Consider the following 69,925-nt stretch of genomic DNA (forward strand, 5'->3'; position numbering starts at 1 on the left):
GAATCTCAGTGTAAGATGAAGGACACTGTGAAAAAGAGGATCTTGATGAGAAGAATTAATTCTTAGTCCCCTTCAAGCATTATAATATGTCTCTGAGTGAGCTGAAGCCTGGCACAAGCTGCTGTGCTTGATTTGGGTTTTTTTTTTGGTGTGTACCAAGGTTCAGCTGGTTCAGGGCTGGAGGAGCTGTGAGCAGTGGGAGGATCTGAATTCACATCCATCCTTTTAAATATATCAGTGGTTCCAGGAGGGCAAGTGGGACTGCTGCTGATTCAGTTCTTTGCTGGATTGATGCCTCTGGAAGTGTTTGGAGAGATTTAACAAATCTTTCTCTCTGTTGAAGGTTCCCATGGTGTTAGCTGTTTGTCACCACTGGGAGAAAACATCTTTCACACCATCTCAGAACAAAGAGCACTTTGGGGTTCAAAGACAGAAGGTACCAACTGGCACTTAGTTTTGTTACTAATTATATGTCAAAACCTAATATAAGTTAGGCCCACATTAGTGCATTTCTCCAGATGTTTTCACAGTTGCCTTGCCTGCAGCCCTGTGGGTTATGTTCTGAGTTTTTAAGCACTCATTTGGGTCCTTCTCCCTCCACTGATGAGGTTGGTCCTGGCATGGCCAGGTGCAAACTCCCACTTACTCAGTGCTATAAGGCATCACTGACACAAAGTGCAATATTCTCCTTGGGGTGCAGAGCTCTTTCAGGAGGCAGCCAGTGGGGTGACTGCTTACAGACCTGACCCTGTGCTTGGAGATGTGGATTCATGTACAATATCTTCTGTCAAAGCAGCTATTCTTGCTCCTGCCAGGCTGCTCTGAAGACCCATACAATGATGTCAATTGTAAGCCACAAGCTGGCTCTTATCTTCAAATTGTTTTTCTCTGACAATTTTAAGAAGAGCTCAGCATGTTCTCAGTAGGAGCTGATAGATGCTAAGCACTTCTGAAATCCTGCCAACTTCATTTAGGTTCCTAAACAGGAACTGAGTGCTTTTGAACATATGATCCTACGGGTGCATTTCATAATTCTACAGCTCTGTCCAGATAATTTCTTTCCTCTCTCCCTGTCCCCAGAATTCTCCTGGCAGCAGCAACAACACCAGGAGCACCAGGCTAGTCAAGGCTTGAGTGATGTCTCAGTTAAGATGTCAGCTCAAGCCACACTGAGCAGAATGAAGTGACAGCAGTTAAAAGGTGCCTGTCTGCATCCTGTGTGCAGTGAGGTCCCCATCACCACTACCAGCAGGACAGATATATTTGAGATAGCTGTAATGGATTTTATGTATGTACATGGAAACAATAATCTAGTGCAAATTCTGTCTTGTTTCTCTGAGTATTTCATTCCATGTTTCAGGCCACGTACACTGTACTTGACAATGCTCTGCCTCTCGATTTCAGGATTCAGATTTTCTCCTAAGGAGATTCTTGGGGCAGATGTAATGAATATTTTGCAGCGTTCGTGGGGCAGAGGAGGAGGGCAGACAGGCCTTTATCTGAAGCTTTTCCAGCAGAGTTAGTGCACGGACAGCATCTGTTTTGGCACTGCGAGGCTGTCATCCTCTCCAGCAGACTTGGCAGCGAGCGGAAGGACCGCAAGTCAAAAAAATCTGGGGGGGCCCGAGCGCTGTGGACAAAAGCATGGCAGAGAATTCAAACATGAGCAAGCAGAGCGATGCTGGAGGGCTGCCGGGGGGCGATCAGCGCTGCAGAAGGCTCAGCATCCCCACTGACCCTGCAGCATCAGGGGCAGCCCCGGCCGGGGCCGGGAACGCGCGGAGCTCCCGCGGAGATCCCGCAGAGATCCCGCACCGCCCCGCACCGCCCGGGACCTTCCTTGGCTCCGCAGGTGCCCGCAGCAGTCTCAGCCTTTTGTTCGCTCGCTTGTCCCGGCCAGATGTAACGTCAACAGGAGCGGAGCCAGAAAAAGTTCCTGCATTCATTCTGCTGAGGATTGAGGTCTCACTGAGAAAATGTGGACGCTGTACCTCAAAAGCAATGAGAGGGTCAAAGCGCTCCTGGGGACTGAGAAAATAAATGAGCACATCCTTCGTGGCAGGGAAGAATCATACATCTGCATTCACAGTCTGGATGACAGACAGTGATTTTGCTTATCTGCATCCTAAATTTATCAGGTCTGCTACTTTGAATTCCAGTTATTTCCGAAGTGGGGCGGTGGGCATGAGCCCTCTTGAGGCTGCACGGGCCGCCTGCCAGCGCTGCTGAGCCACCGGGGGCAGCGGGAGGGACACTGACCAAAACACATCCAGGCAAGCTTCATCGCCACTGGCTTATGCTCCTCAGTATCGGCTAAAGAAGAAAATGTACTAATGTACTAAAAGCCAGCTGTGGCCGTGATCCAGCTGTTGCCAGCTGTGCGCTGGGGTGGGGTTTGTGTGTTTTTCTCACGTTTGTCGTTGTGGGGTTTGGGTGGTTTTATTCCGCTGGTTTTGGTTTCTTTGGGAATGGACCCAGTGGGACTAAGCATGTGTCTGTGGTCGCATTCACTTGTTTTGTTTTGTTTTCTTTAAAGTTTCCTTCCCCCGCCGCTTCAGATTTCTAGGTAAATAAATCCAAGTGCGGAATGAATTAAAAATAAAGCTGGATGGAAGGCCTGGCTGATGGGAACACATGCTTTTTTAGTTGAGGTGGGAGAAGAGCACACTCATTCAAGCCCTCATCCTAGGGCAGGGAATTCCCTGGCTTTTGTCTAAATATGGCATGCGAGAGCAGAGCACAGGCAGTGCAATGCTTCACTGAGTATTGTTTAAAAGGGAGCTTGGCACCGGCCAGCAAGTAGGATTCTTGTGAAAACATGGCACAAGGAGTTGTTTGACAGATTCTGACATAGCAAAGTCTTTACAAGAGGCAAAAAAAAAAAAAAAAAAAAAAAAAAAAAAAAGAAAAGAAAAAGAAGAACGAAAAGGAAAAGAGAGAAACTGCAGAATGCATGAAGCCAAAAGCATATTGTCTGCCTAGGAAGATTGCAGAATAAAAGGTGCTTAGCACTAAGTCATACCCTGCATGCTCTGTGGGCCTGATCCTATCAGTGATCCACAGCACTGAGTAAAAAATCCACTCCCAAATGATTGCCTCTCTCATCCAGGACAGGATATGAAGGACAGTGAGAGCTGGGGAAGAGGCTGCCATGGCTTGAACCCACTGGCCAGAGTCTCTATCCAGACTTGCCAGGCTGGATGGATCCACCCGGTGTTCCACCCTGCAGGCAGTGGCCTTTCACCAGCAGATCTTTGGATGCAGCACTCAGGCCCAAGCAATCCTGTGGCCTGTGTAGGTGTCTGTCTCCTTTTTGCAAAGCTTATGCTGACTTGTGGCTTTGAATCCCTGTTGCAGCTGTGGTCCCTGCCTGGAGGAAATCCTTCTCCCCCTGCCTCTGCTGCATCTGGAGACATTGTGAGGAGCACAAAGGTCTTTGGACATCTCAGCAATGGAGAATTTTGTCTCCAAAATTCCTGATCTATTTTTGAAATATGGCCATGATGTGAGTGTGATTTGAGGGAGGGAGAACTTATCCAGAACTCAGCACTTCTGGAGGTCTCAGATGAGGACATGTCCTCGATGATTTTACTACAGACAACAGCTCTGGATGGTCTGTGCAGCTCATACAGAGGAGGACTTGGCTCAGCCTTCCCTAAATTTGCCTTGAATGCAACATCCATGCTTGATCATAGCTGGAGCTTCCTCTCATCAAAGGTAAGTCGCTCTGGCTGGTTGTTTGGATGGTGTCTTGCAATGTAAACTGGAATGATAGGAGTAGTCTGTAATTAGCACATACCCTCAGGCAGCTTTGTTGTTCCTGAAATGCAAGGCCTAAATTGTTCTGCTGCCATGGGATTGGTTTGGTGTGTGCTTCAACTGCTCTGCATTTGTACTTGTGTTAGTGAAAGCTGTTCCCTAAGAGTGGTCTGGTGTGGATCAGAAACCAGGAGTCCAGATCCACTCCTGTGGGCACCTTCCTGTGAAACCAAAGGTTAATCCATCACATGTGTTGCCTGTGGGATGCACTCCACAGCAGAGCAACAAAGCCCAGGAGTTTCTGTGTCATCTTAGCAAAGCTCAGGGCAAAGCAAAAGCATGGGAGCACTCCCCCACCCCTTTTTGAGCATTTCAGCTGATGTTATTAATTGTAGTGGAGCTGCTGCAAAATATTTCAGAAAGCAAATATTTGGTGTCCCCATCCAGCAGAAAATAAGCAGAAGAACCAACCTCCTGCCACTCACTTGGTCACCTCAACAAAGCCAGGCTGGGGCTGAGAATCAATAGCAACAACCCCGAGCCTTTGTGGTGCTCTCTCTCTGAACAAGAGCTGTGCTGGGAGAGCAAACAGCACCTGGAGGAGCTGGGCATGGGCTGCAAGGGGGCAGGGGTGGTGGCAGAGGCTGTTGGTGCTCTGGGTGGGGCTCTGGCACGGGCAGGACGGGGAAGATGCCCCTGGTGAGTGGGTGCCCAGGATGGGCAGCAGCTCCTCTGTGCCTGCCAGGAGCAAAGCCCTGGAGTGGAACTGCCCCAGCCCCTCCTGCTCTGGGCTGGGGTCACACCACAGCACAAATGGCACTGGGAAATTCTGTCTGGCAGAGGCAGCACATCCACCACCACTCACACCTCTGCCCAAGCTGGATTCCCAAAGGAAACCAGGGAATTCCTTAAGGAAACCAGGGAATTTTGCCCTCACTGGGAAGCAGGATGATGACACGTTAACCACTCTGGCTGGGTCCAAATACCCAGTGCCCAAGTGATCTGTCTTTGGGCCCTGTTTTTTTTTTTTTCTTTAACTTATTTTTTGTTGTTGTTTTTTTTAGCCTTCTAAAAACAAACTTCAGATTTGTCAGCTGGAAGTGATCTCATCGCATTGCAGATTTGCTTTCCTGGGAAACTAAACTCTTCTGTTGTAATGATGGGAAAGTCGCACCTTCCCTTCCTTAATATTCCTTTAACCAAGGTTCTATTGAAATTAGCTTGGCAGGGCAACAGCTCAGAAACACAGACACAAAAGAAAACCCTTTGTTACTATTAGGTTTCTTATTCTATTTATTTTCTTACCCATCTCATGATTTTGGGGAGATGGGAAGTGATTTTTGAATCTGCATTGGCACATACCCAAATCTATAGAGAAGGATACATTTTACTAATACAGGAGTCTGTTTGTCCCACTGCCAGCAAAAAAAATAGAGGCAAACCCCAATAATTAATCATTGTCTTTAGTAGCTTTCTTTGAGCTGCAACACTGTCTGCTCACTTCTACTCTTTTTTCTGCCTCTTACAAATTCTTTGCACAAGTGGAAGCCCAGCTCAGCAAACCCAGTGCAGTATCACTGTACTCAAGAGAGGATGGGCTTGGCTCCTCTTCAAAGGGATCTTTTATCGAGTGCTCAGTGTGATGTGACAAAGCAGGGAAGTGTGCCATGGATGTGGTGCTTCCAAATCCCCTCCTTCTACCTTGATTAAACTCGAGGGCAATTACCCTTGCCAGGGTTATGAGGGCTGCCAATGTGCATCTTGTTTACAGCTGTGCTCATTTTTTTACCTTGTTTTCCCATTTTCCACTAGGACAAAACTCTTCTGCTTTATGCTTTGGATAAAATCCATTTTAAATAACAAGTTTCTCATGTTTTGCCACAGGAGCTGTGGGATTCAGAACTTTGTGTTTCAGGCTGGCACAGTTGCTGTCACGTGCAAAGTGATGCCCAAGCCCCTGAAGACCTGCAAGGTCTCACTGTCAGTGCAGGGAAGCTTTGGATGGGGCCAGTAGAAAATAAAAAGATTTATTATGGGACTATTTTATTGTTCTAGGAACAAGAATTTACTGTCTGGTGTGAGTGGGCTTTAGACTCTGCTGTAAATTCCAGATGAAAATTTCACAGCATTTGCCATTCCATTTTGCCCTGTTTTATTTTTTTGTGTTTTGTTTTCATTTCTAGATTCTGCTTCATTCTGAATTCTGAGAAATTTAGAGAGTCTTATTTTCAAAAACAAACAACCACACCTCATTTTGGCAAAAAAATACTTGGGTAAACATTTTTATTTTACCAATTTCCCAATTACCTATAGCAGTCACTTTAAAAAAATGTCTGCAGCTAACTAATTTTACTTGAAAATACTCTGTTTCTTTTTTTTCTCTCTGTTTTTTTTTTTTTTTCTTCACAAGAAGCAGACCAGATTTCAGAGCAACTTTAACAGGAAAAATGCACATCAGCACCCTGAGATATTTCCATGTTTGGCTTTGAATCTGTCAGTTTTACATGGAGAAAAAAAAAATATATTGTGAATTTTCTAGTTCAGAGACTTCGTAGCTTGGTGGTTTGGGCGGAATGCACTGAGGACAGGAGCTTTTCTCCCTGGTCATTCCTGCCTCCACCCTGTTTCACCCCTCACTCTGTGCCCTGGCAGCCTGCTGGCTTCCTCCTCCTCTCTCTGAATAATCTTCTTCCCTCTTTTTTTGTGACTGAAATGACATTAAAGCCTGGTTCAGCTGGTTGTGAAGTTCTGGACTTCCTTTGCCAGGACTCCCTGGCTGCCTCTGAAGCCATCAGGCAGTGGTGGGACAGCAGACCCAGCTCTGCTGCACTTGGCTGTTCTTCCTCCTTCTTCTTCCTCGCCTCCATGTTCTTGGTGATGTTGGCACTCACAGATTGGTTTAGAGTAGAAAAGCACTTTGTAACATAGGTAGTAGGTATTGGGGGAAACTATAAACATGTAATACGTAATATATCATATAAAAGATAGCAGCAGCAGACAGAGAGGATGTCAGGGTGTGTGTGTGCCTCTGCCCAGGCCGCTGACCAAGCAGCCACAGCCCAAGAAGACAATCTTTTAGATAACTCACAATAAACTGCCTTGAGGCTGAACAGCAAGAGCTTGCACAGTTTTTCTTTGGAATCACGGGTTGGAAGAAAAATTTCACCACCACATGGGACCCCAGAGCAAGGCTGGGGTTCCCACAAATGGCGTCCCTGGGTGGGCATCAACAAAAAGAACAAAAAAGAAACATCAAACAACCTCCGACCTCTGTGCTGCGACCCCGGGAGCAGCGTGGGATCCCCCTTGGCACCTTCCTGGCAGGGCTGGCCCTGCAGGCAGAGCCAGGCCGAGGTCCCACAGGCTGCTCCCATTCCTGCAGCAGCCCACTGCTCTCTGCTGTGCTGGAATATCAACCGGAGCCTTGGCTCACTCGGCTCAGGCTGTGAGGGGTGGCTGGTAATCCCTCTATTCAGAGTGTTTCCAGGAGCAGGAGGAGAAGCACACGGCATCTGCTCACCTCGGCTCCCAGGAGGGGTGGGGGAGTGTCCCAGCAGCTGCTGGGGTGATCCTTGTCCTTCTGTCCTTCCACAGCCACGTCCGAAGGTGTGCTCACCCCTGGGCATCACCCCACGAGCAGGTGGTGTCCCTTCCTCCTCTCTGCAGCCAACAGCATGGACAAGGGCAGGGCAGAGGGATGGGAGGAGGGACTGCATCCTCTGCTGGTTCTCCTTCAACTGGATCAGCTCCACAGCAAGGCTGGGAGCACCTCAAAGGCTCAGTCTCTCCCTTCATGGTCACAGTGGGGCTTTTGGGGCCTTGGGTGTTTGGGAGTTTGTTGGATTAAGGACTCACGTTTGAGCAAAGCAGGTGAGATCTGGATGCAGCTTTGGGCTCAAAGCACACGGGATATCTGCAGCAGTAGAGCAGGGAGAGCAGGCTGAGCGCTGAGCTCCTGGATCCTGCACCTCCCCCTGTCTGCCCTTGTCACCAAATCTCCAGCACATCCATCCTCGATGTCCTGCCATCGCTCGTTGCCTGGCCCTCACGCTGACCCGGCTGCAGCCCACAGGAACCCTGGCATAACTGGCACCTCGTCTTCTCCCTTCCCCTGTTCCCTCCCGTGTCCCCTCCTGCCCACCCTGCTCTCGCTGCCTCGCCTGCTCTGGGCACCATCTGCTGAGTTTGGGGCTGTCTCGTCTCACCAACTGTCGCTTGTCCTGGCTCTGGGGGAAATGTGCTCACGGTTTGCATCAAAGGACCCCCCAACCCCTCTCTTTGTGGACCAGCCGGGCTGTCGGAGAGGAGCCAAGCAGTTGGCACTCAGTAAGCAGCGAGCATTAATAAAAGCATTACAGTGAGGTTAGAGCCTCATTAAAGTACTGCTAACGAACCGTCTGCCTTCCAGAAGTATGAAATTTTATCTAACACTTCCTCCTTCTAATTTTATGTATATTTAAATCTTTCTGGGCAGGCAATATTCATTTCTCCAGGCTCCTACAGCACAAACAAAGCCCATTTCAGAGGAGCTGCTCCGGAGGTGCCTTTGGGTGCTGTCTCCATCCCTGCAGCCTCGGCAGACACGGTGCAGAACCTCGGCGTGGGCGCAGCAGCATCCCGGAGCTCACAGGACATGAACCCCATCACCCCCGGGTGCCCAGCAGCACTGCGGGCTGTGGGATGAAGCTCCGGACACACTCCCAGCCCCGCCGCTGCTGCTGGCAGCCTTTGCCAGGTGTGTTTTTTGGGATGGAGATCCCACAGCCCCGAGGTGCCGGAGCAGCACCCGAGCTCTGCTGGGACCAGCAGGGTTTGTAGAGGTGGGGTTCGCTCTGGGCTCCCCAGCAGCCTCGGGGCTGGCTGCAGGTGGTGCGGCAGACAGCCGGCAGCCCATTGTAAAGCAAATGAATTCTCCCCGTGCTCTCGGGGAGGCTTGGCAGCGGCAGGGAGGGAAGCAGCTGCTCCGGGACTCACAACCCCTTTTGATTCCATTTGTCTGATTTTAGCAGCATGGCAGGGACGCTGAGGCTGCCGTGGCTGAGCTCACAGCTTCTCCTCCTGGACATCCTCCTCTCACCTCAGACGGGTTTTTATCCTCCTGCTCCCTTTGGAGCAAACCCAGTGGTTTCACTTCAAAGGACAGTGCTCGATGGGTGAATCCACCTTTTTTACCTAACAGGTTAAACACGGTGTTTTTGACAAGAAATTCCATTTTCTTGGATGGAAACAACCAGTCCAAATAGCTTCTGCTGGGTTTAGCAGCCTGTTTGGAGGGTCTGCCCTGGGGAGAGGGGTGTCGTGAGAGTAAACTCGGTGTTCAGCTGGTGGTTTGTGGTGCAGAGACTCAGAGCTCGATGCAGCTGCAGCTCTGTGCTGAGGATGCTCCCCCACTGCTTCCCGAATTTTGTGGGGCTGCACTGGCAGCCTGGGGTGTCCTGCCTGGGGCTGGCAGTGTCTCAGTGGGGACAGCACACTGGGGGAGTTCATGACTCACTGCAAAATCTCCTCTCTGTTTCGGGCACTACAACACTGATTTTCCTCTTGCAAAGGCCCCAGCTCTGCAGACAGGCACGACCCTCACTGCAGGGAAATCAGCAGGATGTCTTGGGGCAAAGGTAAAACTAAAGTACATCAGTAAATGTTAGCAGGATCAGGACCTTATTCAGGCATAAAGCAGGTAGCTCCAGCCAACAATAGAATTACCTAAGTATAAAATCCCATGTAAGCCAGTAAGATCAGCTCCAAACCTGCTATGAATTTGCTTTTTGTTTCCATGCCAAGAATATATCACTTCTAACTGCTGCAATCAGGGCTGGCCCTTTCAGGTTTTTTTAAGTGCTTCTGAGCACGTTTATTTCCCATCCCCAGCAGATCCACACGGAGCCTGGCCCTCCTTCCCTGGGGCATGTCCCAGCCTGCTTCACCCACAATAAATTCTCCCTATCAGGAAATATTTTTTTTATTTCCTGGCTGTTTTGTTACTGCATTCGGTAAACAAAGGGACAGCAGTGACGATCCAAACCCATTCTTTTTTATTTGCCTGGGAACAGAGTCAACTATTTGTTGGTGTTTTGTTGGTGGTTTTGCTCTCTTTTTAGCCAGTGGCTGTTGAAGCAGCCGCTGGTACCTGTGGGGAGCACGGGCTGGAGCTGCAGGAGTTGTCACCTGCTCGGGGAGGGGACAGTGAGGAGGACAAGGAGCTGCTGGGGGAAGGTCAAACCAAAGGTCCAGAGCACAGCAGTCCTTTCTGCCTCTCCCAAACCCTATGAGAACAGCCTGCAGCAGTTTCCTGGTGGCTGTACGTGCCTCGGTTTCCCCAGTTCTCAGTGCACTGTTCCAAGGTGGTGCCCCAAGATGAGAGGTCTGGTGGTGCCTACACCTGGATGAGAGCAGCTCTTGGGGATGATCTTCACAAAACACGTGGGAGAAGGAAGGCAGGGAGGGATGGGGGTGGGAGAAGGAAGCTGGAGGCTCTTTTAGCCTGAGGGCAAACTTCTCCTGGCCTCTCCATCTCTGGGGCCTGTGCAGCAGCTCAGGCAGCTCCAGGCTGATCTCTTCTTAGCAGACACCAAGAGAAGCATCCTGGCTCCCACTGCCACCCCACCTGTCCCTCCAGCCCACAACAAGGCTCTCCAAAAACCCATTCCACTGGGACACAGCAGCCCCTGGGACAGCACAGCCAGGACCAGGGATGTATTTTCCATGCTTTGGGCACTGGTGTGGGCTGGGGACACCCTGGTGCCACCAGAGCCGTTTGTCACCCCAGGCCACTCTGGAACAGGGTGCGGGGAGCTGCTCTGCTGCCTCTGCCAGGCATCACTCCTGTGCTGCACACCAAACCCTGCAGAGGAGCATCCCCGGGAGCCATATGGTGTCTCTGAGGCTTTGGTGGAGTGGAACAAAACCCAGAGCAGCCCAGCAGGTTGGCCTGTGAGCCATGGGGAGCCCAAGGGACCTGTCCTGCCCTGCTCGGGGCTGCCAGGAGTGTGCTGGTGTCTCCTGCCTGGTGGAGCTGCTGAGACTGGGGGGTTTGCAAGTAAAGGAGGATGGTTTTGTGGTCAAGTGATGCACGTGGAGGGAGCAGCATCCCAGAGCAGCATCCCAAACAGCAATCAGACAGCAGGCGGGCCCGGGGAGCTTGGGGACATGTGGTGGTTGAGCCTGTGCCAGGAAAGCCACAACTCAAACCTGTTCCCAGGGCTGAGGGCAGCACAGCCACACCACCATGGATTGCTGGAGATGCCTGCCCTGAGCTCTGCTCCTTCTGGGGGGATCAGCAGTGCTGCAGCACACAGGAGGAGGGCTACACGTGGCTCTAGCCTGATAGAGTCCACCCAAACAAGTCCCAAACCCACACAGGCCAGGAAAATTACTCAGGGGAATTTCTCTGGGATTTTACCATGCACTTCACTTTGTGATGCCCTGAGTTTGCTGTGGAAAGACACAGCCCAGGTTGGTTGAATCTCCAAACTTATATTAAGCATTTGCTGCCTGGTTTCCAGGAGCTGTGAGCAGCATTTCCCATGCTGGGAAACAGGCTGGAGAAGGGATGTGTGCCCTCCACCTGGAGCTGTGGGGGCTGCAGTGACTCACTGATATCAGGGGGATGCCCAGAAAGGACCTGTGGATGTTTATGTTGCAAAGGCTTCTGGAAGTTTGCTCTATAATTGCAGTTATGTAAAAAAAAAAAAAAAAAAAGAAAAAATAAAAAAAAAGAGGCAGATTTCAGAGTTTACTCTAAATTAAAACAGGAGGAATGATTGTTTCTGACTGGTCATGGATTCATTTTTTAATTATGTACCCACAATGTGTTGTCATGCAAGAAAAATCTAACCCTTACAAAAACTCATTTCAAAATGAGTAAGTGCAACATTTTTTTAATCATTGTCTAAGAAGGCTGTTGCAGGACTGCTGGGACTTCCCTCTAACCCAGAATGATATTTTGGTATAATTAATGGGGCATTTGGACTCTGATAGCATTTTCTTCCATCCAGTTTCTCAGATCTCCATGAAGGTATGTAAGCTTTCCTCCCCCACTTTCTGCCTCCCAGAAGGAGAATGGGAACTGGAAAATTCACCCAGTTTCTTGGCAGAGAGGCTGAGGTGATGTGGCTCTGCACAAAGCAGGTCTGGCCGTGGACTCTGGCAGCAGTTTTATCTTCTTGCTGGGCTGGAAATCATGACCTCAGCCAATGCAGCAGGTGTTCTCTGGAACATTCTGCAGGGAAATTGGTTTAAATAGCAACAGCATAATTTATCCATCTGAACTAGCAAAGTGTTAATCTGTCTCAGGGGTGAAACAAAAATTCTGTGAAACTTTCAGGGCTTTGCTTGGTTTTTCTGCACCCAAACAAGCTCTCAGAGCTGTGCTTTGTGCTTGTCCATCACTGCCTGGAGAATGCCCAGCACAGAGAGGCCATTTCTGCTGATAACAGGAAAGTCAGAGTTTGGTCCTGCTATCAACAGGTTTTAGCTTGGAGAGAAACCTCCACTAACCAGCTGCTTTGTGGCATTTTTACAGCAAGATAAAAGACACCTGGAATTATTAGTCAGTCACCAAGCAAATGTTTTTATTGGTGAAATGTTCCAGAGGCTGTTTAGGGTCTGGATTGACAAAACTGCCAAAAAATTTACAGCCCTCCCCAGATTCAGGGCTGAGATGGGAGATGGAGATGATGGAGGTGATGGAGATGATGAAGCCACCTCATGCAAGAGCTGCAGGGGTAACCCAGGGCTGAAGTGTGGGGAGAAGCTCATTTGTAATGCAAATTCTGCTTGAGCCTGGCATAGACAGTGAAAAGCTCAAATTATTTTAAGCAGAGGACCAAAGTTCTCTCCATCCCTCTATCATCTTGGATCCTTGAAAAAACAAAACAAACCAGAAACCTCAGTGTGAACCATCTGACAATGATCAGCACTTGGCTTTTCTGGCAAGTGGTGCGCACAGGCGCCTGGAAATAGAACAATTAAGGGGAAAAAAGGGTATTGGAAGCAGCCAGGCTTTATGTTGTCTTGATGACAGCACGAAGTGATCATCCTCCAGCCTTATCTCTGTGAGCCTGCCAGGGAGAGCAGAGCTGCAGGGCTGGGGGGGCACACACAGGAGCTGCCTTGCTGCCTGCTTGCTGAGGGCTGCGGCTCAGCCTGGGCTCCCTGGGCAAGGAGAGCAGCAAGGGGGGCTGCTCTGGATGCAGGAAGCCCTTTCAGGCCCAAAGTTTGAGCTGGGAGGCTGGCCCATGCAGGCAGGCACTCGTGCATGGCAGCGACCTTCCTGCAGCTCCCCGGCCGCCCGCCCGCAGCTTTGCATGAGCAGATGTGCATTTCGTGCTGCTAAGAAAATCCTGTCAGTATTTGGGGCAACAAGGGGACAGAGCTCAGCCTTTCCCACGTGGGCAGTGATGCCATGCTGCCATTTCCATGGGGAGAGCCAAGGCTGTGCCATGTGCTGTGTCAGGCAGTGGTGCTGCCTGTACTCTGCCCACAGGCAGCTGTGGTAAAACCCTGTTTTCCAGACAGGCTGCATCTCTCCAGAGTGGTTTTCCCCTGAGCTGAGCTCTCCCCTGGCCTCAGCATCCTGATGCCTCTGAGAAGGCCCAGAGTTCTGCTGCACTCTGGTACAGAGGGCTGGTTAAAGCTTTTTAAAAGGGGCTTCAGGCAAGCTCTTGATCTGCACCAGAAAGATTCCCACTGGTTCTGCAGCCCTGTGGCAGACTTGGGGGGGGCAGCCTTTGTGCCTCACTGGTTGGGCTTTGCAGGGGGAACGTGTCACACAGGGTCACTTCCAATGATTCCTGCTGGATTCCTCACAGCCCTGTCCCAAACACGTCAGGCTATGAGCTGTGCTGCATCGCTGCTCCCCGAGGCACGTGGGTCCCTGGGGCTTTGCTGGCGTCTCTGAGGGAGGGCAGCGAGGCCGTGGAGGCTGGGGAAAACCCTTAACAAACCCAAACAAGCCCCCCAAAAGCCCATCCAGCCTGCAGAGTGGAGTTCAAGCCGTGGTGGGCTCTGTGGCTCCTCAGCATGCCAGGATCCTGTTGGCACAGGTGACATCCCTGTGAGCTCAGGATCACCTGGTGTGCCACAGCAGCCTGTGCTGTGCCTGGCTGGGACTGGGGGTGGCACTGAGCTGGGGAGCTTCGTGAGCCCCTCCCAGGCACAGGGCAGAGGAAATGGAATGATTTTCCTTGGCATGGGCAGGAGATGCTGGCATGGCTTTCCCAGTAACCCCAACATGTCTCTGCAGGGCCACCTGCCCCCAGCCAGGTGTGAGCCAGGTGCAGTGGAAGGAGCTGTGGCTTGTGGTGCAGTAACACCTGGGCTATGTTTTCCCCTCTGTATTAAATGCTTTGTTTCCTTAGAGCCATGTCTGCACTGAAGTCATTCTTCAACACTTAAAAGCAGTTGCTCTCATGGGCATTTTTGAAAGTGTTTGAAAAATCTGTGTGGGCATTACAGTGCTTGTTTTCTCTGATGACTATTTTTAATCTTGTTTTTCATTAAAAAAAAAAAGAATCAAGATAGATATGAATTGAAACTACGCCTTTAAATATGACGTGATATTGGCTGCTCAAAGCTAACACAAAATGAGGGAGAGCTGGAGCATGTGCCTAAAGGCTGAGAAAGGCTAAAGCTTTGAATGCCACTCTCTTGGCAGCACTGTGAGAGCAGAGCCCAGGAAGCATGGCCAGGGCACGGTGCTGGCCAGCTGGCACCTGAGGGGTTAAAGAAGTGGGTTCACCCTGCAAGGAAAGAGCTGGAAGTGGCCTTTCCAGGAGGAGATGCTGGCACCCCACTCTTCCCCTTGGCAGCCAGGCTTAGGAGCCAGCAGAGCACCCCTGAAGGACACAGGGCAGCACCAGGGGTGACGAAGGCAGCGAGGGGATGCTTCACTTCCATGCCCCGCTGGTTTCCAGTGCTGGAGAGGAGCTGTGCAGGGAGCTGCTCCCTCCCCCAGCTCCCTGGCCCCTCCTGGGGCTCTCTGCTTTTGTTCCCATGCTGGGGACTTGGCCAAGTGGTGTTTGGCCAGAGCCAAAGGCTGCGAGAGGCCAAGAGGGCGCGGCGCTCCCTGCAGCGAGCCAAGGATGGGATGGGGGCCCTGCAGCAGGGCACCCCAAAAAGGCAGAGCCTTGCCCCACAGTGCCACGTCACACTCAGTGCCATGCCATGCTCAGTGCCATGCTGCCTGGAGAGCAGCAGGAGCAGCTCTGCACGTCCTGCTTTGCATTTCAGGAACTCAGCCTTCCTGCAGGGATGGTCCCGGCTGAAGCCGGGCAGGGAGGACGGCAGCATGTGGGAAATGCAGTGGCACAGACCCTGATGGATGTCATGGTGAGCTATTTTAAGGCTTTATCTCACTAGCCTCTGACAAAAATGTGCTTTGGAGCAGAGCTTATCATGTGCAATTTGGCACATGGGGCCGGTGAGGGGACAGTGGAGCTGATCCCTGGAGCGGGGGCAGGTGACATGGAGCCAGCAGAGCAGCAGTGCTGTGTGCCACAGGCCATGGGCATGGACAGGGTCTGACCCAGCCAGCAGAAACCAGGGATCTGAGCCTAAATCCCAGCCCAGGTCTGAATCAGGGGAGTGCCAGCTTTGCTGCGCTCCTGGTTCCCAGGTGTCACCCAGAGCATGAGGATGGAGCATGAAGCTGGGTCCTTCCCAACTTTGGATCTTCCTAAACAGGTTTGATTGGTCAGGTGAATGATGCTGCCTCCTGTAGCCCCATTTCCCCACGGCTGTGCCCCAGGAGCTCAAGGCATGAAGAGCAGAGGAGGTGAGAGGTCCAGGCTGAGAGCCCTGGGGGCTGCCACCACCACCAGCTCCTGCTGCCTACCCTGAGGGGTGCTGGGCTGGGCTGGGCCACTGCAGACAAACCCTGCGAGGAGAGGAGGTGCAGCCCTGCAAACACCCAAACCCACAGCAGCACCCTGCACCGCTGGGACCCAGGGGCTCTGGGAGTTATCACCCTCAGCCTTTCGCTGCTGTGGCTGGAGATTAGGGAGCTGCTCCTTATCAGCCCCCGGTCCTGCCCCTGTGGAGCTCCCCTTTCAGTCTTACTCACTGGAGCAATGAGTAAGCCTGTTGTAAGCACCGTGCTGGGAGCTGTGGGGCAGCGGGCTGTGCTCGATGGGTTGGGGTGGGGGTTTTTAAAGCATCTCTGCAGTGACCTGCAGCCTGCAGGACATGCTGCAGACAGCCACCAGAGCTGGGGCTGTGCTGGAGCTCAGCTGCACATCCAGAGATCACTGTGTCTGATGAGGATGGGAAGAATTAATTCTGTGTGTGTGCAAAGGGGGGAGGGGAAATCCATGGTTCTCACATGCCCACAATCTCCAGTGTCTCACTTGCACCCAAAACCATTGCCTGTGCACAAAGCTCTTGGCCCAGCCTCTGAACTTGGGCCCAAATCTTGTGTTTGTCCATCCATCCATCCATCCATCATCCATCCATCATCCATCCATCCATCATCCATCCATCATCCATCCATCCATCCATCCATCCATCCATCCATCCATCCATCCATCCATCCATCCACCCATCCATCCATCCATCTATCCATCCATCCATCCATCCATCCATCATCCATCCAAGCAGGTCTCAGCCTCTTCCTCCTCCAGGATCCCTACACAGCGAGCATTTCCAGCAGTTTATTCAACAGCTACAAGAAAATATTCCTGCACTCTCCAGCTCCACGAGGCACATGACCCGGACAGTGCCAATGGAATAAACATTTGCATTTAATTTATGATCTTTCCTGCAGGCTCTGTCTTGGCTGGTGGCTGCAGAGGGGCTGGGGCTGCTCCCTGCCTGCAGGACAGGGCCCGGGGCAGTCTGGCAGCCTTTACCCAACTCCATGGGATATTTTTATTTTTTTTTCCATTCAAGCCTGTGCAGAATTCCTGGCAGGACTGGAGCTTCGTCCAGATTGCAGATGCCCAAAATATCTATCTTCTGGGCTGAGCAGACTGAGGCTGAAGTGCTCGTGGTTGGCTGATTGAGGAGGACATAGGGGAATGGAGAAAAACAGACAGAGTAAAACTGCCTGAACAGGTATGGCAGCAGTGGGCAAAAGGATGGGGATGCCCCTGGGGTCTGCCCCATCTCCAGGCATGGCTCTCACACCAACATGGGACATTTTTGCTGGTTTTCCCAGTCTGCTGAAGCCTGAGCTCAGTCCAGGACTGGGTTTTGCCCCAGATTAGCTTGTGCTACCAGCCATTAAATGTGCATTGCTGTTATGTTATGCTTCTCATTTTAAATTATCTTCTAAACTGCAGTTCACCTGGCATCTTCAGGAGCCAGGATTTGTGAAATAAAAGTTAAAATGACAGTTTAAATAAGGCATTTATGTGTATTCTTTGATATACACACACAAATGCACACAGCTACAGATAAAAACCACGTGTTTGTTCATACATACATGTTTCTAATCAGATTTATAATGTATGTAATAGAAATGTTTTTCTACATATAAAATTCATTGGAAACAGGAAACCAAATTAGTTTACCTTACTAAAGTGGCATGAAATAAAGAGCAGCGTGCACTGTTGAAAAGAAGGTAGGATGTGGTTTTTGGAGAACTTTTCTTCCCCTCAGGGCTCGTTCTACCATGTTTATGTCTAAAACCTGCTAATTTTAAAGCCAGCTCACAGGAGACTAATGGCATGACTCATTTATTTAATTTCACTTTCATTTTGCAGCGTTCAGGCTTGTTTAAGGTGCTCACATGTCAGCAGCTCATGCAAGCACACCAGTGGATGCTACAGGAGACCACAAATATCTGTGGGTGTCTGCACACACTGACCAGGACACAAACTGAACAGGAGCCACTTCAATGAGCTGATTTTAACAGATCTTTTGAGTGTTAAGCATGTAATAAGATGCTCAGTGCTATTTTCAAACCAAGGCATGTTCCTGGCTGATTTATAAAAGGCCACAGTCTCCACTTTTATTGGGCAAATGCTTTTAAAAATTGACTCCTGGGATTTTGGGTGCTCATTGATTCATTCTCTCAGAAGCCTCCATCTCTGACCTTTCCAGTACCAACTTTTCCATCTCCAACTGCTTCATCACCCTCCTGAGCATGGGCACACAGCTAATAAATCTGAGTCTTTAATTGCCCTCCCACATTGTGTGGCTTTATCTGAGCCATCATTCCTGGCGCTGTGCTTTGTTCCATCTCTCTGCTTTCAGGTTTGTGCTGCTGGAGTCAGCAAGAGGATAAAACTGTTATTTAGGTTTGGTTTTAGGTACAAATCCCCACAGTAACACACTCCATGGGTGTGGGGACACGATGTGTCTGACATGGCTGAGTTGGCTCTGCCTGGGGGAGGTACAAACCCTCTGCTTTTACTTCATGCAAGGTCCCATTTTTGGATTCTTTATACAGCTGAAACTATGTGAAAAAACTGTGTAGGGAAAAAAAAAAAAAAAAACAAACATAAAGCCACCAAAAAGTCCCTTGCTAAATACATCAGTAAGGGCAGAGGGTCCTTCTGGCCCAGTGCTGCCAGGACCATTAGGGTGGAAAAGCCTCAAGAACACCCAACACCTTTGGTACCCAAGGGAGATTTATTTATTGTCCCCCACAGTTTATCCCCGTGTCAGGAAGATTCCCACAGCCCTGCAGGAGTGGGGGCAGCAGTATCAGCAGGCACAGGTCTATCAGGCTGGGCAGAAGCTTTTCCAGGAACTATCTCGTGCCACACGTGACCGTGCCCTGCCAAGGGCGATACGTGACAGGCATTCACCGGCTCCCCGGCCAGTCAGTTGACTTTGTTATTCAGACTATTTTAGTGATGGTTTTTAATCCCAGGCTTAAGTTTTTCTTTTTCAATTATTTTTTTTTTTTTGCTCCCTCTTCTTTTTTTTTTACTCTCTGAACAAGGGAATCTCTATGCTGGCAGGATTCAGAGAGGCACAAAGGAGGGAAAAACAAGTTCCAGCCAGAAGAGAGGAAAAAAAAAAAAAAGGATGCTGTTAGCATTCCCTGTATTTGAGGGGGTAAAACATTTTGCTGTCAGCTCTGTTTTAAAGGGTAAGTGCCAGCAGCAGCCCAGTTACTATGCAAATAAATAGTGTGCTCAGCCTTTCCCTCTCAGTGCAAAGTTTTGGGCTTGTCAGCCAGGGGAGCTGGGCTGTGGGGGCTGGCAGTGTCCCCATGTCCCCAGTGCTCCCATCTCATCCTGGGGATAGCCACTGAGACCTTGAGAGGAGCCCGTGGGGGTGTCCAGTGTCCCCCAGACAAGGTGGGACAGCGTGGGGAGCACTGCAGAGGTGTGGGCTGGGTACCCCCTGCTCCTTGTCAAAAGCAGATTCAGGCAGCAAAGCCCTTGGCTGTGCTTCTGTGCCAGGGGACACCCCAGCGAGAGGGAGTGCCTGGGAAGGGCAGAAATCTCACCCAAGGCATCCCTTTCATGGCAGGCAAGTGGGGAAGGTCTGGCAGCAGCCACACTGGGCTACAGGGCTGTCTCTCACTCACTGCTGCCAGGTAGAAAAGGAGGTGATGCCAGGACATGATGCCAGACTGTGGCTGGGTTCATCCCGATGATGACCAGCACCCCAGCACTGGTATTTATGGTGACACTTCCCCGTGACAGCAGAGGGGTTGCACACGCCCCAGCCCACACAAGCCAAACCTCCTCCTGACAGCCCCAGTGTGATGGTTTCCTATAAAAAAGATTTGAATTTGTCATGCAAATGACTGGGCATGTGGGCACAGCTGCTGAGAGGTGGCCTGGGCTGGGTCAGCTGCCAGCACGGCCACAGGGATGTGCCCAGGACAAGGTCTGGCCCCCAGAGCTGGTCCCACCCCTGGCACCTGCCAAGCAGATGGTGCTGCCAGGGCTGTGCTGCCAAAACCACCCAGCCCTTGCCACTCCTCCTGGTCCTCACCCCCTGCTCATCCCCTCCCTTGGCTTCTGTCTGGCTGCAGCAGAGCTGAGCTGCCCAGAATTAGCTTTTTTTTGTGCTGGGACAACATAAGGAGGTGGAAGAGGATGCTCCATCAAGCAATGCATTAAAGAAAAAAACAAAAAGGTACTTTTAAGCAATTTCAAAATCATTTAAGCCCTTGCCCTGTGCCACCCTGATCAGTCAGGAGCCAGGCAGCCTCTGCCTCTCACCCACAGCCCACTGCTCGTACTCTGCAGTTCTTGTCCTTCTACCACAGCAACCCTTTGAGCTCTTCCCACTTTCCCAGCACGGGACAGGGAAGTGCTCGGGCTCCTTTCCAGGGCAGCACCTGGCAGCACAGCCCTGCTCCCATTGCAAGGGCAATGGCAGAGCTCAGGATTCCGCAGTTTCACAAGGGGGTTTTTGCAAACAGGAAGGAGGCAGAGCCTGGGCTGCTGTTCTGATGTGGCTGCTTCTCGAAATGAGCCCGGAGCGAAGCCGAGCGGGATCCAGGAATGGCATGGGCAGCGCCGGGCCTGCGCCCTCGCTTCCTGGCAGGTCGGCCACCTTTCAGGAAATCAGACAGCTAGATGGAAAATCATCACTCTTTTCACTTCAGAGCACTCTGCACATGTGTTTTTCCAACAACAAACCCGTGTTCAGCAGCCTTGCTGTCCCCACTGCGCGGGGGAGATGCGTGTGCCTGGCTGAGGACAAGAGCCAGCTCAGCAGTGCCAGGCACCCCAGGGCTGCTGGGGCCAAGGGCTCCCCAGCCTCCCCCAGCACCCCCACCCAAAAATCCTCCCCTCCCTTCCCCTCCTGACAGGGAGAAAGAAGAATTGCTGAATAATCTCCAGCCCCGATAGCACTTCAAAGGCAGGGCCCGGGCCAGGCTGGATGCGGCGCTCGGCTCTCACTCCTCTGGCAGCCCCACAGCCTCTCCAGAAAGTAATGACTTAAAAAGGAAATAAATGTCACCCACAAGGCTGTAAGCAAAACCCCGGGCAGGATGAGCAGAGCCCCACCAGGATCTGCATTCTCACGCAGCACAAGCAAGGCAGGAGAGTTGTTTCCATTCATCAGGATGGGCTCTTCACTCCGAGGACTCCTGATGACATTAGACATGCCCACCGTGGGCATTTAAGGGCAGCCACAGTGCTGAACTGCCTCTGCTTTCATCCTCCTCCCCCAGGATGGCTTCAGGCATCACCACCTGAACCAGCAGCAGATGCTGGTGCCAAAAACACGGCCCTTCCTGGCACCCGGCCTGCTGTGGCCTTCACGGAGATGAACCAGATAACTGGCATGATCAAACAGAGTAATTTTATTTACTTGTACAGATTAATTCTTGAAGGTTGTAATTGTCAAAATCTGAACACCAAACTTCTAAAGCAAGTGGGTTGGGGGAAGTCAAATGCAGCACCGGAGCAGCGAATGAGGCTCAGGGGTGGAAGTCTGCTGCTGGCACCTGCCTGGTACCACCAAATCCCCTTAACCAGGACAGACCACTGGCAGACCACTCACTTTCAGAAAAATTCTATTTCAGAAAAATAACCCCCAACGTATTTTAAGCAAACAACAGAAGTGATGGCCCGAAAACTCTGGGATGAGATCCCATCTGCCCCTACTGCCTCTGGAGCTGCACCAGCATGGCAGCACCTCCCACCCTCTGCTCCAAGCAGTGTGAGGAAGCACTTGGCACCAGCCCACGAGGTTCTGTGAGCTCAGAAACCCTGAGGTAACCCTGAGGTGCCCCTGAGGACAGGGTGGGACACGCTGCAGGATGGCAGGAGGGGCTCCTGCCACAGGACATCCCCCAGCCCACGCTGGCACACTCGAGGGTGAAACCCAGCATGGCCAGACCAGGTGGGCTCGGAAATACTCCCTAAGGCACTGCAGCCGAGCAAACATGGTACCAATACAGCACTGAATAATCTTAAAAGTTAAAATAGTTTATTGCTGTCTTTGTAGAAATGCACTTACATCGCCTGTTCTCTTCCTTTATTTGGCTGTTGGATTACAGGCATAAAAAGGTTACATTTACCCATTTGTTCAGTGACATAACTCCTTTTTCTCTATTGCTCCACTCGTGATATTCTCCTAAACCTTGCTGGCCAACAGCCCCAAATCTCTTTTACATAAATACTGTAAATGTCTCCATAGGTTGCAGCATTATAACAAAAGATCTACCAAAGTAGACAAAATGTTCAGTATCCTTGGTTGTTTTTTTGCATTTAAAAATATACCTAAATTTGAGATAATCTTAACAGAGTAACAATTACAATAAGAAAATAGTACAGTGCGTTGACTAAAGGAATATTCTGCTCTCCTTCAAGCCAATATTCCCTTTTGCATGTTGAAGTGATTCAGCAATTACTTAAGAACTTTTACCTACATACAATAATTTAGTAAAATGAGAATTAAACAAGGCAGATACTTACTACTATTCTTCTGTCTGCAATTCACAGCTCATGCGAATAAAATCGCAATAAATATTAAAAAATAGTTTTTCTTTTGCTTTTTTTTTTTTTTTTTTTCTGTAAGGCATCTCTGAGTATTACAAAGTTTTTGTACAACCAAAAAATAAGATTGCTTTTTTTCCGTGTTCTCCGAGTACCTCTGTACCTCACCAGTAAATAAGAGGATTGTAGGCTGGATGAGGAAGGAAGGGGGCAGAAAAACCACAGGTGATGGAAGCAGACCGCGATATGTGCAAGAACCTGTCGCTTTCCTGTGAAACATTTCAGCCGCTTTTAGAACATCTTCAAGACAGTATCTGTCCAGATTGAAAAAACAAAAACAAAAACAAAAAAAAGGGATAAAAAACTTACCAGAAGTCCACTTTCATAAGCACAATCAGCCCTCAACACTATAAACAGCTTAGGCATCGATATGCACCTACATACGGGAGACAAAGGCATGGAGGCGGGTAGAGGAGGGGGGGACGATGATTTTTTTTTTTTGGTTGGTTTTCTTTTATTTTAATTTTTTTTCTTTTTTTTTGCCGTTTCGCTGTCCCAGTCGCATCCCTGCAGGGTGAGAGATTGTCCGGGCCCTCACTGCATGCGGTCGGGCTGCAGCTGCTGGGGCTGGTACTGCACGAAGGCGGCGGCGGGCGCCGCGGGCGTGCCGGCGGCCAGCGGCGGCTGCACCGCGCCCGTGTAGCCGTAGCCCACGAAGCCGGCGGCGGGCGAGGCGGCGTAGGGGTACTGGTCGTAGGCAGCTGTGGTGTACTGGGAATAGGCTTGGCTGGCGGCCGTGTAGTCGATGTAGGGAGACGTGATGGACTGCACCGGGGTGGGGATCACCACGCTGGGCTGGATGATGGCTTGGGGGTAAACGTAGTGAGGCGTGAGTCTGCCGAGGGAAAGGGAGAGGGTTAGTGAGGGGATGGGAGCCTCCCTGGCTTGCACAGCCCCATCTTCACTCCCAAATTCGTGCGCGTCAGCCACGGAAACGGTGCTGCCCCCGAGCTGGGGGATGAAAAGCAAACGCTCCTAGACCTCAGTCTAGCAGCAGTCCATGCAAGGTGAAGCATGGGCTGCTAACAAATACACATCCCCTGGTCCCCATGGCTTCTATCTCCAACTATCCAGGCTGCTGAAATCCAAAATAAGCTCCCTGGAAGGCCGTGACACAGCCTCTGGCTCACCTCATTTCCTCACACCCTGCCAGCCTTTCTGCCTCCTGTATTCTCCATCCAAACTTGCATGGAGGAGGGTCCTGAGGACCCACAGCCCCTGTGGGACATCCCCTGGCAGCAGGGACAACGTGCCACCCTCCACGTGTCCCACCAGGAATGACCACTGACCCCGGGTGCAGCCCCACACCCTCCATCCTGCCAGGTGTTATCAGTTACTACACACTTACACCATGTTTCCACAACACTGCATGTTTAGGGAATGCTACAGGGTGCTTGTTGTAAAACATGAGATATTCATGCTGCTTTCTTCCCCTAGTAGCACTCCCCAGTAGCTGGCAGGGCAGTGACACTCCTGTCACATCTGCCCCTGGCACCTCCGCTGCCCTTTCCACGAGGACCCAAAAGTGCAGCTTCTCCCAGGCTTGTCCCTGCCCTGAGGAGCTGTGCTGCTGAGAGGAACTTAACAATGTCACACCCAATTAAAGTCCACAGATGGAAAGATCCTGGAGGTGATTAATGCAGGAGTGCCTACTAATTTGTTAGAAACTGCTAATGAGGAGGAAAGGGGAGGGGGGAAAAAAGCATCAAAATGAAAGGGCTGTATTTTCCAAAGTGCCCACATCAAGGTCTCAAGAAGTTGGGCAAAAACTGTGCAAACCTGAAGGTTTAAGTACATCCACACAAACTGCCAAGGCCCAGGCTAAAATGGGGAATTTATGTGGCCTGAAGAGTGCTGCAGGGTGACACATCTGGGGTTTGTTTAAGGAATAGGGGGTGCAGGCTATCACCAGCAAATGGCACAGTACCAGTGGAACATCAGAGCCACATGCACCCTGGGGAGAAGAAGGTCCCTTTGGCCACTGCTTGCTGAACCACATAAGGCCACAGAATGAAGCAAAGCCATCCCCTAAAAGATTGTGCCAGCCACCCTGTCTCCAAACCCAACTCATTTTGGCCAATAAAAATTTCCCAAGGTAAAATTCTGCAGAGAGATTATGCAGATTCAAATATTTTGGGGATTTTTGTGTGGATGTGTGTGACAGCACATTTTCAAACACAACCACTTTTAAAAGCCTCCCACAGGCTCTTCACAAGGCACAGGGCTGTACGTGGTTACCCTCATTCTACCTGAGCATCCTAAATCTCAGCCACCACCTGCAGCATGCTGGGGTCCACCTGGGGCTGGTCCCTCCTACCCAGGGCTTCTCCCACTGGCTTTCCAACCAGCACTGGATGGTTCAGGCTGCTCTTCAGACAGGAGAAAGGCTTCTCACAAACCAGGGCTCATCTGAACTGAGTTTCCTCTCCTTTTCCCACTCCCATATGCAGTTTGTTTTTGCTTGAGACAACTGGCATGACAAGAGGATGACTGTTCTCTCCCCACACAGCAACACTGCCTCTGAGATCAGGGTCCTTCCATATGGCCAGGGAGGAGGGGTGGTGGTGAGCAGCACCTCCACCTTTAATTCAGGGTAAGACCTTCTTCTGAGGCCACCAGACACCCCTGGACAGCAAGGGGGACCTCACAGTCCTCCAGCCCATAAGCACACCATACCCAGCATCACCCTGTGGGTAACAGGAATGAGATGAGGCAGCAGAAATGCACAGAATCCCTTTTTGTTCAGCTCTGCTCTAAACTGAGGCCAGCACAGCTGAATCAGAGCTGGAGCTCAGGCACCAGCTCAGCCCAAGGGCACTTCATGTCACACACTCACACAGTGGCAGCCCCCTCTTGGAGGAGCAGGGCTGAGTCCCACCCAGGGTTCCTCATGCCTCTCACGGTGGGATTTTCTCTTTATTTTGTTTTAAATAACTCAGAGGTGCAATGCCAGGGCAGGCTTTGCCCATGTTTACTGCTTTACCCTGGGTAGATCAGCCAACAGCCTGCATCCCAGACTGGGGATGGATGCTCTGGCTGCTCCTCATTTCTCCCTGCCTGTCACCAGGTTTCCTGGTACTCCAGGGCCCAACAAAGTTAAAATCACTCCACAAATGCAACAAAAAATGTACAATCCACTAAAAACCACCCAGTGGCAGGAGGGGCCTGTACTTTTCCTGCCCACAGGAATTCCACTTGTGCTCACCAAATGCCCAGGACAGCCTGAGCATCACCCTGCATGAGCAGGTCCTCCATGTCCCTTGCTGCCACCCAGCTTCTCTCCTGAGCTGGCACAGCCCATCTGGGGGACGTGGTGCCATCAGGGTGAGTGGATATTCCCAGCTCATCCCAAGAAACTCTGCATTACTGGCTTTGCTTTCACATACAGAGTTCCTCAGTGGGCTTGGAGACAGCAAATCTGCAACATCCTGCACTACCCTTTTCCTTCAGCGAGGAAAAACTCCAGCTTTTCAGTGCTACTTGGAATGAAAAGCACCATTAGCTTGGAAGGCAGAATGTACTCCTGGGCCCTGCTCTCAGAAATCCACCCCACCAGCCCAGTACATACATACACAAGCACACATCACTCACAACAGCTGGTACTGCACTAAAAAATCACACTCAGCAACTCCAAGATCTGCTTCTAAAGGGAATGCCAATGTAAAAGGGAAGGTTCTTTTGGTCTGTAGGATTTCAATAATTCAGTTAGACATTTCAATCAAGATATTATGCAGTTTGGTCTTCTGAATTAGGTGGACAGATGGCAATTCATCAATCAAACCAAACACACAACCCAAAGTAAGGTCACTTTGATGACTTGCAGCTACAAACAAAACAAACCAGTGCAGTAGGATGAAGTTCTCTGCTGGCTACATTTAGCATCCACAGAAAATCTCGAAATATTTCCCCTTCTTCCATTACTCCTGAACATGATCTTTCAGGAGATAACAAAAAGCAAGCTGTTCTGGAGTTCTCTTTCTAGAAAACAGCAAACTCTAATCTGAATTTCTACAGGATGAGTCACAGCTGTGTTTTAAGATGCCTTTCCTTTCCTCCTTCCCTGCAGTTCTCCTCCATCCCCCACGATGGGCCCTGCCAGCCAGAGGAGAACTTCACCAGAAACACACACGGTGTGATTATAAAACACCAACCAAGTGATCAGCCGTGGCCACCACACACCAAAGTCACCCCGTGAGCAGCAGAGGGATGAGATGCTGCTGGCACAACAAGGAGCCACGGGCAAAGCCACCCAGCACAAGGAGCATGGTCAAAGCTAAGCCCAGAGTCACAGGAGGGACAGCAGGAGGGACAGCAGGGACCTGGCAGGGCCCTGGTGGTGCCAGCCCACGCTCCTGACCACACTGCCCTGGCAGACAGAACTGAACCAGAACAGAGATGGTGACAGCCACTGGCAGAGGGACACGGGCTCTGTCCTGCTTTGGTGGGGGACAGAACAAAAGGGGCCCCGTTTTGGTGCAGGTCTGGGTGGAGATGTTCAAACACGTCAGGGGAGGCACCCGTGGCTCCAGGAAGATGAAAAAGTCCCTTTCAAAACCTGCAACCAACCAGGTCCCCCCACCACAGCAGCAGGGCAGGGCTGGATGGAGGACAGCAAGAAAAAAAGGGACAAGTCAGAAGGAAATGTGTCCCACTTCTCTCCCCAAACACTGGGAAGAGGAACGAGCTCTCATCAGCAGAGCTCATCTCAGAGACACTTGATGTATTTGACTATTTTGTATCAGATTTACACCTAAAATGTGCTTTAGCTGCACCTTCTCAGCTCCCTGCCATCCTGCAGGACTTCCTACACATGAGCCATGAGCTGTTCCTGCAAGCTGCTCCTGCATGCTGCACGAGTTTGGGACAGCAACAAGGTGGGAGTTCCTGACCCCCTCGGTCTCTGCCAGCCCTGCTGGGAGCTGGTTTTGTCAGTTCTGAAGAGGTGGAGACAGCTGCAGCCCTCTGTCAGGAGGGACACGGCATCACACAAACATTTGGGAAACAAGGAGAGGCACAGGGCTCTTGGCAGCCTCACAGAGATCAGCACACAAATGCCACCACCACGACCAGCCTTTTATTCCTTGAAGAATAAAAGAAACAGAGCCCTTTGTGTCTGCCAGTGAAGGCACAAATTCTGGCATTTGACCCCAGGAATTTGGCCTCCATTTCCACTAGAGCTGACCCACTGGCTGCCACAGGGACGCCCACGCTGCCACAGCACGTGGTGGCAGGGGGTGCTGGGTGCTGCAGGACCAGCTGAGCACAGCCCCTGGGGATGTGACACCTCTGCACGGCAGAGCCAAAGGTGTATTTTGAAGTGGGCTCCTGAGTTGCAAGCTGCTCTGGGAAGCACACCCCACACTTGCACTGGCAGTGCCACGGCACCACGGCAGAGCTGGAGATGCAGGCACTCATCCTGGCGTCATTCCCACTCCCAGGAATCGTTCCTGAGGGACACTCCCAAGCCAGCAAGCACTCACCTCGAGGAGACCCCCAGGGCACGTGTGTGGGGTGCAGGCAGGGCTGGCCGCCGGTGTCATACGGGCCCCAGCCACGATGACAGGCTGTGGAAATGTGAGAAATTCAGGTGCTGTTCTCAGCCCACACACGAGGAGGAGGCTGCAGGATGTCCCTGCCTGCCCAGCAGCACTCTCACTCCAGGAGGGCATCACAGTTTATCCACTAACACTTGGGAGCAGATCGGGACATGGGTTGTGCCCTGATCACTCCACCATCCCTCACCATTCCCTGACAGGGCTGGGTTCGAACCACAACACGACAAACCTCCAACTCCTGAAGTGTCCCTACTAAAGCTGATTTAAAAATGCACTGAAATGTCAACAGCTCATCAGCCAGCTATCCCAGCCAGCTCAAAGTCACACAAGGATGAACTCTGCAGCTCCATGGGACTTATCATCACCTGCTGCAACACGACACAAACACAAAATAGCAAAGCAGTTGAGACAATTTCTGCTCCTCTTGTAACTGATTTGCTTGTCTGCCTTCTCCTCATCCCTCTCTGTCCCTCTGAGAAGATTTACACAGCACCCTGTGCAAACAGGTGCAGGACTGAGTTTCCTGCTTCCCTGCTGGGAGCAGATGTCACCACACCAGTGGCAATCACCAAGGCATGATGTGCCACAACACTGTCCCAGACTGCAGCCAGTGGGAAAAAAAAAAAAAAAAAAACCCAAAACAGAAAGAAGTAAAAAACATGCTGCAGACCAAAGATGGGAGTACATCTCACAGAGATCTAATACTTTTTCTCAGCTCAACCAAGAGTCTGAGATCAACATGCTGAACTCCACCATGAGTTTTAGCCAGGCTCAATGACTTTATCCTCTGCATCTTGTTTCCCCCACACCCAAAGGAAGAAGGAAAAAAAACCCAAAAAAACATGATCCCAAACAAAGGCATGCTGGGCCAGACCAAAAATAGTTTTGGAGAGAAGCAGGCTGAAAAACACTCAGGTAGCAGGAGATAACATCTGCCTGAAACAAGAGCCATCTGGCACCAAGGAAAAAGCCACATGGAAGTTTATCCACAACTAGTCAGCTCTCCAGAGAAGGAAAAACCCCTCCCCTTTCCAGTTATCAGCACAGCCAAACCAGAAATTAACTGACAGAAGAAACAGGGACTGTTTCACACAAGTGCACAACAGGAACCTGAGTCCTTCACCATCCTTGTGAGGAACCTGGTAGGATGGTTGGGAAAACCAGGGTCTCCAACAGATTAACCCAGGAAGCCCCAGAATTCTCCCTTTGACTGAACTCTCCAATTTTCTTCTGCAATTTAGAGAAATCAATGGCAGAAACATCTCTAGTCTTCTGAAGTACCTGACAAGTTCTGGAATAATACACATCAGTAACTACTTTCAACTGGTTCCATTTTTAACGAATTTCTTTCTTTACACATGATCCCTTCCACTGACCTTTCATTAAAACCATCCACTCATTTGATTTACCTAAACCCCTTTCTTGGAGAGATGAGGTGTTTTGAAGCAGAATGCTTCAGCTATGGAAAAAGCAATGAAATACCTCTTTTTGATAAAAGAAGGCCTACACTTGATAAAACAAGTAATTAAGTAATTTCTCAGTCAAAAAAGAAATTCCATTTTAAGAGTTTGTGATCTCTGCTGCCAGTTGTGCCTCTGTGGTAGTAGAATGTTTAAGACATCTCAATGTAATCCCTCCACAGCTTCCTGCAAGCTGGAATCATGGGGGATGCCTGGATCCAGCGTGGTTTTTCCAGCCTCTGCTGCTTTGGCCAGGGCAGCTCAGGTCTGACAGAGGAGAGGTAAAATGCTCAAAGCTGGTGACAGGGAAATTGCAGGGGACAGCACAACCCTGTTTACAGCACTTGGAGACTGAGAAACAGGAGACTGAGTTTTAACTCCGAGGTCCAGGACTTTTCATCTTTTGTGATCATGGAGTATATTTAGCTCTGGTATGTAGCTTGCCCCCATCCGTGGGGAACAAGTTCTTCATAAAAGTTGTATTTAGAAGTGACCCGGTGTCCTTGCTACCAAATTATCAGCACAACAACTGTCTGGTTCCCTGGCTGGTGCCCTCAGCGCCAGGGCAGGATGCCCAGGGCTGCATTCATCATCCGAATTACTGGGCATGTGCTTAATACTATGAGTTGGGGCCCATATGCCAGCAGCTGCTCAAAGGAAACATGAGATCAAGCACAAGCTGAGCTGCTCTAGAAATTCAGATGTGTGCATCAATCTGCCACTTTGGGCCTCTGTGGCACCAGCCAGAGCAACACAGGTGAATTTTGGATGTGCCACTGCCCAGCTCCAGCACCAACAAGAGAGGAATCAGGGCTCTGCTGCTGAGGAGGATGAAGAGGAAATCCACCAGAGGCAATGGAATCACAGAGAGCAGAGGCACAACTCAAGCCACGTGCTGTAAAGACAAAGCTAGAGCCAGCTCAGGCTGTCTCCATCACACACAAGCCCAGGAATGGCTCAGATCCTTCACCCAGAGCCTGTCCCTTGCAACAGGTCTGAGCTCACACATCATTCACACAGCCAAGTGTGAGGTCACTGTATCAGACCACGCTTTTGTATTGTTTTACAGGCAGAAAATGAGCAAATTCTGTCCCAACCCCAAAAAATAGGCACACCAAATCCTTGGGTCTGACACCAGCATTTGCCATCTTGAAGTAGATGTTCAAGAAAATTCTCAAAGCTGTCAGAGCTGCTTATAAATACATGTTTACACTTAAAAAACACAAAATAAAATAATAAAAGAATAAGAAAAGGATTTCTTTCCGACTGGCAAGCATTTGGTCTGAACAGTGGTCACCATGCATGAGAACCACAGTTGAAGCTGTTTGGAAAATGGATTTGGACATTTCTTAGGAAATGCCTCCTTTCTCCCCCAAGCTTTCATGCTCCTGGCACAGGATAACACCAGGTGCTGGGTGCTCCATCCACGTGAGCCTGGCAGAGTGGGATGGGAGCCTCCAGCTCCAGCGGGCAGTGGGAAGCTGGAGCAGGGGGATGCCAGCTGACAGAGGCTGGGCACAGCACGTGCCCTTTTATAAGTATAACCACAGAAAAGATGAAAGTTTGTTGCCTTTCATTTTTAACCCAATAGAGAAATGTTAAGGATAAACAGCTGCAAGGGAGACTGGGCTGATACAAAGAGAGACTTTCTTCACTTCTAACTGCAGCAGCATCAACGCATGAAATTTTAAACTCAAAGAGTTTTAACTCTTTCTGACGTTGCCAGAGACCAAATGTGGGTCAGAGGCAGGGGGCCACCAAAACAAGTAACTACACATGGATGGGGTCTCTGGAGCAATGATATCCAATGTGCAGCTATGGAAAGAGCTGGATCCTGCCACAAGAGACAGTTTTATGTTTGCAAGAGCTCAGTCACTTACTCAGTCACTGGTAGATCTCCCACACAGATAGCTCCTTCGCTGAGGCACAGCCACAGGAATGCATCTGCCATATGCTGTGTCCAGAGCAGCAAGCACAGAGGAGAACCAGGGAATCCCCAGACTCAAACCTGCCTCCAACCTCCAGAGTCCCAGAGGAGGGAACCACAAGGTGGGACCAAGCAGCTCTGCCACGTCACCTATCACATGAAGCACACCAGCTGCAGGGACACTCTGGCACTGCCAAGTGCCTCCAAGCAAAGCAGTCTGCAAGCCCCAGGCTGAGCCCCAGGCTCAATGCTGCTTCCCTAAACTCAGCAGCCAGATCTCCAAGTCACTCTGACACAGACACATCCTTTGCCTTGCATTACTGTTAAGATCTCTGGTTACAACAAGCTAGAAACTTCTTTTCCAAACAGGATTTACTACTGACTCCATGCTGTCTGCTGTGCAAGTGCCTCCCCTGCCAGGACAGCAGGAGGAAGGAGAGAGGCTCCTCGTGGTTTCTCTTTCTGTTCCGCATAGCCCTGGCAATATTTACAGCTGCATTTAGGTGTCTGGGGCTGACGGGGGGAAGCCTTCAGTTTATAAATAATCCTCTCTGGTGTTTGGGTGATTTTCATAGTTTCCATTCATTTTAGGTTTCACCAAAAACCTGCGTTTTGTGGCTTGATAGCTGGGACATGACTGGCTGCTTGCTCTTCGTTAACGGCTGTTCATTCATTCCTGCCCTGTCAAGCCCAGCTCGACCACCAAGCACCCTGTGCCCCATGACAATCATCTTTTGGAAACCACAATGCCAACCCCTGGGCACAAATCCTTTGCAGAGACAGAAACTGAAGGAGGGAGAGCCAGGCAACATCTCACACCAGGGGCAAAGCAGCGGAGCCACTGAGCTTCCTTTGGGAAAGGTCAGGATCCACCCGGCGTGTGCAAACAGACAGCAGCAATTCAGTGACAGACCCTGATAAACTCCTCATCTACCCTCACATCCCACTGGGGTCAAGGAAGTTGTGGGTTCAAGGGAATGAAGGAGTGGAGCTTGGCAGGCTCTTAGTTTTGTTGGTCTACTGAGGAGACAAAGAGGGAACTGGCAGCCAAGCTCTGCTGCTTGACTGAGCACCCGAGGCTTTGCTCAGAAGCCACAGAGCAGCCCCAGTTGTGGTGCTCAGGTAAAGGTGGTGCTCAGGTAAACACATTCTGCAAAACCCACATTTCCAGTGATTCTGCTGCAGCAATGACTGAATTCAATTAAATTCTTGTTTACTGATGCTTGCAAATAATGATATATAATCCCCTGCCTCCAGCCTTCCATTCTCCTGGTTCCTGTCTCTTGGCAACTGATAAATAATTTATAATGCTCTCCGCTGTATGTGCTAACTGCAGCTCTGCTGGTTTAATGATGAAACCAATGCCTAAGAACTGCAACAGGAACTGTCTAGATCACAAGGAGCATGTAATCAGTCGATCCCACACTCCTCTGGATGTGAAACCAAAAGCAAACTGTTGGAAAAAAAAAAATGTTTTCAAGAGCTGTGGCTGTGAGGTAGGAAGGGCACCCAGAAAACTGCAGATAATCTGCAAAGTGCTCCTGCCAACAAGAGGAGTTTTAACGGGCTTCACCACTTTGCTCTTCTCTGCTCCCACGTGTGGCAGGGCTTGCCAGAGGCTGCTTTTATTGGCAACTTCTCCCCTGCACTCCCATGCAAAAGTCTGTGGGTTCACATCTCCAGGTCCTGCTGCTCTGGGGGCTGTGAAAGCTCCTGCAGCCCCCATGCAAGGAAAGCTATGAAAAAGCAGCATTTGGTCTATGCAGACTACTGTGGCTCTTGCCCCAAAAAAGGGGAGACTCTTCCTTTCATGGCAGATGTTTTTCAGGGCTTTCCAGCAGAGCTGTAACTGCTTGTGAGAAGTGGCGTGTTTGAACCACACAGAGCACACGTACACTGGGTGTGCACCATTGTGCCAACACAGCCTCTCACATCCCTAAACTCATGGAATGAGATTATCCAGGCAGTTGGCAACTGCGGCCATAAGGGCAGAGGAATCAAAGTTTTATTGTTAGCAGATTTTTTTCCTTTAAAAAAAAAAAAAAAGAAACAAAACACCCCCCCAAAAAAAATTGAGTGGAGAGCAGGGAAGGGATGAAGTATTGCTGTTGACAAAGGCCAAAATCCCATCTATTTATATTAGAGTCACACAAAAACCACATCAGGGCAGTGCTCAAAAGCTTTAAAAAATGCACCTACTTTCTTAATGCTCTTAGAAAATAATAATAAAAAACCTTATCAATATTCACTTTCTGAAATGGTGTAAAAAAAGAGCTGCATCAATCATTAAACAGTTAAATGAGGGCAGTATGACAGTCACTATTGTTCTCATGAAGCACACTTGTCTTTTGCCGAGCAGCTGCCAGATCCTATTAGATGTATAAAAAGAGGACTTTTCTAACCGAGTAGGGATGGTATAAGCTATTGAAAACAGCAGACAAAAGCCCACTTTTGCAGACTATTCAAGCCTTGTATAACATCTGTCCAAAATCAATTTTTGACCTAATGTTACTTTCATTAAGTAACAGACTTTGTTTCCAATGCAATTTATTTTCTAGGATAAAACTGTATCCTAGGCGTTATTACGTGGGAAATGGCACAGAGGAAGCAGAGGATCTTATTTGAGAAACATGAGAACAGAATTTGCTTAATTGTTTTGACACCTTAAGTACTATAATAGAGAAACTATTTTCCATTTATTTGAATTCCTGTGAATTCTTGAAGCTGGCAAAGCAGCGAGCAATGCACTGGGTTTATTTTGACTAAGATTTACTGAGGATAAAGAAGGATCTTTGGGAATTACATTGAAGCTGACAAATGCACAAAACTTCTGAAATCTCCACCAGAAATAAAGTACTCTGAACATTAACAACAGCTGTTGAAACTGTCCACTCTTGACGACGAAGGCTTTTTCACACATTTTAAATAATGAGGAAGTTGATTTGTGAATCTGATTTCAAACAGACCGTTAGGAATCATTTCCACTTACCCAAAGGGTCTCTGAATGAAGGCTGGATGTAGCTGCTGCACACCTATGGTAAAACCTGAAAAAAAAAAAGGTTCAGAAAAAAAAAGAAATATTAATGAATGGCATCCATTGTACCACTCAACTCCTAACACACAGGCAGAATTACACCACACGTCTTTGCATTTGATCTGCTATGAATGTGAGCAAATTCAGAGCCCCATTTAGAAACAAGTTAAATTTAACATGCGTATGTGATATGCACGAGGAGCAGATGGGAATTCATGATGAAAGCCCAGTGTGAACGTGCTGCTATGGAACAGACAATGGGGAATAAAGCCTTATTTTACACACTGGGGACTGCAGTCATCAAACCAAAGGGAGAAATGACGAAGTGGTTCTTACTGTTCATTCTCATGTAACAAAGAGGTTAACGGGCAAACAGATCTGCCGTGGAAGGAAACAGCTTTAACACAGTTATAGGAACTTTGGTGAGTAATCTTAGTGCAGCAGGGCTGAGGAAGAAGATACACCAAAGAGGTAACTGGACTACGCAGTGCCCTCAGCCAATAATCAGAACTATGGGGGACAGATAAATGTGCATCGTCAGATCAGATGATTCCAGCCCGAGGATCTTGTTTCCTTGTCTTACAAGTTATTCTAATAGAGAGAGATGGGATCTCCTGGATGGCTCACCAGTTTGAATACTCCTTGGTTTTGCTCCCAAATACGCCAGGTTCACATTTGCTTTCCTGCCGTCAATGATGGGGTTTGGGTCTTTGCAGGCTCTTTCAGCAGCAGCTCTGTCTGCCATGGTCACCTGGAATCGAGCACAGCCTTGTTTGTAGCAACAGAGCTTTGTAAACACTCCAGCAACAGGCACTAAGTGGAGTTTATTTATTGTTCTATTTTGAATCGGGAGCTGAACTCCCTTCGTGCAGCCTCGCTTGCACGGCGAGATGGGAAGGGCTCCCGGGACTCGATGGAAAAGCGGGCGCTCCCGGCTGGGCCGGTGCCAGCTGTTTCCCCTGCCCTTCCACCTCCTCCCCGCGCCTGTTTCAAGAAGCCGCTGGAGCCCTTCCCAAAACCCCGGCGCAGCGGAGCTCCGGGCAGCGCGGGCGGGACGCGGGGACATCGGGAGGGGCAAGCAGGTGCTGAAGAGAACGGCACCGGCCGGGCCAGCACGGGGGGCTCCTCCCGGGACCCCCGCCTCGCTTTTGTCCGGACCGAGCCCCTCGTTCCCGCAGCGGGCACAAACTCCGCGGCAGCGCCGGGGGGTCCGCCCGGCCGCACCGGGAGTTTGTCCGGCTACAAGGGGGCTTTGTCCGGGCGCACCGGGGCTTTGTCCGGGCGCACCGGGGCTTTGTCCGGGCGCACCGGGGCTTTGTCCGGGCGCACCGGGGCTTTGTCCGAGCGCACCGGCGGGCTCGGCAGCCCCGGGCTCCGCTGCCGGCGCCTTCCCCGGCGCACGGCGGGCAGCGGGGGCAGCGCCCGTCCCGCCGCGGAGCGGAGCAGAGCGGAGCGGCACTTACAAAGCCGTATCCTCGGGATTTGCCGGTCTGCCGGTCCGTGATCACCACCGCCTCCTCGATGTCCCCGAAGACCTCGAAGTACTTCCTGAGGGAGGAGTCGGTGGTGTGGTAGGGCAGCCCCCCGACGAAGATCTTGGTGAAGGTGGTGTCCTTCTGCACGGTGTGCATGGTGCCGGGAGCGGCCGGCCGCGGCCGGCATCCACCCCGAGCGAGAGCCGCGCCCCGCCGAGCCCCCGCGGCGGCCGAAGGCAGCGGAGCGGCGGCGGCTCCCGGGGCCCTACAGCCGCCTCATGGCCGCGCCTGGAGCCGGAGCGCGGCCCCGCGCCCGCCCGCCGGTGCCGGTGAGTAGCGGCGGCCGCGCCGCCCCGCCGCCTTTGTAGGGCCGCGCGGCCCCGCCCCGCCGCCGCGCAGGGGCGCTCGGGGCGCGTAGTCCGGCCCCGCCCGGCCGGGGGTCCCGCGGCGCGCCCGAGCCCCGGCCCGCGCACGGACCCGGCCCGCACTCGGATCCTGGCCCGCACTCGGACCCGGCCCGCGCACGGACCCGGCCCGCGCACGGACCCGGCCCGCACTCGGACCCGACCCGCACAGGGATCCTGACCCGCACTCGGATCCTGAACCGCACTCGGACCCCGGCCCGCACACGGACCCCGGCCCGCACTCGGACCCGGCCCGCACAGGGATCCTGACCCGCACTCGGACCCGACCCGCACTCGGACCCGGCCCGCACTCGGACCCGGCCCGCACTCGGACCCGACCCGCACAGGGATCCTGACCCGCACACGGATCCTGACCCGCACTCGGATCCTGACCCGCACTCGGACCCGGCCCGCACTCGGATCCTGGCCCGCACTCGGACCCGGCCCGCACACGGATCCTGACCCGAACACGGATCCTGACCCGCACTCGGACCCGGCCCGCACACGGATCCTGACCCGCACACGGATCCTGACCCGCACTCGGACCCGGCCCGCACACGGATCCTGACCCGCACACGGATCCGATCCGCACACGGATCCTGACCCGAACACGGATCCTGACCCGCACACAGACCCGGCCCGCACTCGGATCCTGACCCGCACTCGGACCCGGCCCGCACAGGGATCCTGACCCGCACACGGACCCGGCCCGCACTCGGATCCTGACCCGCACTCGGACCCGGCCCGCACACGGATCCGACCCGCACACGGATCCTGACCCGCACACGGATCCTGACCCGCACACAGACCCGGCCCGCACTCGGACCCGGCCCGCACACGGACCCGGCCCGCACTCGGATCCTGACCCGCACTCGGACCCGGCCCGCACTCGGACCCCGGCCCGCACACAGATCCGACCCGCACACGGACCCGGCCCGCACTCGGACCCGGCCCGCCGCACGCTCCGCGGTCCCCGCCGCCTGGGCTCGGAGCGGGCCCCGGGCACGCCGCAAGCCCCGGCGGCTCCCGGGCAGCAGCCCGCCAAAGATCCCGCCTGTGCGGCGGCTGTCCCGCGCCCGGCCCGCCGCTATTGCACAACCATGGCAACGGCGAGGGCTTGGTCCCTGGCAGCCTCGGGCACGGCGACAAAGCCGCCCGGCAGCTGGCAGCCTTTGTGGCACGCAGGGTGGCGAAGGCGCGGTGGAAGACAGGGGTGGTGTTGAACCGGATCGCTAAGGAGACCCAGCCAGGGAGGGGGTCAAGGGGTGAACAAAGGTTCAGCACTATCTTTCTCAAGCAAGTTCTGAAGCCTTCTGCTTCTCCACTGGGCAGCTGGATATGTACCTGTGCAGCCTCTCTCTGTGCACCGCTGCCATTTCCACTGGTAGTCAGCAGTGGGGTTCTCCACTGTCCTTTTGCATTTTGCTTCATGAAAGGAAAGGCAGCTCCTAAAATGTCACTGCCTTCGACCTGACCTGCAGGTTTCTGCCCAGAGCTGCGATTCAAACCTGGGAGAATTGTTACTATAGCACAACCCTATATTTGCTGCGTGTATCCCTTGGTCCATAACTGCAGGAAAACAAAAGCTGAAAAGCTACTTGGTACTGGGGATCTCCAATGGTGGGGTGCTTGCAATGCTTTCATTCCTCCTCTCAAGCATCAGTTGGAGTTTGGGGTGTGGGAGAGGATCCCAAAAATCATTATTTGTTCATACTTCCCATCATCCAGAATCTCAAGAACTGCCCCTGTTAGGTTTAACAGGCAGGTTTACCCTGCCTTAGGTTTATCATTTCTCAGAGAAAGAGATTTTTTGCAACATGATAAATGCAGATATAACATTTTAGGAAAAAAACAAAATCGTCATCTACTTTGGCTTCTATGCAGCAGGTTCAGACTCTGCAGACACTTTTTTTTTTTGTTACAGACCCCACAGAGAAAAGCCAGTTATTTCAAGAGAAAGGAATGCATTAATGTCTGCACTCCATAGTTATTCATTAATATTTTTCTTGCACCACTTCCATAGTTCTAAACACCCTATGCTTCATAAAAGAGAGAGGGAAGAAAAAAAAAAAAAAGCCAAGGAAAGCCATTAAGCTTTTCAGTCCTGAACCACCAGACTTCAAGACTAGGGTGCATTTCCCTTTGATTACTGTGGAAGAAAGATGGAGCTGGGCCAGCAGCACCCAAGATCACTGAAAAATTGACAGCAAATGGATGGTCCATGGAGCCTGGTCCATCCAAACAGCAAGCCTGGAACACACCTTCGGAGTCAGACTGCAGCCAGGGGCTGGGGCCTCTCCATCCCCGAGTCACCCCTTCTGTCTGCATGACTTCCCCACAAACTGCACATCAGCTGCTTCCTGGGCTGCCCGAGCTAATGACAGCCCAGTTGGCATTCAGTCACTGTCCTTTTACAGAGCTTCATTCTGCTCCAAATGATGGCAAGGATTCAAATCATCCAAGCAGACTCCGGCTCCTCTGCAGGGCAGGCAGGGCTGGCAAAGTTCTCCAGAGACACCAGCAACATCTCTGCTCTCCATGCTTATGCTTGTCTGGGGGAAAAAACAGCACAGGCTTTTTTCTTCTTCAAACATGAGCCCCCTAGGGAGAAATCCCAGCTCCTCTTCTTCCCCCGAGGCAGGAACAGGAGTTTTTTACAGGCAGACCAGAAAAAGAAAGGAGTTAAGGCTAAACCTGTGCTCAGGGAGCAGCACAAACCCCCTGGTAGCACCAGGGGAGGCAGCCTCGGTTCTGCCACATCCTGGAAAGCAGGAGGGGAAATGAAATCTCCTGTCTCATGGTGCAGCTATTGCAAACACAGGCTCTAATGAGCTGTTACCACAAACACAGCAGGAAAGGGAAGAGAAAGTGAGTAAGGATAACTTTATGGAAGTTAATTGGTTTACTTTTATTTTTTCTGCCTCGTTCTTGTGGAAAGCACTCATCCTCCTCAAAACACCTACAGATAAAATCCAGCCATCAGATCAAAGCTGAAGGAGCTTGGCAGAGCTAGTTTGCTGACACCTCCCCATGCTTTTATTGCAACAATAGGAGTACCTGAGAAGAGAAGAATATATTTCAACTTTGAGTTATCTCAAAGATAGCTCCTGTAAAGGCAAGCACATATCAAAGTATGAAGCTGCCTTGGTGAAGACAGGACATTGCTTAGCACAAATCCAAGGGCAGACTGCAAGCAAGAAGGAGAACCTGATATAAGCCATTGTAGGGGTGCATTTAGTCCTTTGTTGTTAAGAAATAAAACTACACAGAGGAGGCTGGGAGAAAAGTCATCGTTTCCAGTGGGTGTACAACCATCCCTATCTTTAATGTACAGAATTTGTATTGCAAATCCAAAGCATCCTATTCTCATTCAGATTGGGAAGATTAATTTTATGATAATTCAACACCATTAAGAAACTCACTGGGTTTTTACTTACATGTTAATACAGTCCTCGAGGTTTATGCAGAATTGATACACAAAGGCTCCTTCTGGTGGACTTCAGCAGTGTTATCCAAGAGGTGGAATGGAACAGCTACAGATCACCAAACCAATGTGCTGGATTCCACTGACAATCCTAGAGAAGGTGGCACTGTAAGACTATGCAGGTACAGAACCATATAGAAATGGTCCCTGCCTAAATGATAGCAGGAAATTATACCTTTGGGAGCAAGAACAGGACAGAGCAGCAGGGAAAATGTTCCTTGTTCCTTGGCCTCTGCAAAGCCCCAAAGTCCCTTCTGTTCTTGTCCCTCCCTTGGTAGTGGTGCTCTCCTTGTACACTTGTCTGAGCATTTTCCTTTCTTCCCTGGTGTCTTTGAGAAAATTGATTTGAGACACCCCAGGTCTGATCTGCAAGCCACTGAAGGACCTGCCTCATTTCTTAGCAAACTGATGGGCTTTATTTTTAAAATGGAGCAGGGCTACTGTGGAGCTCTGACCTTTTCCAGTTTCTGCTGCTTCTTAGCCAAGACTTCATTGCTGTAGGGCAGCACCCTTGGGTTTTGCCATGGATACCCGCTTATTGCAACAACAGCAGATGAAACATCCCCCTTAGAAGCTCCACAGTTAAACAAGTTAACTGGAGAGCAAGGGACTTACTGTGGGAACTGTTTGGTTTGTTGGTTTTACTAATGCTCAGTCTGGATGCTGGCCACCAGCGAGGCTGTGAGCAGGGAGATCTTGAGGGAGCTGCATTCAGTGGCATTTGGCTTAGGTTATTGCAGGGAATTCTGCATCTGGGCCTTCTCTCTCAGATTTTTTTGGTTTGATGCCCTGAGCACACCATAACAATTGCTTAACCCAGAGCTGCTGCTGCAACAAGAATTGAAAAATGAAAGTCATTCTTCTTTGGGCCACTTGTAACAAAATAGTTGAGCAGAGGAGGTTCCCAGTCAGGACTGCTTTTTGGCTTTGGTTTCTGTAGGAATCCTCCAGTAGGACTATTTCCTCTTCTGAGTAATCCAGAGCTGGGCATGCTGAGTGAACTCTGTTTCCTTTTGCTGGCTACACTTGTTACACACAAGCAGACCGCTAGCTCTGCTGGGCATCTAGAGTGATCAGGCTTAATGTTCCAGTAACCTGCATTAAAGAAAACCCATAGATACAGATGTTGGTAGCTCTGGGACTGAGACAACAACAAATGGGACCCCTCGCTCAATTCTACTGGACCACAAGCATATAAAGCATTAGCCACACTCTAATGGCTAAAGGAAATGTCATTAAAAATCTAATTCTACTTAATTCTACTTCCCCGAACTTTCCTGCCCTCCCATTTGATATCCCTTCACAAAATGAAAATTGCACATCTGTGCCATGACAAAAGACAAATAGAATCATGGTAATTGCAAGTAAGATTCCTGAAAAAGAAGAGGCTTGGAGGAGACATTGCAGACCTCTTAACTGCTTGGAGGCTCCTGCCACAGGAAGTGCACTACAAGCCTTGGATATAAGTCTAGATGAAAATAAAGGCATAAAGAATGGCCAAGGAAACTAAGAGGCTGTGCCATCACATTGCTCATACTTCTGCAACTGCCAGCCCAGAGAATGTCTCATATTCAGGAATCTTGTGCTGTGCTCTTTGTGCCACCATCTCCGTTTCCCAGGAGTTTCTCAGAGCACAGCTGGGCACTTGTCCTTCCACATGCCCTTGTGTCAGCCATGTGTGTCAGGGAAAGGATGTTTGGGACCCTGTTTGGGACCAGGAAGGACTAGGTCAGCAAGGAAAGGTGCTTCAGTGGACCCTGTGGTGGTGTCCCTTCAGTGGTGAAGATGTGCTGCAGCCACCCTGAGTGGTCACACCTATATTTCTTGGTGCTTTTTACTCTGCCCTTGGGGAATTTTTCCTCCACCATCACCAGTTCACTGTTTATCCAGGTACAGCTCCTGGGAGCTGTGTGTAGAGGCTCTCCTCAGTCCTGGCAAAACACTCTGGGGAGCTGGAATGACACTGGCCTGGGGCTGCAGCCTGGGCCTGCCAGCTGGGGATTGTCACAGTGTGACAGCAGGGAGCTGGGCTGGCTTTCTGGGCAATCAAAATACTGTCCTTGGTAGGATGGTGGCTTGTTTGCTGGCATTGCTGGCATCTCTGCCAAATAGTTTTGTCATCATCACTATTGTAATGTCTTGGCCTAGAGCAATGGTAACCCTTGCCTTTCCTGTGACCTTGGGGATGGTCTCTCTTTGACCTCTTGGAGAATGACTAATGGAAAGTGCAGATGTTCATATTGCAGCTAAATGATGCAACCAATCCAGGAAATCCTTCACTAGCTGATTTTAGTTTCTTCTTTACTTCATAGAGGGCATGAAAAGGATGATAAAGGGTTAGAAGCAGAAAAGGAAGAGGGCAAAGCAAACAACTGATGGTGGTTTCTGGGACAGATTTTCTACCACAAGTCCTCCATTGGCAGTAAGCACTGGGGAGCAGGAGCTGTGAGATAGATCCAGAAAACATTTTCCTGCTATGACAGCATCTACATCCCAGCAGAACAATAAATATGTAGGCCAAAATACTGCCTATTTCTCCACCTTTGCCTTTGGTGATGTCATGGGGGAAAAGTCTCTCAGGAACTGGCTCAAGTATCCCCAGATCTGCGAGGCAGGGCACTGGGAGAAGGGAGAGGATAAGGAGAAGAAACCACTTGTTATCACCTGCTAAACACCACCTCCAATAAAGATACTGTTCCTTCCCTGAGTTCCTGCACAGAAATTCTGTCTCTCTTTAATGGAAATATTGTCCCATCTCTCTTAGGCTGGGATTTAATCAGCAGAAGGGTTTCCCTCCCTCAAAAAGTTTTTTAGAAAAAAACATTCCATTTGAGTCAAACATCCAAACTCCATCTCAAAATAGTTAAACAAATATTTTTGCTATTTCAATTTTATGCTGTACTTTGGGAAAATATTAATTGTAACATCATACTTTTGAAGTTTGAAAACCATAAAACTACATTTTAAAATGAAGATGAAATCACTTAATATTCTTTAAAGGAAGGAAGCAGAAAAAGTAAGGCCTTTTGAAACAGCATTAATAATTATCTTTTTTTCAAATATTTGTGGAGTTATGTTAAAACTAAGTGGTATTTTCTGATTTAAAAAAAGAAAATGCCAGAAGGCTTCTAACAATCTCTGCCAAATCTGCCAGGGCCACATCTCATGACCTTTTCATGGGAGTGCATGTGACACTGGTAGCACAAACTGAGCAGGAGCTGTCCACCCACTCCAACCAGGGAACAGTCAGGACACAGAAGAACATTAAACAAGATTTCTCAGCTCTGGGATGTAGAGCACAGCTGTATGGACACAACAGATATTTTTAAAAGCAAAAAACAAGTGGCTCCAGAGCTGGAACTCATCCATAGCATTGGGGCAGACCCAATTTCTATCCCACTCCCCACAGGTGAGCACAGCCAGGTCTCACCCATGGATCCCCTCCTTAACCTCATGCTCCTTTTCCCCAGGTTGCTGTATTTTAGTCCTTACTAATCCAGACTCTTCTGTCACATCACATCCAATGAGATAAATGATCCATCTATTCTGGTATCACTTTTTCAGTTGTGATACTTCTACAAAGTATTTAATGGCCACGATGAACCTGGCCAGGCGCAGAAGAACATACACAAAAATAAAAAATATTAGCATGGCAATTAACCTTCCTTAAAGGTTTTGTTTGAAACTCTTAGAGCCTTCTAGTTACCATGTCTACTCTATTTAAACACAAGGCAGCAAAGGTTGGTTGCAGTGGCTCTGAACAGGATATAAACACAATTGGAATGTCAAGACAACAAACCAACATATCAGCACTGGATACAGAAGCTTTTTCCATGGAGCCTGGAAAGATATTTAAAAAGAAAAATGGTTACCTGCACTGAAATCTGGGCAGGATGATTCCAGCTTCTGCATGATCTCAAAAAGTCCAAAATGGGCCTTTTACAAAAAGAATCACTTATGATGGTGCCACAACAGGGCAGCATAATCACTGACTGGAGAGTCAAAATTCACTTGGGCAATGCCACTGGCTCCTGGCAGTCCAACATCCACATCCAGTCTGCTGGAGCAGTGATTCCTGATGGGGAAAATCATCAACAGCTCAACAGGCAGCAACACGATGTCCCCAGCACTGCAACGGGACAATGACATCAGCTGAACATGACAAGAGAAACAAAGGCAGGCCACTGCTAAATCACACGGCCCAATTAGTGCCCATCATGCCTTTAGTTAGTGGGGAAGCACATAGGGAAAGGTCCAAGGTAATAAAGAGGGCAGGTTTTGCATTCTCAGGAAGACAAAAAGGCTGGCAGATGGGCTGATTGTATTCTGAAGTCAAGCTCCTGAATGAAGTGTGTGGCTCAGTACTAAATGAGGGAATCCATTCTGCTGCTTGGAATATGGTTTTCCTTTTGCCAGCCCTGCGGTGCCAGGGCCAGTCTTACCTCAAAGGACATTTTCATCAGCCTACAGGAAGAAAAACCACTCCTCTGTTTCCTTACCAGAAATGTGGCTGTGACAGCACCATCCCTGTTAAGTAGCAAGTAGGTCACTAGTGGGAAATGTTACCCTGGGCCAAGCCACGTTCAGAACAGTTTGGGGAATTAAATCATCCTCTCTCTCGTCTCCCTGCTGCTGTTTGCAGGACCACCAAAGAAAGTTGCCCAGATGATGAACTGGATGAGCTCAGCCATTGTGACAGACACAGGTCAGTGCTGCAGAATGGCTCCCACTGCATCACGCAGCCAAGGGCTGAACAAAAGCTACAAGGGTTCAATGACAAGGTTTTGCTAAGCTGTTCTTTTGAAATGGACTTTCTGTGTTTTTTTTGCAAAGCGATTCCAGCCCAGTTAAAGTGTTTCTGAAACGCTACATACTTGTATTTGAGGCCTGACAATGTTCCACAAATATAGACATTCTTCTTTACAATTATATAGATACTGCTCTGCAAATTAAACATTAATGCCTAAACAACCAAATGCTGTCTGCAACCCTGCTGCTACAGACCAAGAATGAACATTACTTAGGAAAGGGAGACCTCCAAGGAAAAGAGTCAGGTATCTGCAGAAAGCAATTACCTGTCAGTAAGTGATACCCGACTCCATATAAATCCCACTGTTACAGCAGGAGCATGGCAGACAGCTGTCCTTCCAAAGGAAAAAAAGGTTGTAAAGATTGTATTTGAACTCCAGTTTAGTCATTTGAGAATAGTTTGAGCTAGTGCATTATCTCTGCCCTTTACTGACTGCAATACTCATGGCATATTCTAAACACAATGGATCTCCCTTTGCTGTCAGATCAGTAGTGAGCTGCATTTTATAGGCAAGGGAAGGGAGGTGATTGAAGCAGTTGGCAGTGGGTCAGAAAAGGACATTTGAGCTTACACCTTTCTGGGAGATGGCACAACTGTGAGGAAGTACCTTGGGAAGGGCTGAAGAAAATCTGTTACTTGAGTTTTATTTCCCAGCGTTTCCAGGAACTGAACATTACCCCTCTCCTTGTCTGCTCCAGCAAATCAAAAATCTGCATTTAATAAACATGAGTGACAGAGAGCATTCCCTGTCAAACTACAAAGCATTTGTTAATACACCCCTGAGGACAGGCTTAGCTGACCTGGGTATTTAACATGCAGTTTGCAGCATTTTCCCATTCCTGCAACAAACTCGTTGGATGCCAGCACATCCACAGCTCACACTATAAAGCACTTCCTGCCTGCAAGACACCCTGGGCAGCAAAGGGTAAACTTTCCCTATACCCAGGGAAGAGCATTACCTTCATCTCTTATCTAGGCCTGCTTTTCAGTGGCACTTGATACAGGAGCTATACCAAACACTTCCTTGAAAACATAAAGCCAGGGATTGGGTTACACACGATTTGAGATCTGTGCCACCAGTAAGACAAAAGCTCCTGTATTACCTGGCACATGCCTGCTGAATTATTGAAGTGTCCCTTCAAACTGAATATATTCACTGCATAATTAGTCAACAGAAGAAAACAGTCTCTCTTTACACAGCTAATGCTGGCAGGTATTGTATCTTTTATGCACTGTAACAAAAAGCATTTGCAGAACTGATGCAACACAAACATTTGGAATTACTCTGTCCATGCAGGAGTGTTCCCAAGGCACATGCTCCCCTTTGTGGTGCTGCCTCAGTCTCATGTTACCTTGCAACCAAGACCTAAAAATGTGAATTACTTGTACCAGGTGTAGCACCATCCCCATTTCAGAAGCAGGTAAATGGTGCAAACACCTGGAAGTTTGCTTTGCCCCCGAGGAAGGAGTGAGATCAGTTTGGCCATTCAGGTCCCATTCTGCATCAAGTGGGACGTCCCTGGGGCTGTGCATCAGTGCCACTCTCAGCTCACACTGCTTGCAGCTGATGCCACTCCAGAGGCTCTGCTGACATGGGCTTGTCCCCTGCTGCTGATTCTTGGGAGCACACAGAACACAGTGGCAGTCCCAGCACGTCTGCCGGGAGCAGCACAGCCAGCCAGCTGCTGTTGCTCCATTTATTCTGCCCTGGCAAGGGAAGAACAGCAGCAGATTCCTCTCATGGAATGGCTGTGCTGTTGCTGAGAAAAGGATGGGCTCTGCAGTGCTGTATATAAAGCTAAGCTTACCTGGAAATGCAAAGAGATGGCTTCCAGCTGTCTAAACACCAGTTGCAGGATGAAATGCAGTTTTACCAACTCCAACCCACAGCCCAAGGTATGCAAAGACAACATTCTGTCAGTGGAAATATTCCTGGGTTTTTCCACTTGGAATTACACCTGTTACACCTGATACTAAGGGGACGGATGGGTTATTTTAGGGATCTCTGGCAAAATAAAGACAGCACTAAGTTGTAGTTACAATCCAGGATATTCAGCAGGATATTCAAATTAGCATAGCACAGAATTTATGATTAGTATGGCACAGGATTTCTACAAGTAGCATCAATATGGTACAATCTGTAAATAGCACAATACAGAATTTATAATTTTTTAATAGCCTGAATCCTCTGCAAGTCTGAGAATCCTAACACATGGTTTAGTAAATCAATCACACAGACTTGGAAATCATGTCACAGAATGAGCCACTCAGTCCTGAGGAAGCAGAGGACAGTGGAGGCACCTGTGGCTATGAGGGGTCACAGGTCATTGCCCAGCAACAGTTTGGGTTCCAGCTCTCCCCTGAGGATTTCTAACTCCATAATTTTACAGCAGCAGCACTGGGCTGGCTGGGAGCCTGGGACCTTCAAGGCCAGCAAGGAAGGGAAGAATGGGCCTGGAGCCCAGGAATTGTGAGGCCAGCAGCCAGGGGAAGAAGAAACTTGTTTGGTTGACTTGGTTCAGAGGACCTTCAGGGCCTGATAGTGAGAGAAGGGGAACAAATCCATTACCTGCTTGGTCAGATGTCTCACTGAGCAGCTGAAAGAGCATTGCATAGCTCTAGAGACTTGGTTTATGTGTATGGATACCAGATACACTCCTGAAAAGCTCAAAAATGGAAATTATTTCCATCTTCTTCTGAGTATTTTGGGATGACTTGCTTTTACAAATAACAGTACCTTGCATTCCAGCAGCACTCCAGCCCCACGCAGAGCCCCAGGCGCGCTCAGCCCCGGCTGCAGAGAAAGCTCTGCTCAGGAGCCATCAGCACTGCCATCGCCTGGCACCACAGCAGAGTTGCAGCAACGGCTTCAAACTCCTGCATTCTGTGCATCCTGCAGCTGCCAGGGTGGAGAAAGTTGCTGGGGAATCGTTCCTGTCCTGAATTTGTTCCAGGCATTATTGTGTGCTGCAGCTCCAGATGATGATCATCACCTGGCTGGTAAAGCTCAGTAACCCAGGGCAAATCCTTTACACAGGGAATCTGCACCAGAGTTCTGTGAAATAAATCAGTCTTACCCAAAGGACTGCAAATGGCACTTAAAAAGCCAGTCTGGAGACTTAAAAATTAACAGTCATTTCATTTTGCTCAGGTTCATCTCTGCAAAAAGGAAACAAATTGGAAATCAGAGGTTTCTATCATTTCAAAGGCTGGAGAGTGTAAAACCTCATGACAGTGATCTGACACAGTTCCTTATTGTGGGCAGCTGCCCAGACACCTCATCTGCAAACAGCCCTTCACCATTAAACTGAGCCAGGCCAAAGCAATAGTGTTACTGAAATATCCCACGTACACCTAATCCCACCTGGATCTCCAACCCACACCTCTTTGCAGAACAGCTCAGTGACCAGTTTTTCTGGCCTAGGAGCGAAACTGGAGTACTCACCAATTCAGGGTTGCATTTCCTGTGGCAGATGGTAAATCAATACTCTGCCTGCCTGCCATTGTGCAAACATGTCTTGTTTCAGCTGTGAAAGGCTTTAGCAGACAAACTTTGCCAATTATTTAGTTTTCTGAAATACATTTCATTAAACCAATGTGCAAAACCACTGACACGTGAGAGCAGCAGCAGGAAACTCATCTGAAAATGTAAAATGTTCCCATTTTGTGGGGTTTAACTGGGCCTTATGCCAAAGATTATTTGCCTGCAATAAAACACATTGACAGCAAACTTTCAGGAAACTAGTGTTATTTTATAAATCAAGCATTCCTACCATTAGCTTTGTGTACGTTAGAATCTTGCATTCTTCACTCAGTTTTTTTGGACAGGTAACTGCCATAGAATAGCAAGAATACATTTCCAGAAATGCACTAACACTTTAAAGGTCGTGAATAAACTCTCATTTTTGATACTTGAAGGGATACAGCTGTGTGTACTTTACAACAGAACCTCACAATAGCACCAGGGGAAGAGCAAATTGCCAATGTGTTCTGTTAACTTGGGTAATGGAAAACAACTCAGTTCAAAGCCTGACTCTTCTCCCAGCTGAACACATCTAATGTGCACAGCAACATAATGGAAACTATGTCCTTCTAAAATTAGTCTGAACAAGTAGCAAGTGATGATTAAATAATTCTGAAGCCTCACTGACAAAGAAATTCAGTCCAGCAGAGTAAGTACTCAACATATTAACACATAATGAGTTCTGAAACCAGACTCACCAGTGCTGGCCTCAGTGGCTGCTGAAGCAGGTGCAGCTCCACTGGATCCCAGAGAAATGTACCTGCTGAACTCATCTGTTCTCTCTCACTCATTCACATTGTTAGGTATTTAAGCAAAACGAGATTTTTTTAAAGCAGGAAACAATGACACATTCCATTCTTCCCTCTTTACTCCAGTGGGAGATCTGCACACTTCAGTGATCACTTACAGCTGATCTTGAGCCTGCAGTTGCTTGGTGGCATTCAGTTGACTGAGAAGTCTGGAAAAATGTGCTAACCACCAAAGATTGCTGCATAACAATCACAACCTTAGGCAAAAAATCAACAGAAACCAAAGAAATGTTTGAGCAAATAATCAGCTACTGATTTAAGTGCTGGGAACTCTTTCCTACCTTAAACACAACAAATTGTACATGAATGTGAAATCTAGAACTATGTAAAACATAGAGATAGCAGGAAAAAAATCCAAATTATCTTGAGAAATAAAACAGAAAAAGATAATCCCTTAACAAAGCAGAGCTCGGTGTATTTAAAGGATTTTCCTCTAACCAAACAAGAAACACCATCCAGCAAAAACTGATGAACACAGGGAAGAGTCTGGAGAGAAAAGACAGTGGGCTGGAGGGAATCTGAAGAGTCTGTGAGTCATTTGTACTCACCATGTCAGGTGTTGGCTGCTGAAATAGCAATGATCTGGATTCCTCTGAAAACAAAAGGCCCTTCACACCAGTTCTCCCAATTCTTTTGAGGCAAACCCACAGAAATCATTGGGAGTGGAACAGAAGTTGGAAAATGCGCTGGATTCTCAGCTTAAGCAGCTGGAGGAAAAGGAGCTGATTTACAGCAAATGTCCCTGAATTACAGTGAAAGACCAAAAAGCTGCTTTGAAACATGAAGCACATTGCCTTGCCCACATTATTATAACAGAACTTCTGAATATAAAAAAGCATTTAATAAAAATTTTATTTGAAACTCAGCATGAATCCGTAACCACCAGCATTAAACCATAACAGTTTTACAGAGAATTTGTACAATATGCCATGTAATTCTATACATGCTCCCCCCAGCCCCTTTTTATTCAGTCATTATCAAACAAACAATAGTTAGACAGGAATAATAAGCATTCACTTTCAAAAAGAAAACTTTGGCATGTATACAAATAGCTAGTTAAAAGTAAACAGTGGTAGATTCAAGTCAAGAAGAGACCCACTCACTTTGTTTCACAGCATTTTTGATCAGGATGAAGCTTCCCAGCACTACTTTCTACTTAATACAAAAATGAGTATTTTTTCAGTCCTAAACACCCTCTTACAGGACAAAACCATGTTAAAATGTTCAACTTACACCTCTAAAAGGTGTCAGCTTCAAGGAAGCTTAGGTCAAAGGGATTTTGCACACATTGGTTTGGTCATGAATAAAACCTTTAAAGGTTTGCTCATGTTCCTGAACTCTGAGCTATTTCACCACTTGGCACCACTGCAACTTCTTTGAACTAGAAAAAGCAGTTTGCTCCGAAGTCACGTCCACTGCAAGAGTGTCAGAAAAATCTAAAGTTTGCACTGGGCCCATTTTCTGTCTTGAGTTTCTGTCACTGCTCTTGGCCTCCTACATACCTCCCTAGTCATCTAAAAAGGAGGGAAAATAATTTTCAAAGCATTTCTTCCTGGCATACAGCAGACAATGCTTCCATTTCAAAAACCAGAAAGCAATGAAAGAACCCCTGAATTATTAATAAGAAAAAAAACAAGCCTCCTTTGAGAAGAATTACTGGTGATTCTCCAAGTACTTACAAGAAATACAGTATTTATACAGCTTCTCCAGAACTATGATAATTAATATATTTTAATATAATACTAACAAAATAAATCCAGAGATACAAATGGCTGCACTTCAAAGTAGGAATATCCATCCCAGATGTTGATTTTGCTGCAATTTCATTATTGCTGTGGAACAGTGAATGGTTAAGTCATATCAAGACGAGCCTCTCTTTCTTATACATGTCAGAGTATCTAATTTGGAAAATGTTCTCCAGCGAGTCAGAATTCATTTACTGTAATTTTTACAGATCCTGCTAAATGTTTGTGATCCAAAGTTGACTGAACCATGGTGCAACAGGGCACAAATGGCAGAAGAACAGAGGCAGGAAGGGCAGAACAAGTAGGAGTTCAAGCCAGACTCACTACTTCTTATTCCTGGGCTTCAGCTCTTCTGCTGCATTTCGCAGAAAAATGTAGTTTTTCTTCTGTGGATTATAGAATTCATGACCCTAAAGACAAAAATAATTTACATTCACTCACTTCAAAGAAAAACTATAAGCATTACCTAAAATGTAAGAATATGAATATTCCATTAGTTTAGTTTATTTAATCTTAAAACCTTTAAGATCAGATATTGGACCACAGTGGTGGATTAGGAACAGCTTACTTGAACAAGCAATTACAAGAACTGTACATATAAAGTGAAATTTAAGAGACTTGTATTAATTTTTAAAGTATAAAATATTTTTAATTAAAAAAATAACCACATACCTCTAAGTTCTACTTTACAGATGCAGCCTAACTCAATATTATTTCTTTCCAATGTCATTCAAGGCAGAGAAAAAACTAAACCTTGAATAGCCACCCAGCTTCACTTTATATTTTCTATCTTTTAAATGACATAAGTTCACATTTTTTCAAAGTGAAGCCCAAGTTCAGGCAACTGCAGAGTTTTCTGTTCCCCAGCTGCAGATGCAAACACCCTGTTTTGCATATCATTTTCATACACATTACCAAATTAATACCCAAGTATCCAAATCAGGGAGAGTAAACACTAATAAAGCTACTGAAGTCCAACATGCAAGTTGGAAATTACCAACGCTATGAACAAGAAATGGCTCTGGGGAGGAAGATCAATACTTGGCACCAACTGATTTTACTACTTAATACAGGTTTGCAGATCTGAAAGGTACCATGGCAGCAGAACTGAAGAAATCATCTGCCTTGACACCATCAAATATTTTAATGTGGGCAGAGGACTAAATACAACACAGTGAATTAAAATTTAGCTCTCTGTGGCATGCAATTGAGTTAATCTGTGTGATTTCTGCATTCATTTCACTCATAAGCAGAAGGAACATTATCCTCCAAGCACCAATTAGTTACATTCCAAGCTTGCTGCTCTCCCTCCTTAAACTATTAGGAAGTATTGATTTTCCACAGATCATGGTTTGCTGTGGTTCTGCTGCATCTGTATTGTTAAGTGAGGAAGAGAAATACATAAATGAGCACCAGCAAAATCCTTACTAAGTGGCAGTGAAAATTTAATAGAGAGCATTCAAACAGTGAGGTAAATTTTTATAATCACAGTCACAGCTTTTCTGCCTGCACAAGCAGCAGAGATGTGCATTTCACAAGCTCTGTGGGAAGCTGTCAGGGCGCCACACTGCCCTGTGACACTGCCCACGGCACAATGTGTGTGAGCAACCATAGCAACCTCTGAATCAGGGAATTTACAGTTTGCTCATCCACATTTGTAAACCAGCATCATTTAGCAAGCTTGTTCAGCTGGAGTTGAACCACCACAAATTCAAAGCTAACTGTTAAACTTCATCAGGTGGCTAAAATAGCCATTTGAAGTTCTCTTAGATATCAGAAAGATTCATCTACTACTTGTAAAAAAACAGCAGAAACATCTCAAGAAGAGTCTTAGTTGTCAACTGGAAGTATGAACATGAGTCTAAATCCTTCTTACCTTTGACCAATCATAGCTGGAAGCATAAGCAAATATATTGCCATTGTGGTTGAAACAACAAGCAGATATTGGCTGGTCCAGCTGCTCTGAGGTTTTTAGCTTTGTCCGTGCATCTTTATCCCAAAAGCTGAACCTCCCATCAGACCCTACTGTGGCCAGAGTACCATGGACAGGGTGGAATGCAATCCCATTAACCTGCAGAGCCAACAGAACACCATGTACAGCACCACACTTAGCAACAGGTAATGGCAACACTCAACATAGGATGTGCTGAAATCTGTGACAGTAAATACATTAAATTTCAACTAGATACAGCTCTTTATTCTTTAAACTTTTTTTGGAGAAAACCCAAAAACACCCAAAGAAAAACCACCAATGCAACAAGAAAAAGACCATTTTTTTGGCTTAGTACCTAATAATTCAATGCATAATGCCACTACACAACTATTGTTTCAATATCTGCAAAATCAACAAGTGTCAACTCCACTTGTTGACAAGCAGATTCAATGGAAGTCTGATCTAATGCTGGTTTTATGGGAGTATAATTTTTTTTTAATATATAAATAACAATTTTTAAAGTATTTTTCTTCTTAAAGAATGACTATGACAAGTGTTTAAATGTGTCTAAGACAGCTTTAGACAGATAAAAGGTGAAGGAGAACAATTCAGAGCCAATTTTACATGAGGAGTGTGCAGCGTATACATGATATATGTTGGATACTCACAGCATAGATGTCCTGAGGTGCTGATGTGTTTGTTCCATTGGAGCGATGGCATTTAAAAGTGAAATTATCTTTTGCACTGGAAAGGAAATTAAAATTTTTAAATTTTTTTTAAAAAAGCTTTTTATTTCCATCATTGTGAACTGAGCAATAGAGAGAGGATGTTTTATTGAATACTTACGGGTTTGGGGGGTTGATATAATGAATAGCTACTCTGCCTTCAATGCTCCCAAGGGCAAAGCCAGTTGGTTTGTTCACTTTGTCTTTGAAAATAGCAACACAGCGATGCTGAATTTGAGAAAGATACAAAGGAGTTTTACACAGAGACATCTTTTCCACAGGGACACAAAACTTCAAAGTCATCAATGCAAGGTAAAGCAAAACCACTAGCAAGGTCAAGTGATAGCTCAAATTCTGTTGAGAATTTGGGCAACAGTATTTAAATTTCTAAATCCTTGTGAAGATCAGCAACAGATCACTGGCAAACGAGGTCACTGCTATGCTAAAGTAACTTGGTTTTGAAACACTGCATGTTTTTACAATACATGTCAAGCCCACAGTGTGAATGATCTGTATAAATACAAATATTATTATTTACCTGGTGCTTCAGGGGAGATTCTATTCTTCTAAATTCAGAAGGTTGGTTCTCTAACTGATAAACTATCAAACCCCTTTCTGCAGTGGCCACAGCTGCCATAGGATGAACCTGGATAAGGTTGTAAAACAGGTTGTAAGAGAGACACTTGTGTTAATTGCATGGCAGAACACCCTGAAGAACTTACAGGAATGAGAGGGAGGGAAATAGAAAGCAGATAAAGAAAAAAGTTCATTTATTCACGTATTTTCAAACACAACCAGTTTTTCCCTGCCACTGAGAAATTAAACACACCAAAAATCTTCTAATTATGAGCTGATTCTTCCAGTGTGACATGCAATGGTGATTTACAACCTTGTCCAGAACTAAGGGTAGGTCAATTCTCAGGCTGAATTTTGTGATGTTAAAAGGACACCAAGTGTGTTCTGTATGAAAAAATCCCTATTTTCATCCCTATTCTCCATGGCCTGATCAAGAAGATCAGATTATGTTCTAGTACTACACAGACATCAAACACTAACAGCATTCAAATCCTGTCCTACAGGAGCCCCCAAAACTTCTTCCTACTCCCAGTTATCCAGCTGGCACCAGTTTGCCACAAATCCTGACTTACCACATCTGCACAGTAACATCTTTCAGGGAGCTGCAGTGTCATCATAGGTGTTGGTGAACGGGTATCCCAGAACTGATGGGGACAGAGAACAAACTTACACCTGGAGCTCAGGATACACCTCAAATTACTACAGGACACAGAATGGAACTGTTTCATTCTTGTTACAGTCAGAATAGTGCTACTCTCTGTGAAGTGAGGCTATTCCATTAATTATTAGAATTCAATAAAATATTTTCACTTCACATAAGTATTTTTGTACACAAAATACTAGCACACTTTGTCTCCAATTTTTCAGGTAAAAATCATACCTTCAAAGTTTTATCCCAGCTTCCTGTCATCACACAGCTGTAATTTGGTGCTTTAATCCAATGGATGGTCTTCACAGGAGCATCATGCTGAAGAAAGGACAAACGCACACATGCAAGAAGCAATCATTAAAGAGAACAACTCTTCTTAAATTACAACTGGTAACTAATTTTAGTCACCATAATTACATAGTCTACAAATAGACATTAACTTCTTATTTGAGAATGTAAATTGTAATTCTGTTATTGTTGCAGTAAAAAGCTGGTATTTGTGAAGTGAATTGAATGACTTCTTAAAAATATTTTTCCCCTCTAATGCAACAGGGTGACTTAGTGAGATCACTGCAGCAGTGGAAAGAGCTCCCTCAAGTAAAACACAGGAAACAAATGCACAGGGGTTTTAAATCACTTTGATCACCTGTTCAGGTGCACTTCGCGATCACAAAACTATAAAAATTAGAAAGGTAGTTTTTAATAAAAACAGAAAAAGAAAAAAAAAAACATTTAGCACTTTGGGCTTTACTTACTTGAGCAATCTGAATTGCTTGATTACTGTTGAGATCCCACATTTTGGCAGTTTTATCACAAGAAGCAGTAAATACTTTACTCCCATCCTAAAAAATAAAAATAAAATAAGAGTAGTGGGCTCTAAGGGAAAAGTGGCAAGTGTTTCTCTTCTAGAAACAGTGTAACATCAATGTAACATGTACAGGGATTGCAAGACAAAGAAGAAACATAAATTCTAATTTATTTATTACTATGTCACAAAAGAACAAATGGGGCTAGCTTTACCTAGCTTTTGACACACTCCTAACTTTTAAACTCACTTTTAGCCTTCTTATATCCATGCCAGCCCATCTCACTAGGACACACTCAGCACACATCTACAGCAATTTCAGTGCAAAAATAACCATGGGTGGCAGCTTCATCTGGCACTCATCTGCCTGCAAACCACACACCACTTTATTTGGACTTCTGGTAAAAAAGCGTGCATTTGTTTTTAAATAACAACATACATCACTCCAGCAGGCATCTAGTACAGGCCCTGTGTGCATCTGCTGAGCCTTTGGAATTGTCTGTCCATTATCCTGAACTTCCCAGCAGCGAACCTGTAACAGGAGAAACAAATGCAGATAAACCATATTAACAGGAGCTTGAAAAGACTTGTCTTGAAGACTCCAGCCCTAGTTTATACAACAAAAAGTATGGTTATAAAAGCCAAAGTCTGGGATTTTTCAGAATTAGTGAAACCTTTTTTTTTTTTTTTTCCTTCTGTTCCATTCACCTGTAGAGCCAACACTCAACCCCACAACCTCAACTCCACCTCAAGAGTACCACATTGACCTGGAGAACCCTGAACCCTCAGCTGGGCAGAACACAACAGTTAGAAAACATGCCCACATTTGTCTTCCCTCCCTGCCTGAGCCAGCTAAGATCTCATCCTTCAAACAAACAAAAAAAACCCGGTTATGATAACTTAATATTTTTGGGTTTGTGATGATTTATCAATCATATTAAACTTAATGCCTTGGTACCAGACGTAAATTTTGCAGTTCTTCAACAAGTTAGGTTTTCAGGTGCCCTACATAAGCTTTTAGGATCCCATTTTGCAGTTAAGGAACTTTATTTAATCTGCATGTCTAAGTGAGAATACTTACATCATTTGCCCATGATCCTGCAATGAGGAAATTACCCGGCAGCGTTGGTGGACTAAATGCTAAACAAGATATGCTGTCATCAGGTGGAGATGTCACTTCAATATCCTAGGAAGGACGGGAGACAGAGCAACTTTTGAAAACTGTAAACAGAGCTCTTACTATTTCTACAGAACGAGCTGGTGGGTCCAAATTAACACGCACAGCAGCACAGGGGGCTGACACACGTACCTTCATCGGGTTGTGGTTGTCCGCTGTCGTGCTGCCGAACATGCTGGTACCGCCGGTACCGAATCCGGACGTTGATCCGAACAGACTCATCCTTGCCCTGCCAACGAGTGGGGAGGCTGAGCCCCGCGAGGCGCTCCAGCGTGCTCGGGGCGTCTGAGCGCAGCCCTGGGAGGCACCCAGGGATATACAAACATACCAAACCCATATACCAAACGTAATACACCAAACCCAATACAGCAAAATTAAATAAATAAATAAACAAACAAATAAATAAATAAATAACACTTCTCGTTGCTGTTGGACCCCCACAGCTCCCGGCTCGCTGGCACCTCAGGGAGCCCAAACCGAGCCCGGCCGGGGGTGCTGCTCCTCTGGGGCACACCCCGGCCGGGGCTCTCCGCCACCCCCGAGGCCTTCGCTCACGGGGCTCGCTCTGCCCGGCCGGCGGCCCCCGGGACGGCCCCAGAGCGCTGCCGCGGGCCGGGGCCGCCCCCACGCACCAGCGCACAGCCGCCTCACGGCCCGCTGCCGAGCCCCCTCACGCACCGCCGCCGAGCCGCCGCCGGGCCCCCTCACGCACCGCTGCCGAGCCGCCGCCGGGCCCCCTCACGCCCCGCCGCCGAGCCGCCGCCGGGCCCCCTCACTCCCCGCTGCTGAGCCGCCGCCGGGCCCCCTCACGCACCGCTGCCGGGACCCCTCACGCCCCGCCGCCGGGCCCCCTCACGCCCCGCCGCGGGCCCGCTCCGGCCCCGGAGCTGCTGCGCGGCCGGCGGCGAGCGCGGGACGGGCCGCGCCTCCTGCGCAGGCGCCGCGGGGCGGGGCCGCGGCTGCGCTGCGCGCGGGAGGGGCGGGGCCACGGGCGATTTCGCGCGTTCGGCATTTTGGGGATTTTGGGCGTTTTGGGAATTTTGGGGATGTCCCCGAACCGCAGGTGACCTGACCCTCCTGAAGTACAGCGGCTGCTGCACGAGCCCTGGATTCCCTGGGATTGCAGTGCCTGTTGTGACTCTGCCCTTCTACTGTAAATAAAAGGATGTTTCGTTCAAGTTTGGTACTGTTGGAACAGCTGTAAAAAAACCCAACTAAATAAATCTGTTGTAAATAAAAATGTAAGATCTACTGAAAATAAAAATGTAAGATCCATGCTGATGGCTGTGGAGATCAATTTTGGAGGCATTTGCTATGCAGTCAGTCTGACTCCCTCACATAAGAATTGATGTATCCATGTACATTAAAGTACTTTAATCACCACAGTTTTCTGCTTGTCTTTACTGTTTTATGGCCAACAAAATAAATAAAACGAACAAGGCTTTCTGTTATGATGCGCATTATTAACAGGATTATTTATTAAATTCTTAATCAGTAACATCCACTTTCTTATTTGTTCGTTGAAGACAAATAATAGTTTGATTGCTGGAAGATTTATAGCTGCTTGAGATACGCAGTAATCAGGAATTATTTCTGGCTTTTAGGTCCAAATTTACAGTGAACACAAAACACCACAATGCTGTGCCTAAAATAATTTCCAAAAAGTGGCACATATAATAAATTCTTAAGCAAGTCTTTCACTCCCTTCAAATACAAAAATCTTGGTACAGCATCATGCAGTGCTTTAACACAGAAGGCAAAACAATTCTTGGATACGTTTTTGAACTTCACATTTTTCTGGCCAGAAAGAACATATATCATTATCTTTTCTATGTATACTATTGCATATAGCACTGTTTCACAGCAGAAACCACAGAATGCAGTAGCAGTAATCTGCAAAAATCATAATTACTCTTACAGTTTGAACAAAGAAAAAGAGAAGATTATACTCTAGGTACAGAGATAAAGAAATTGAACAAGAAACTGACTCCTTTGTCTCTGCACTTCTTTTTCTTAAGTGCAGTCAAATTAAATCAATATATAGAAAAATATTTCATTTGCAGAGCAGCATTCATAACCATCCACCAAACTGCAGTTTGTTTGGTAAATAGACTCTGGACAGGTAATCTGGTGAGACAGAAGTTAAAACTTGAATTTCAGCCTTCAGTTTAGATGCTGCCATAATTTCCAGCTAAAAGAGGAAAAGAAAAAGAAAAGAGAAAAAATTAATGTGTGTAGGAAGTTAAGTAAGAAAATTCCATTCACTAATTGTATGTGCATGTAGAGCTGTAAAGTGGTTCAGAGAGACATTCCAAGCTTTCTCAATCTTGCCTTCTTTTAGGGCTACAAAACCTGGCTGTTTCTGCTATCCTAAGAGCTTGTCAGATACAGGATCTGTCCTGTGGGGAGTAAGAAATAGAAAACAGTAGGTTTATACAGACCTCTTTTTTCCACAGTGGCTGGCAAGCAATGTAAGGTCTCTTTTGAATACTTGCTAATTTATTTTCATCTTGCTTTGTAAATGGAATCAAGGCATCTTTGCATATGTTTAATCTGTAAAGAAAATAAAATTCTTACATTTTCTCACACACTTAAAAATATATTTGTCCATCTTATTTCCTTATATTAAGCCAAAATAATGCAAGAAAAGAGTAATGGATTTAAATAGACTTTTGTGCAGTAAGTCAGACTGCATTTCCTGTCTGTGAAGCAGAAGGATACTTCTGTTTCTTCTGAGGAAATAACTCACCTCTCGAGATCAGATGGAAGGAGACCAAGCCACTTGACAGAGGGAACAGTGAGATGATGGGCCTCAAAGGACATTGACTAAAATAAGAAATGTCAGCTATAACATTCAGTGATCTGTAGTTTAACTTGGGGTGTTCTTTTTCCATTTCTCTACTGAACAGTTCACCCATCTGCTCCTGCCCTCTGCCTTCACCTCTATCTGCCCACCTTCCATGATGTGTTCCCATACCTTGTCTGTAGCCATGTAAAACATGATAATACTTCCTTGTTCCTCTTGTTCCTCTTTACTTCTTCCATAATGTTGCACACTAACACAAGTATCCCTAAAAAAATTCTCAGCCCAGAATAAAATCTTTACAAACTTAACATTATTTTGTGGAGAATCATCCATCTCACATTTTGGTTCTCCTCCCAAGGTCCCTCCAGCCTTTTTCCTCTTCTAAGGCAGAAACAAATCCAAATGTTGAACCCTTTTCTATTTGGACTGTCTGAAAACTGCCTGTGCAGCAGAGAAAAACTCTGAAATATGGTTAAATTAAACACCTGGCATTACTATCCAGTTTCTTTTTGTTGCAGGAAGAAGCTGTTTCTGCAGACACAAAAGGCCTAAAAATCACCTCTTTGTGTTGAAACAAAAATGGTAAAAGGCAGCACACATTCTGACAAAGGCTGCAGCATTTCATGCATTCCATCTTCCAGGCTGGGCTACAAAACTTTGTATTTGAAGGGGAAAACATATACTCACCACAGATCCATATTTGTAGACGCACATTATTTCTACACCTGGGTTGCAGAATAGCAAAAGTCAAGTGTCTGTTTGTCTGCACAATGGGCATGCTTAAGGAGAATTTAAAAAACCAGTTTCATGGCACAGCAGTTATGGCTTTATGATTAATGAGGTTCTGATGACTTACACATATTTCTATATTATATCAAAACAATCAGAATCTCAGCATGTCACCTTCATGTAGTTAAATGTTTTACACTATCTGTGTGCAGTAAATTCAAAGCCAAGGATAATCAGCTCTTTTACACATTGTCCAACATCTCTTATTGAAAGTGTCTTTCTTTATCCTGTGTTATTCATATCCCTTAATACTATTTCTTTGAGCAGCTGCTTCTCACTTCGCAGTAATCTCCCCAATTTCAGATGGGATCAATGTAGATGGATCACCTTCTGATTGTGTTGGATTTCTGAGCTCTCAGAACCTTCCCATAAGAGTGAGAAAAGACATCCTAAACAAATTTTGCTTTTCTTTTATGCCTTTGAGCCTCTACAGATTTACCATGTGGATCTGCATCCATAAGGGTGAAAATAGGAATCTGAAAAGAATCCCACAGCTTCCTGACCAAAAGTCGTGTATTAAGATCTGGTACGCCTCTTCCCTAAAGAAATAAAAGAAAAGCAGACAGTTTTATATTAACTGAAACAACATCTGGCTACATATGTGTTTACATTTGCTATTTAAAAGCAAGCAAACAAACAAAATGCTGGCAGAAGCATTTCTCCAGCAGCTGTTTTGCAGGGAAAGTCCTACGCTCCTATTTTGGCTTTGTGCAGAGGGAGGGGCTGGGAGCAGCTGGGCAGGTGTTCTGGATTATGGGCACTGCAGGAGCATCAGACATTCCTCTGTTCAAGGAGTTAATTTGTAAGGTCTGGGAGTTGATACATAGATGTAGCCTTGTGTAAGAAGGACACTTTTTTATCTTAAACTAATATTTATGGCACTAATGGAACAATATAAAACAAGTTCTTGCTATGACTGACTGAAGCTGGACTATTTGTGGCATAGCATAATAGAAGTGCTTATCTCTCTTAGGAATGGCAAAATATTTTTTCCTCATTGTACACATATTTCATTTACACATTCCTGTTAATTCCCCCGGCTCCACAGCTCTTTCAGTACTGTCCAAAATCAACCAATTCTGTTTAATTTGGGTTTGCAAAACCTCAGGTCCTGAAGGACAAAAGGTCACTGAACAGCTGAGCCTTTCTGAGACTGTGCAGCAACTTTGCAGCAGCACAGGAAGCTGATAAGCTACCAAGCTCTAAGGAGATGTTTGGAGGAAATAAGTACAGTTCTATGAGGATAATTAAATTTTTAAAATTATTGTTAAATATGTTTCCTATTAATTTTATTATGGCCTTTTGCCCAAGTTTGAGCAGCTCTGCAATGCTAAAGTATTCCTTAAATTAGATGTAGCTGGAGGATATGAAATACAAGGTGCATACCGTGATCATGATACATGGGGACACTTTATTGAAGAAGTTGTCATCTAGGAGTCTCTGGAAAGTTGCATCTTTTTCTACAATTAATATAAATTTGGCATGCGAGTTTAAATCTTTTGTGTTAAGGCCAGCTGTGTGTAAAATGATCCATCACACCAATCAATTAAAACTAACTGCTCTCAAATACCTGTTTTGGAGCCAAGAGCAGTGATCATGACTCAATTTCAGAGCCAACAAGGAAAGCAAAAATTACCAGAACATTGTTTAACTTGGAATATTTCTTGTTTTTACTTTCTTTTTTTCCATCTATGATTAGAGTTCTTGCTCAAAGGATACTTTTAATTCCTTGAACATTAGATGGCACAGTGACTGCCTAAAACAACAAAAATGAGATTAATAATTTTAAATAGAGAAAATGATATATTTTAAAAAAACAACATTAGGTAATGAAGGACACAATTTCATCCTGAAACCACCATCCTCCTCTATATGCAAGATCAGTTCTGACATTTTCACCTCTTTACAAGTGCATTCATATGCACTATCGTGTAGTGGTCTAGGAGTCTCCCTGTCATAACAAGATGCTTTTCAAAAGTATTCATGCCACTATTGCAGAAAATTTTTCATCCTATAGGCATGATGGAGATTATACCCTGCTTAATGTTTTATCTGTCTTAGCCAGAAAAAGGTCTGCTTGGTGTGATGATTGCAAATTTAATACAGACTTAAAACCTCTAAACATTCTTTTTGTAAGACCATTAAATTCATTATTTTACTGGCCTCTAACCTGATTTTATGAGTATTTTGGAGCAACAACTTGAAGACATGGTGATGTTTACTTTACATCTTTAGTTAGAATTGGCTGAATCTGGCAAGCATATGGATGAGAAAACAGGAACTGGGGAAAGAACTTGGTCAAAGAGAATGTATATATGGAAGTGTGTGGTCTGTTTTAACTCCTGACTGTAAATCACCCCAGTGCCAGTGTGGAACAACTCAGCAAATAAAAATATGGAGAGCAGTAACAGGGGATTTAATGCTTACAAACAAAGCGTAATGGGTAGCTAAGGTTACCCTTCCATTTTGAAATGACCAACTGAGGTTTACAATGAACACATTTTTCAGAAAATTGTGACAGTAGTCAGCAAGTCTGAGTTTTATTTCTGCTTTCATTCCCTGCACTGCTGTAGAAAATATTTCAGGACTAGGCCAGTTGAATTGCCTCCCCTTAAACCAATTTTTTCTTGTTTTCTCTCTCTGCCAGAATTCAATCTGATGTGACAGAAATGCTCTATGTTCAGAGTGTCCAGGATCTTTTGCTTCAGGAGCACTCATTTGAAAGAACACTGTAATATAAAGCCTAAGATATGTAATATATACACCTTCCTCTGCAAGGATTCCATGGCAGAACGTAGTGCTAAAAATCATATCCAAAGATTTATTCCTGATGGCTCTAGCACAGAATTTTAATACAGTCTAAGCTCCAGAATTACCGTTCAGTTAAGCAATATTTTCATCTGTTTTATTCACTCAGGTTGTAATGCCTCAATTTGTCACAAGCAGAGGTTTTTGTAATAAATGTACACTGTAACCTGACCTACAAGGAATGCAGGTTATCTATGCTATGGATTGTCTTTGTGGTATATAGTACATACTGTTGCACTGCAGGTACAATTCACTTTTGTACCATCTTCCTCAGTGTAACTTAAATTACCAGCAACAAAACCTTTAGTTGTAGACAGCTGGAAAAAATAAAAGTTGTACAGAGTAAATTGGAAGTTTTTGCACAAACAAAGCAAGAAATCTCTGAGAATTCCCACTGGTACTAAGCAGTGGTTCACTGCCATCAGCCTTTTAAACACTAAGCAATGTTTTGTCCTCATGGACATAAAGACTTACAAGAAATAATTTTATGTATGAAGGAACCCTTGCAATATATGAGTCAATTTGACAGGTGTTACATTTCTGATGTATTTTAAGTTTTCATTTAACCCCCAAATTCTCAATTCATTTGAGTAGAAACTTATAAACAGGTGTCTTGCACTCTGAAGTTTAAGCACTGCCTTCTCTAGATGATGACAAAAGCTCTTGTGATTTTAGCTGGCAGTTTGTTCCAAACCCTTTGGAAAAAGCAAACTCAATGAATTTTCTGTGAAGAAACTTCTGAATGCTACAATAAACCAGAGCTATGTTTCATTAGCACCAATGAGACTTTTATTTTAACTATTTAATTCTAGCTGACAACTTTTTGTGATATTTCCCCTTGCAGTTTAATCAGTTTAATAATATTTGGAAATAATGACAAAAATATTGATAAGAAGCCACTTACCACATGAAGACTTCTCCGGGGTATCTTAAGCATGCAAGAAATGTCATTGATTATTTGGTCCACAACACTTTGGCTACCAAACAGTAGAGTATCTGAATAATATATATCTCTATCAAGACAAAATATTGTATTTGTAATTATAATACTGAAACAGCTGCAGGCTCATGAGAATTTGATAAAGAACATGGTTAACCAGATAAACCTAAAGCATTTTATGTACAGGAATCCTGCAGGTTTGTATCCTACAGATTGATTTTCACAAAAACATACTTAAAACACAGCTTTATTTGAAACTGCAGAAATTGACTCCATTACCTTTTAGTTGCATAAGTGTTGCTCTGCACCATCTTATAGATCATTGATAATATTTTGAGCATCAGAGCTGAAAAAAATACATTTTACAAAATATTCTATCCATTTCCAGAAATGTGTATACAATAATTTGTCTTTATATAAGACCATATTGTGTCCCATAAATAAAAGTTTGAAATATACTGTGAAAATACAGAGCTTGTACTATTCAACAAACTCATTAATTTCTAGCATAATGAGAATGTTAACTGAGGGAATGTATGCACTTATGTCCAGGCCAAGAAATGAAATGACTGAGTTAGAAAAAGAAATTAGATTATTGTCTGTATTCCAAGATTCCTTTCCTGGCCAGCTTTTTGAAAAAGGGTGATGTTTTTACATTAAGACTTATTGAATATGCCTTTAGTTGATATCCGTTAAGGGAAGGGAGAAACTCTAAGAATATTGTATTAATTTCACAGTCACTCACTATAATTTAATAGAGGAAAAAAGAGAAAAGCTGAAAGGCTGATCATGGTATCAGCTTATATCAGCCACACACTTCCAAACTGTAGTGCATAATATTTTTTTTTTTTTTTTATGTTTTTTAAGAACTTGGGAACTAAGAGGACAAAAGAAAAACCCAAGAACTCCACTTTGGGCTTTTTTTTAACTTACCAAATCTTCTTGCTGATTGAGGGCAGTCACTTCTTATTTGTTTTGTAGTAGAAGCTGGTATCATCTGTAGACCTACAGAATCTTTAAATCTGACAAAATGCAAACAAACACAATAAACTGCAAACTCCCTGAGTACAGGTGAATTGTTCTCTGCAAGTGTACTCAGACTCAGAAAATCCTTTCCTATGGTCAAATACAGCTGTGCTATTTTCAGACTCAGCACAGGAACCATCAGATTGGGTGGGCTTGGGGTAGTCAAAGGGAAAAGGAAGCAAAGAGTTTCTCAGGAAGATGGTTCAAGACTGAATTAAAGTATAAAGTACATAAGTTTCGAGACAGAAATGGAAGTATTTCCTACATGTTTAGAACTGTTAATATATCAGCATCCGTAATTACTTAATATGAAAACAAAGGAAGAAATCAGAAGAAAAAATCTGAGTAATTATTAAAATAAAAATTGCCTGACACAAGTGACTTCCTGATGCAGACTGTATGAAAATTTGTTACTATTTCGAATACAATAATACTATCTAAATTATGTCCTTCAATTATTATCAGGATAACTTAATTGTATTCTGTTATTAAGTGTTGGAAACAAAAAGAGGGTGTATCCTGCTCTCTAAACAGTTTTTTAACCTAAATTAGCTCCAGTATTTCATGCTTCACCATGAAGGTGCACATTTCACCAAAAGAATCAGTTATTTTCTTGAGGACACTTCATTATTTTACTTTAATTTAATTCAGTGCCTTATGATCCTACCTTTAAAGCATTCTTTTTCATTTCAGAGTTTCGTAGGTACATTTTAAAAGTGCTGGTGGTTTGATGGCTATAATTTTATCCCAAACCACATCGTGTTTCTAAATTTGTTTGTTCGAGGTTTTGCTCCATGCGTCCTTTGGGTGGCAGAGCGCACACGCTGCACAAACCTACAGGGACAGCCCGATGCAGCATCTGCCTGCCAGCTTTAAAGCAACTTTTTGCCTTTGTGTTGCAACATTTTAAAGTTATTTGTGCTTTTCGCTTGCCTGCTCCCAACGTTGTAACCGAAAAGGAGGAAAACTGTAATCAAGACTGCCCTGGATTACTCTCAGATTAAGCCTGGATCACTCCCATTCTACCCAGGACAGTGGGGTAGCTTCCCATAAGAGATATCTGAGATTACACTTCTCCACCAGAAATAATGATTCTGCTCTTTTTGATAAGATTGATGACTCTTATTTTTAACATACTGTGATCTTAACTCGTTTTAATTTGAATATTTCCCCCCACATGTGTTCAGATGATAACTAACAGCTCACATTTGTTTTTCTAGCATGGAATGCCATTTCCCCAAAGACTGCCAAAAATGGCAAAACTTTGTAAGAGTATTTTAATTTTACAGACATCTGAGTGAAACATTCTTGTTAAACTATCAAGACACAAACCATTAAATTCCATGGAACCTACAAGCTTTTCAGTTAACTGATTACCTTCAGGCCCCTCAGGTTTTTTGATTGGCAGAAGTTTATTTTTTCTCATTAAATGAGTATTCCACCATCATGTTATGCCTGGAAAGTTTGCTGTGCTTCCTCAACCTTAAATGTTTGTAATGTGTCCATGTGCAAGCATCTCTGTAATCTTATCAATCTGAATCTTTAACCTGCTGATGTCCAAAGCTCTTACAAGGCCAGAGACAGATTTGTGCCTTCCTTTATTCTTTTGCTATTGCATTGTAGGAATCAGCTAATCTCTCAGGTTTAATGATTTTCAGTTTAAATTAACTCCTTGGAAAAATACTGTTGCACAATCAACAACTTCTACAAATCACAGAATGTGCTATAAAGGAAGACAGGTTTCTTTTCCTCTGATCCTGTTTAGGTCAGCTGGCAGAAGATCTGAAATTCAGATAACATACTGGAAACTTGGTTTGTTTTATTTTGCTGGTAGTGAACTTAGCACACAGGTAAGACACCCAGCAGGGAGAGATGAGATGCATCTTCTCTGAAGAATAAAAGGATAAGTTTATCACTACCATTTTAAGAAATATGATACAATGAGGAAAAGCAGAAGAAAAGAAAGTAGGAAGCACTCAAAGGGTTTGAAGAGCAGAATTGCCAGTAATTTCTTCCAGCCTAAACCAGGTTTTTTCAATCTAGCACAACATATCATTTCTGGTTTCTTCTGCTTCCAGAAAAGGATTGTTTGTAGGACCTCCCTTTCCTTTCCAACCCCTATTACAGTAGTTTTACATTTCCCTTTGTGCTGTGGTCTGCTATTACTTAATACATGATGATGCGTGCTCAGTGTGGTTACTAAGCATTACTTTTTATTTGTCCATTACTTTTAAAAATTATTTCTTGATTCTAATGCTGATAGAAAGCTTATGTATGATTAATTTTTCTGGAAGTTACATAATCAAATTCATATTCATGGCATTTGTATTAGTAGAAGGCAGGACTTCTAAATATTTACTACTTACTCTATGTTCCTCCAGTCTGTTCTGTTAGCCACTGTGAGAACAGGTGCTTTTTTTTGGGCCAGGCTTTGAAATACACCTTGGATAACATTTTCTATTGCTTCAAGAACCTCAGAACTGAAACAAAGAGAATTGATGACACAGATCATATAATAAAATCTAGTTCTACTTTAAGTTTTATCAACTATCCCCTCTCTTACAACTTACAGCGTACTTTAGGTTCAGAAATGTGGAGGAACACTTTCATTTTTTAAATTTTGTTTTGCTCAGTTTCCCTAATACCTTTGCCTTTCCATTGCAAATGCATGACTAGAGACACAATTTAAGGTATATTTCTGTTCAATCCTGTATACATCAAATTTTTCACCAGCTGAACTTCTAGACCAACTGGCTGGTTTGTGACTAATGATTAATGTTTTACTATAAATGAGGTAATATTGGCTTTGGCCATGATTTTGGAAAAGTTGTTTTTAAATGCTATAAATTTAAAAAGTGTTCAAGACTACAAATACTTCCTGTTGTACCATTGCACATTAACCTTTTGATCTGCTGCCCTGAACTAACTGCTAAGGATTTTAATTACATGAAGGCTCAGTCTCAACAGACACACCATGGAAAGAATCAAATCTGTATCTTTCACCAAAAAAGACAAAGTAGCTTTGCAGCAGATCCCTTACAATAAAACTCCAGGCTGGTTTGGTGTTATGACAGATGCTTTTTATTTTCATAAGCAATCTGACTCCAGTGTTTCAGCTGCCATTAAAATTACAAGTGTACTCTGCACTATCCTAAGTCTAGGTAGGAATTAAAGAATTCATGGAACTGATTTTAGCTCAAAGTTTTGTTACCGAAGTCCAATTCTGTCATTAAGTAATATACAGGGAAAAGATGAGTCAATACCAGTGCACGCCACACAAAATTAATTATCTCAAATCAGCAAGAATGATTTTTAAAGTTAAGCAGAGTCTCCTTAAACAATAATGAGCTGTCATAAAAGCTCCCTTCTATCAGCTGAATATGTTTCTTCCATTTTATAGGTCAGGCTCCAAACTCTCTCCACTGTGCTAAAACTAGATTATAATTTTGTAGAGCAATTTTAAGTTCCAGAAGAACAAAAATTAGTGTTGAAGACAATAAAAATCTGTATGGGCAGATGGATGAAAGAACAGATGGGTAGGGATTCTAAATCATAGCATTACTTTGATACTCATAAATATTTTACTTATTAATTTTATTCTGTCCACTCTAACTATATTAATATTCCAGATGTATTTCAGAGTTTGCTGCAGAATTTTCAAATCCGGGTTGTGTTCCAATCCCAAGTTCCCCTTTTGCTGGCCAAGAGAAATTAGGAATGTAATATGTAAAATGCAAAATAGGAGGAAGAGGACAGGAAGCCTCCATGTACCCCCTGCTGATATTCTGTCTCTTTTTGCAGAGATTATCTGAATTTTAATAAGCAAACATATGACACTGGCCAAGTATGCCTACTTAAAATTCACTGTGGTTTAGTTAACAAGGACATCTGAGCAGAGAAAGGGAAGGTGCTGCACAGCTCGCAGGGTTTGCCTGGTCATTTCTAATAGATTGAAGCAGAGTGGATACTTGTTTCTATATAGAAGGAGAACAGATCTTCAACATAAATGACACAAAATATTTATATTATAGCACCTTCAGCAAGCTAAGAAGATACACAAAAGAAACAGCTACAAACTAAAATTTGCACTGTAAGAAACTAACATACTCAGACCTGTGCATCACTGAAGTCATGAGACAGAGACCAAGAAATCTCTAAATAATAATGTTGATAATATCCTTTTATTTTAAAAATACCTTCATGATACTCCCAGACTGTTCTAGCTGCTGAGGCTGATGTACCTTGTGCAGAAAGTGTCTTTAAAAATTGTTAAGGGTTTTTTGTTGGTGTAATTCAGTAAGCTCATTTTGTCACAGTGTTCTATATTTCTGCAGCCACAGACTTTTTGGAGAGGTCTGAGGGAATGAAGATGCTGTTTGCAATCCAAGACTGCATTTTGTATTGGATTATGTTTTTGCTTCAGCATGAGCCTGTTTGGTGCAATAGTGTCCTACCTACTTAAGCATCACCACAGAAAGATAGTGGCGGTGCTATTTTTTACATTTTTTTACCTGGAGATGTGGCTCTCCTGACCAGACAGACTTGTTTCCCTGAAGCTGGTCTTGTTCCCAGCTGGAGTTTCAGTGGAACACAGACCATGCTTCTCCATTCAGGCTGGTGCAGGTCAGTCCAGCTTCTCTGGGTAGGGAAGAAGCCCTGTTAAAAAGAGGCAAAAAGAGGTTATCACAGAAATTGGAAATGGCTCTTCTGCTTCCTGGATGTAAAACACATGACCTGAGCTCAAACCACAGGATCACAGAGAAAAGGCAGAAATTTGCTGTGGAAACCAAAGTCAAGGTTTTCCCAGACTGACCGAGGGCTTCTCCCTCCCTTTATAATGAGGAGCTGGCACATCCTATCCTGCCCATCTGAGGGCTTTTTCCACCCTGTCTGACTGAGGGCTTTTCCTGACCAACTTAGAGCTTCTCCCACCCTTCCAAACCAACCAACGGCTTTTCCTTCTCTTCCCAACCAACAAAGGGCTTTTCCTTCTCTTCCCAACCAACAAAGGGATTCTCCCACTCTTTTTAATTGACCAAGGACTTTTCTTGCTATTCCAGAATGACCAAGGGCCGTTTTTGGCTGTTCTGACCACCTGAGGCTTTTCCCGCCCTTTCTGACCACCTGAGGGCTTTTCCTACCCTGACTGACCAAGAGGTTTTCCCACTCTTCTTAACCTACAAATGGGTTTTCCCACTCTTCTTAACCTACCAATGGCTTTTCCCGCCCCTCCTGACCTCCCAAAGCCTTTTCCCCCCTCTCCAGAGTGGCCAAGGGCTACTCCAGCCGC

General features: G+C 46.4%; 3 protein-coding genes and 2 long non-coding RNA genes across 8 annotated transcripts; 1 reads left to right on the top strand and 4 right to left on the bottom strand.

Moving 5' to 3' along the window:
* The first annotated feature begins 13,847 nt into the window (after positions 1–13,847).
* Positions 13,848–33,175, top strand: LOC116184369 (uncharacterized). Of its 2 annotated transcripts, none has more exons than XR_014949706.1 (2): positions 13,848–15,087; positions 15,442–33,175. It is a non-coding gene; the product is annotated as an uncharacterized LOC116184369 (long non-coding RNA). The 2 variants fall into 2 exon arrangements; XR_014949705.1 differs by having other exon boundaries at positions 16,645–33,175.
* Positions 21,585–35,956, bottom strand: RBM38 (RNA binding motif protein 38). Its single transcript, XM_021553553.4, has 4 exons — positions 35,615–35,956; positions 34,779–34,902; positions 34,107–34,161; positions 21,585–23,010 (listed from the first exon to the last, which is right to left on the bottom strand). The coding sequence occupies exons 1-4, from the start codon at positions 35,780–35,782 to the stop codon at positions 22,710–22,712; spliced, it is 648 nt and encodes a 215-aa protein (XP_021409228.1). The 5' UTR covers positions 35,783–35,956; the 3' UTR covers positions 21,585–22,709.
* A 2,953-nt stretch (positions 35,957–38,909) lies between these two features.
* LOC116184373 (uncharacterized) lies at positions 38,910–39,605 on the bottom strand. The gene is made up of 2 exons (XR_004149144.2): positions 39,468–39,605; positions 38,910–39,087 (listed from the first exon to the last, which is right to left on the bottom strand). It is a non-coding gene; the product is annotated as an uncharacterized LOC116184373 (long non-coding RNA).
* A 9,885-nt stretch (positions 39,606–49,490) lies between these two features.
* RAE1 (ribonucleic acid export 1) lies at positions 49,491–57,167 on the bottom strand. Of its 3 annotated transcripts, none has more exons than XM_021553563.2 (12): positions 57,081–57,167; positions 56,399–56,495; positions 56,171–56,275; positions 55,529–55,621; positions 55,040–55,126; positions 54,516–54,602; positions 54,208–54,279; positions 53,598–53,705; positions 53,181–53,287; positions 53,003–53,078; positions 52,278–52,472; positions 49,491–50,811 (listed from the first exon to the last, which is right to left on the bottom strand). In XM_021553563.2, the coding sequence occupies exons 2-12, from the start codon at positions 56,486–56,488 to the stop codon at positions 50,725–50,727; spliced, it is 1,107 nt and encodes a 368-aa protein (XP_021409238.1). In that variant the 5' UTR covers positions 56,489–56,495; positions 57,081–57,167; the 3' UTR covers positions 49,491–50,724. The 3 variants fall into 3 exon arrangements, with proteins under 3 accessions (XP_021409238.1, XP_021409236.1, XP_021409237.1); XM_021553561.3 differs by having other exon boundaries at positions 56,979–57,115; XM_021553562.2 differs by lacking the exon at positions 57,081–57,167 and adding an exon at positions 56,945–57,078.
* A 1,045-nt stretch (positions 57,168–58,212) lies between these two features.
* On the bottom strand, positions 58,213–69,343 carry SPO11 (SPO11 initiator of meiotic double strand breaks). Its single transcript, XM_031506538.3, has 13 exons — positions 69,147–69,343; positions 67,002–67,115; positions 64,543–64,631; positions 63,889–63,955; positions 63,574–63,682; positions 62,900–62,986; positions 61,581–61,617; positions 61,248–61,357; positions 60,301–60,400; positions 59,760–59,797; positions 59,016–59,092; positions 58,708–58,819; positions 58,213–58,457 (listed from the first exon to the last, which is right to left on the bottom strand). Exons 1-13 carry the CDS (start codon positions 69,242–69,244, stop codon positions 58,338–58,340), a joined length of 1,158 nt encoding a protein of 385 aa, XP_031362398.1. The 5' UTR covers positions 69,245–69,343; the 3' UTR covers positions 58,213–58,337.
* Between the last annotated feature and the right edge of the window lie 582 nt (positions 69,344–69,925).

Source organism: Lonchura striata, chromosome 20 (genome assembly GCF_050655825.1).
Source record: "Lonchura striata isolate lonStrDom1 chromosome 20, ASM5065582v1, whole genome shotgun sequence".
In the NCBI taxonomy this organism is placed as follows: Eukaryota; Metazoa; Chordata; class Aves; order Passeriformes; family Estrildidae; genus Lonchura; species Lonchura striata.

Excerpts from the sequence above, each read along its gene's own strand:
- RBM38 (XM_021553553.4), bottom strand. The coding sequence starts at position 35,782 with ATGCACACCGTGCAGAAGGACACCACCTTCACCAAGATCTTCGTCGGG. Across the intron at positions 34,903-35,614 it reads AATCCCGAGGATACGGCTTT|GTGACCATGGCAGACAGAGC; the intron begins GTAAGTGCCGCT and ends GCTCGATTCCAG. Across the intron at positions 23,011-34,106 it reads TTCATTCAGAGACCCTTTGG|ACTCACGCCTCACTACGTTT; the intron begins GTAAGTGGAAAT and ends TTCCCTCGGCAG.
- RAE1 (XM_021553563.2), bottom strand. The coding sequence starts at position 56,488 with ATGAGTCTGTTCGGATCAACGTCCGGATTCGGTACCGGCGGTACCAGC. Across the intron at positions 55,622-56,170 it reads CAGGATCATGGGCAAATGAT|GTTCGCTGCTGGGAAGTTCA; the intron begins GTAAGTATTCTC and ends CTCCTGTTACAG. Across the intron at positions 54,280-54,515 it reads GCTGGGATAAAACTTTGAAG|TTCTGGGATACCCGTTCACC; the intron begins GTATGATTTTTA and ends TGTCCCCATCAG.
- SPO11 (XM_031506538.3), bottom strand. The coding sequence starts at position 69,244 with ATGGAGAAGCATGGTCTGTGTTCCACTGAAACTCCAGCTGGGAACAAG. Across the intron at positions 61,618-62,899 it reads ATTGTACCTGCAGTGCAACA|GCAGTCACTGTGCCATCTAA; the intron begins GTATGTACTATA and ends TTGTTGTTTTAG. Across the intron at positions 58,458-58,707 it reads AGCCACTGTGGAAAAAAGAG|CTGGAAATTATGGCAGCATC; the intron begins GTCTGTATAAAC and ends TTCCTCTTTTAG.